Raw genomic sequence first — 57,108 nt, forward strand, 5'->3', positions numbered from 1 at the left:
ATTCCGATTTTAATGACCACCAAGTAAATAAAAAACACACGGAATCCGGCAACTGAGTCTCTCAATCCCCGTAAAGCTCTTTTAAAAGATACAAATACTACTTAATTAACACAAAAATTTATTTTTTAATTACCAAAAATTGCAGGAAATTACCACGTAAGTTTGCACAATTTAGAATAACACAACTTTAAGCTAATTAAAAAGATACAAACTATTATTATTCTAGACAAAAATTTCGTTTTTAATGACGCCCAAGTAATGAAAAACCATACGTAAATATTAACAAGAGTCTCGCCCAAATCGTAAAGCTCATTAAAAAGATAAAAAAACTACTTATTTAAAACAAAAATTTAGTTTTTAATGACCACCAAGTAAATTAAAACCACACGGAATCCGGTAACTGAGTCTCTCAAACCCCGTAAAGCTCTTTTAAAAGATAAAAAAACTACTTATTTAACACAAAAATTTCTTTTTTAATGACCAGCAAGTAAAGAAAAACCACACTGAATCAGGCAACTTAGTCTCTAAAACCCAATAAAGCTATTTTAAAAGAAAAATAAAATAAATATAAAAAAAAAAAATTTCTTTTTTAATTAACACAAATTAACGAAAAATCTCTCAGAATTCGCCAACTGATTCTGACAAACCCCGTAAAGCTCTTTTAAAAGATACAAAAACTACTTATTTAAGATAAAAAATTAATTTTTAATGCACACCAAGTAAAGAAAAACCACCCAGAATTAGGCAACTGAGTATCTCAAACCCAATAAAAATCAATTAAATGTTAAAAAAACAGAACCAATAGTACAGAACATTAGCATTTAAACAGGCACAAGCGACTCACAATCCCCTTAAAGCTATTTTAAAAGATACAACAACTACTTATTTAACACAAAAATTTACTTTTTAATGACCATCAAGTAAAGAAAAATCACACGGAATTAGGCAACTGAGTCTCTCAAACCCTGTAAAGCTCTTTTAAAAGATACAAAAACTACTTATTTAACACAAAAATTTCGTTTTTAATGACCATCAAGTAAAGAAAAATCACACGGAATTAGGCAACTGAGTCTCTCAAACCCGTTAAAGCTCTTTTAAAAGATACAAAAACTACTTATTTAACACAAAAATTTCGTTTTTAATGACCATCAAGTAAAGGAAAACCACACGGAATTAGGCAACTGAGTCTCTCAAACCCATTAAAGCTCTTTTAAAAGATAAAAAAACTACTTATTTAACACAAAAATTTCGTTTTTAATGACCATCAAGTAAACAAAAATCACACGGAATTATGCAACTGAGTCTCTCAAACCCCTTAAAGCTCTTTTAAAAGATAAAAAAACTACTTATTTAACACAAAAATTTCGTTTTTAATGACCATCACGTAAAGAAAAACCACACGGACTTAGGCGACTGAGTCTCTCAAACCCCTTAAAGCTCTTTTAAAAGATATAAAAACTACTTATTTTAACACAAAATACAAGCAAGCAAATAACATGGGAATTCCTATACACGCAAGCAAATAAGTGAGTTATTTTTACGTCACAATGTTTCAACTTAAAATCATTCTAATTATATCATCCCATTTCTCATACTTTAATTACCTGTTACGCTTTCTTAACCATCGGAATTTTAACATCACACGGAATTAGGCAACTGAGTCTCTCAAACCCCTTAAAGCTCTTTTAAAAGATCACATGGAATCCAGCAACTGAGTCTCTCAATCCCCGTAAAGCTCTTTTAAAAGATACAAAAACTACTTATTTAACACAAAAATTTCGTTTTTAATGACCATCAAGTAAAGCAAAAACACACGGAATTAGGCAACTGAGTCTCTCAAACCCCTTAAAGCTCTTTTAAAAGATACAAAAACTACTTATTTAACACATAAATTTCGTTTTTATTGACCATCAAGTAAAGAAAAATCACACGGAATTAGGCAACTGAGTCTCTCAAACCCCTTAAAGCTCTTTTAAAAGATAAAAAAACTACTTATTTAACACAAAAATTTCGTTTTTAATGACCATCAAGTAAAGAAAAATCACACGGAATTAGGCAACTGAGTCTCTCAAACCCCTTAAATCTCTTTTAAAAGATATAAAAACTTCTTATTTTAAAAAATAATAAAATCAATCTAATAAAATTTTATTTAATATACCCTCTATAAAAGAACTGCGTTAATTTTACGTCTCATTGTTTCAACTTAAAATCATTATAATTATATCATCCCATTTCTCATACTTTAATTAACTGTTACGCTTTCTTAACCATCTGAAGTTTAAAATCACACGGAATTAGGCAACTGAGTCTCTCAAACCCCTTAAAGCTCTTTTAAAAGATATAAAAACTACTTATTTTAACACAAAATACAAGCAAGCAAATAACATGGGAATTCCTATACACGCAAGCAAATAACTGAGTTATTTTTACGTCACAATGTTTCAACTTAAAATCATTCTAATTATAGCATCCCATTTTCTCATACTTTAATTACCTGTTACGCTTTCTTAACCATCGGAAGTTTAACCAACTTAAATTAAGTTATAGACCGGTTTTGCTTTCTCTCTCACGACCAACCTCAGACTAAACAGCATTTCTTTTTATACTCTAAAATATATACGCTAGTCTACTATAGAAAAAGAAAAAATACCACTGACTTAGAAACAGTTTTATTGAATATAGTTACAACAATAATAATCACTGAAGCATTTTGTTCTCATCAATATATTTCAATAGGACATCTAACGCTGACCGGAGTTTATTCATATGGAGAATATTTACTTTTCCAGCAAAACACAGTTGCTCCTCCTGCTTAAATTTTCTTAATGATATCACATATCTAGCATACATAATGTCCCATTCAAGACATAGTCTACAGCCAGCAGTTATTTCCATAGCCACAGTGGGTACTCGTATATCGTTGCTTCTGTTACTGTCAGTTCCATCATTAATCTCCAATAATGTAAATGCACCACTCATTTTTTTTTTCTCCACTACTATCCTCTCAAATAAAAAACTATTCTCTTTGAATTCAATTCTCTTACTAATATGAATTGTAAAGAAAACTATTCCTTTTATTCAAATCCTACTCACTAATCAAGTTATACTCGTTCCTCTTGGCAAAGAGTTTAATGACCTGTAGAATTAACAGAAAAAAACTGTTTGTACGGGAGCGTCGTAGAATAACATGATATTTCCTATATGTCTGTTAGAATAACATGATATCTGCTATACGTCTGCGCAAATCCAGACGAGCAACTCTACTTTCATATACGGAATAGTTTCTGTTCGTTTTAAGTTTTATTGTCGCTCCTTATTTTCTGCTAAAAAAAAACTTTTTTTTATTTAATTTCTGAACGTTTTTGAATTAATGAAGCTTCGATTTTGGGCCACCGTACATGAATAGTTAAAAGAAATTTTCATATTAATTTTACATTTTTTGGCTAAATGGCGTTCTCGAAATTTTGTTGTGACGTAACTTACGAATTAACTTACGAAACGAAGTTTTTTATTCGTATGTTTTTATTACGTATATTAGGGAGTTCGCCCCCCTAGTCAATACCTCACTCTTTATTCTAAAGTTTGAATTTTGTTCGAATCACAAACCCCTGAATCACAAAGACCGGTTAATTAGAATAAATATCTCTTTTGAAAGTACTAAAAAAACCTTTAGCGTAAAGAGTGAGGTATTCACTAGGAGTCGAACCCCTCATACATGCAATAATTTTTGTTCGTTTTAAGTTTTAATGTTACTCCTTACTTTCAGTTGAAAAAACTTTTTTATTATTTAATTTCTGACCGTTTTTAAATAATGCTGGGATATCCGGCGCCCCCTTGATAGAAATGTCTCTTCCCCCAAAGGACCTCCATGGAAACATCCTCCATGGAAAGATCCTCTCCCATAACCCCCTCCTCCGACCCCTCCCCGCCATAATAAAATCCCTCCTGAAATCGTCTGTATACTTCCCATTAACCAATGCCATATGCAAAGAATGGGCACAGTTCATAACTTGCAACCCTTCCCCCGGGACCTGTGGGGCATTAAGTTATCCTCAAAGACGCATTTACTAGACTTTTGACTATGCTGAACAAAATGGCTATCTCAAAATTTTGATTGGGTGACTTCGGGAGAAATATGAGCGTGGGAGGGGGCCAAGTTACCCTCCAATTTTTTTGTCACTTAAAAAGGGCACTAGAGCTTTTAATTTCCGTTCGAATAAGCCCACTCACGATATTCTAGCACTACTGGATCGATACGATTACCTCTGGAAAAAAAAAAAATAAACACGCATCCGTAATCTTTCTTCTGGCAAAAAATGCAAAATTCCACATTTTTGCAGATAGGAGCTTGAAACTTCTATAGTAGGGTTTTCTGATACGCTGAATATGACAGTATGATTTTCATTAAAGTTCTATGACTTTTGGGGGTTGTTTCCCCCTTTTTTCGAACATAAGGCAAATTTTCTCAGGTGCTTAACTTTTGATGGGTAAAATTAAACTTGATAAAACTTATATATTTGAAATCAGCATAAAAATCTGATTCTTCTGATGTATCTATTGGTACCAAAATTCTGTTTTTAGAGTTTTGGTTACTATTGAGCCGGGTCGCTCCTTACTTACAGTTCGTTAACACGAACTGTTTGAAAATTTTGAATATTGCTTCTTTTTTTGCCAGAAGACGGATCACGGATGCGTGTTTGCGTATTTTTGTTTTCTTTTTTTTTCGGGGATGATTGCATCGAAATAATGGTCCTAGGAGATTGGGAAAGGAGACATTTCAATGGAAATTGAGAATTCTAGTGCCTTTTTTGAGCGACCAAAAAGATTAGTGGGTAACTGAGTCCCACCCTACGCCCATTTTTCCAAAAATTATCTGATCAAAATTTTGAGATGGCCATTTTGTTCAGTATAGTTGAAAATTCTAATAATTATGTATTTAGGAGTAAAATGACCCCCCCCCCCACAGTCCGTGGGGCAATGGCTGTAATTTATGAAACTTACCCATTGTCCACGAACGGTATTTATTATGGAGTAGTATATAGACATTTTTTTTGGGGGGGGGGGCGTATGCTTGGGTTGGATTTCTATAGGGAGAATCTTTCTTGGAGATGAAAACTTCTGGAGGCTGAATATTCCAGAGGAAGTGTTATACTGGGGAGATTTGAAAGAATTACTATACGAAATTCGTTTTACTTGTTTTACATTCTCTTTTCCAAATTTTTCTTGTGGAGATGTTTCGGGGGAATTATCCAGGGGCTTTTCTCCGCGTGTTTTAATATCGGGGGAATAATTTCCACGGAAGGGAACATTTCTGGAGTCATCAAGAAACCGATTAGAGATAAAAGTCCTCTTCAAATGAAAGAATGTTTAGAAAAACTTTTCAGGCTAAATCGTCCGCAAGAAATTTTAGAGGGAGGGGAGTTTCTCAGCGAGAATGGGACTATCTGGAGGGAATTTGACAGGGGAGGGTGTACTTTCTGTTGGATAAAATTTGGACGGTGGAGTTTTCCTTGAAGGGATGGGTATATTTCATAGAGGGTGAGCATGATTTGCCGGCATTATTTGAAAAACGAACTGAAATTATTCCATATATGAAGGTTTGCCACCCTCCTCATACCTTAGGAGCATACCTTGCTCTTTATGCTAATGTTTAAATTCTTGTCCCAATTTTTTAAGAGAATCTACTGAAACACTGGGGGCGTTTTATTAGAATATGAATTTTTTTCTTTAAAAGTCCTTACAGCGTTAATGTAAAGAGCAAAATATTGAGAAGGGGGCAAACTTTCATGTACGGAATAAATCTGCCGAAGTTTCTTATGCAAATTTTGTTTTAATTTTTAATGTATAATGAGCAAAATTTGGACTGCATTAACTGAAAAAACGTTCAGGAATTAATTTAAAAAAGTTTTTAACTGAAAGTAAGTAGCGATGTTAAAACTTAAAACAAACAGAAACTATTCCATATATGAAAGGGACTGTCTCCTTTTCAGCGCCTCGCTCTTTACGCTAAATTTTCTATTGTTTTAAGAAGTAAATTTGTGACAAGGAGCCAAACTTTAGCGTAAAGATTTAGGCATTGAGAAGGGTACAGCCCCTTTCATATACGGAACAATTTCTGTTCGTTTTAAGTTTTAATATCGCTCCTTACTTTTAGCTAATTTTTTTTTTTTTTTCATCAAGGATAATTAAATCCTTAGCACAGTCTAAGTCCAAGAGAGATTTACTTCTCCAATTGATTCCATGTTTTCCCATTGTTTTACCTGCGCTGTTAAGGACAAAGTCCATCAAACTGATCTGCATGAATTGAAAAAGAACGCAACCCTGCTCAACTCCTGATTTGATACAAAAATAGCTACTATTCTCACTTGGCTAATAAACTCTCCCTCCCCCTTCCACACCTCTCCTTTTTTGTTGATAAAAATATGAACAAAATCTTGTATGTTACAAAAGATTTTTTAATCACCTTGCTGCACCCTTATTCAGAGCAAGTTCACATGAACGAAGATTAGAGATTAATTGATGCCTTCAGCTCATCCCCCTAATCCTTTTTTATATATACCTGAAAGCTTATCTAAAGTTAGACAAGTTGCACATTCAAATTCACGCTTTGAGGCACCTACGCCAACACAATCATTGACCCACCACCCCACTTTCATAATAGCTGATACACAATTATAAGTCACCGTGAACAACTTGTAGAAATATTATAGGAATCTACTTATAGAATGGCGGCTACGCATAAGAATCGTTAAGTGTTTAAAAAAAAAAGTATGAAATTTGGTAGATATATACTTTCGATCATGCTGAAGAGTCCTGGAAGGGAGGCAAAAAGTGGAAGTCCTGGAAGTGGAGGCTTCAATATGTCGTATAGCGTTGTGAGTTGTCGGAAAACTTCAAACGGGGTTTTAATAGCCCAAGAAAGTCCTTAAATGGGTAAAAAATGCGGCTGAACGCACTGGTCATTTCACTTTTATCCTCAGATCATAAGAACGTCGTCTAAACGGCCCAAAACGTCGCTTTTTTTTCAAATAACGATTTGTTGTTGCACAAGGGCCAGTAAATTAAAACTGTGGACGCCGCCTCAACTATTCTGAAAATTTCCAGAAATGGAGGCAAAAATTAGGTGACAAGATCAGTTGAATTTTGTTATATTTTGTTAAATTTTTGTTATATTCAGTTATTACTAGTTAATATTGGTGTCCTCCAAGGATCAGTTTTAGGGCATGTGCTAGTTTTGATTTGTGTAAATGATTTTTTTTATGTAGTAAAAAAGCAGAAACTTATTAATTACTGTGGACTTTGTCATCCGAAGCATTCCCTTGCCCATAGTGGCAACTATACTTCACCTTCTTCTGACGTCCTCGTTTGTTTTGCTGATGACAGTACACTTGGCACTTCGAGAAACTGTGAACCAGAGCTTCGATTAAATTTGTAAAATTTGCTTGAGAGAGTAAATTTGTGTCTTGACTCTATTTTTTTAAGTGCTGATTTTTTATTTTTTTCACGTGTTTCGCAGGTGTCTCTCCAGTTTTCTAAAATTCATCAGCCAAATAGGAGATTTCATAGATCTAAATATCGATATGTTCGTTTTTTGGGCATTCTTGTTGATGAAAACCTGGCTTTTTTGTTGATGAAAGCGTCACATTGATTTGGTTAAAATGAGGATATGACGGAGTCTCGGTATTTTAAGGAAACTTAAACATACTTTTTCCTTGATCAATTTTAAAAATCTTTTTTCACTGCTTGATCCATCTTACGTTTTTATTGTCCAACAGCATGGATCTCAACCTTTCTTTCACTGTTAAAACCACTTTCTAAGGTTTACAATAAAGCTAGAAACCTCATTCAGGAAACTAATCGTAAAAGAGTTAACCCATTACTTGATTTCGAGTCACTGTATGTTATTTCGTGTGCATGTTTTACTTTTTTCAGCTTCGTAGCGACCTCCCCCTCCCCCGCCCCTAAGTGTTCCGCCATCTTTCACCTCGGATCAGAATAATAATAATCCTCGCAATATAAAAATCATATACAAATTCCTTTTATTCCTTGTGTAAGTTTAGATTTTAATCCTTTAATGGCGAATCATATTGTATGGAATACAAGTTGCCTGAATCAGCTCGAGGGTGCCACTCATTCGGTTTGTTCAAAAAAATTGTCACAAATTCTATTTATTTATTTTTCTAATATATTTATCATTATTTATTGGAGTCAATTTAATCTACTTCATTAGTTTAGTCTATTCAATCTATTTAGTTTTGTTTTTGTATAGTCTTTATTTTATTTATATTTTCTTTTCTTCTCCCTTCTGCTCTTCTCTTTGTGAGTAACTGATTATTTTTATTTGTTTTTACTTCTCGAGTATTTGACTTGTTTTTTTCTTCCTCCTTCTTTACAGGCTAATTAGTCTTTGGGGAATAGTAATATGTAGCATTTTATTTGTATTTCATGATGAATAAATCCTATATTATTTTACCTTTGCCCTTTCCTTTGTTTATTTGATCAGGTGCCATTTTGGAAGCCATAAATTCCAATTCCAAACGAACACACATTGCATAATACTAATTAAATAATAAAAAAAAACAAGTTTTTAACTGAAAGTAAGGAGCAACATTAATACTCTGAATGAACAGAACAATTCCGTGTATGAAAGGGGCTGCCCTCTCCTTAATACCTCACTTTTTACACTAAAGTTCAATTCTACCATTGCATCAGGCAATGCCATGTGGCAAAACCATACATATTATAAAGTAAGAATCATTTTCTAAACATGTCTCCTTTTCATTGGCCCAAATTCTTGGCAAATACTATTGGTTCCTACAACATAATATTGCCAATTCAGAATAATGAAAATATAAATATAGCCTTAGGCATCACCTGGCTTATTAATGGATTTTTTGAGAAGTAGAAATTATATTTTGAAACAATGCTGAAACAGGAATCATATAAAACTACTCATTTGTTACCACACTGATTATTTCATTTCTGGGATCTTGGTTCAAGATCACCATGTTGTTTAAGGTCTCAGGGCTTCCTAAACTTTTTTCATTCATGACCCCATTTATGACCGACCCCATATAAATATAATTGAAAGACAAAGAAATATTTTTTGAAGATTCATTTATTAGGTAACAATATAATATATTAATATAAAAATATATAGTTTTAGAATTCGTTTAGAAACATACACTAATCTAAAATTCCACAAGAGTTGAAAAGTTGTATTTATTATACTTACAAAAATTATATGCCCTATTTTTCATCAAAATTACATATTTTGCAATACATAAATAAAACAGAATTCTGATCGTCTTAGGTCAATCGAACACATTTGAACGCAGTCGTTGGGTGGTAAATATTAAATTAAAATGAAAGGAAAAACTTTAGTGAGATGGATGTGCCTGTTTATTACATAACAAATTAAATCTTGGTGGAATGTTGGAATGAATCTTGGTGGACACTGCTGGACGTAAGACCTCTTCAACATTTTTTAGCGATAAACCATATCGGGGTTTGACATATGTTAAAGATTAGAAAGAAACTTCGCATAAATGTGTGGTATTGATTGGTGGAAAATTATATAGGGCCGTGTCTGCGACTTTGGAAAATTCAGTTCTAGTTCTGATCCAGAATACAATCAAGGGCTTTTTTTGGAAATTGTAGTTTTAAATTTCAGTCACTGGAAAGCTCAGCAAATTCCTCTTGAGCTTTAAGTGATATGTGATCAATCTCAGTTAAATCAATACATAACAGATTTTGAATCCAAGCTACCTTTTTTAAATCAATATTTAATATAAAATATCAACAAAACTAAGTTTCTAGCGTTTTTAAGTGATCTATAATAATTTTTGTAATAAAAGTTTTAGTGATTTTTTTCCAATTATAAAATTGTCGACACTGGAAAATATTTCGAACGATTTTTTTTCTACACTATCTTTCCACATTTTAATCGTTTTAATAAAACTTTCAATTTTATCATTAGAAGCAAACATATGGCAATTTTTTTCCTTTAAGAGACAAGTTGAAAAATTTATAGACAGAAATTTTTATGTGACAAGATGGCTTGGGCTTTGTTCATTCTGTTCTGTATGGTTATTCAAGCTGTGTTATTTGTCGGATATCTTTGAAAAATTAAACGAAAAGTGTATAGGGGTAAGAAAACGGTGTAAAACTACATGCTATAATGAAAAGGTCTAATATGGGCTGCAAACCTCGTGCTCTTAAGCTAAAAGCTAGAAGGTATTTAAGTTCACCCCCATCTATAGATACGGGTGTCAGATCAGTTAAACGATCTTTGACCTATCCTTTGCCGCGTCATTTACTTGTAATTTTACATTCAAAGTTTTGGCCAAGACATGAATCAGAAAAAAAGAATCAGGGATTATCCAGAAAATGATCTTCGAAAACGGAAAACAGCAGAGACGTAAAACCAAACTTGCATTCTAAAGTGGATATATTTCTTCTGTATCGTCATTTCCTTTTCATTGGAAATTCCCGACTGGCAGTTTTTTGCCATTCAGGCGCTGCCTTTTACAAAAATCCCTCCACCAAGAGTCCTCATCCCTTTTCCCTAATCCCGTTTTTTTATTCAGACGAGTGCTTTCATTAGCGAATGCCGTGACGCAGCCTTCACTATGACATTATGAGTCTCCACTGTTCAATATTACTCAGAAAAAATTAAAAAAAAATAGACTTTAATTCAAATTGAAAATAAAACAACAAATCTTTAATGTTAAGCTTTGACCTTCATCTTCTTAATCACTTTTCTTTGTCTACCTTCCAGGCGAGTGGCTTCATTTGTAACTTCAGCAGCCCTGTCCTTGCTGGCAGCAACACCATCATCAACAAACGATCCAAAACCGGGAAGGCCTGCTTCAGATGAATCTTCTTCCTCCTCTACTCCGTAAAAATCTTCACTGTAATTTAAAACGCCTGTTAGCAGTAGCTTATAAAATAAATCTTTTAATGCCTGTTTCTATCGTTTTAAAATAGATGATTATTCTCACATAAATGCTTATGCTCCAGCTCCATTTATGATGTCATTTTGGTTTTCATCCTCTTAAAAATAGTTTTAGCTGCATAATTCTCATGCAAGCGCATCTACGGTCCGTTATGTTCTCATTGTTGTTTCCATATTTTTCTTCTTAATTTATTAGCCTTCTTTTTTTTATTCTGACGATGTAAATTCTACCTTTTTTGAGCTTGGGATAGTTAGTTTTCTGAATGCAAATTTTATCTTAACCCACGCAGAAATTCTGCTAGGGAATGTGTTATTTTCTTCGACAAAAGGGACAATTGTTATTTTCTTTAGTGCGGGGCTGAGAGTTTCAAAGTTCTTAAATACAACATTTGTACTTCTGGATAATATTTATGGGCAATTGATGCGTTTTAAAAGTGGATTTGGTTTTTATACTTGGCTTGAACTCTGAATCTTTAAGTTTAGTTTCGAATAATTTTAAATTATAGAGATTCGTTTTCTATTTTCTAAAGCTTTCTAGCAACAAATATTACTAGGTTAACATTTATATCTCTGTGTGCCAACAATTGGGATGGCGGAAACATACCCAATAAATTTTTCAAGGCCTTCTGTTTTTGTAAATTAGGACCTTATTTTAGACGTGGTAACATTACCGTTTGCTAAACTCCATTAGCCGAAATCCCGAATCCCGCTAAAATCCCGAAATCCCGCCAAAAAAGAAGAAAAACAAGAAAGAAGTCTCCAATAGACAATATCCATCCTTACTGTAAAAGTCTAAAACCTACTGAGTCATTGGCACTTTACTGAAAACGAATGATGTTACAAATATTTTCTTTTATACTTATTACAACATTGAGAACAAAAATAAAAATTATATTGTAATAAAATCTTGCTTATGAGTTTTCAGCAATTAATATAATTATATATCAAATGTCTAGTTCAATTTTATCAGTTCTTTTCAAGACTATTCAAGACACATGTAGTTTTCACAACAACAAGAGTTTGGCTACTGTCACCATCCCTAACTGTAAAAGCCTAGAGCCTAGTGCGCCATTGGCGCTTTACTGAAACAAATTACATTAAAAACATTTTCTTTTGTACTTATTACGACCCGCTGTGCAAAAAGTGGGGTAGCAAAGTAGCAATGCTACTTGGCTGTTTTCAAATTTGTTAGCAGATTTTGTCAGAAAATACCATTTAACACATAAAAATACTTTTTGCTTAAAAAAAGCTGTCACAACACAAGTTGTGCTACTAAAGTGTCGGCAGCTTTTGGAATTCTGTCGAATTCTGCTACTGGCAGCTTTGGAACTACTTCCATACCTGATCATGACATTTCAACACTAGTTCCTCGTCGTTTGGAGTTTGAATTATTCTAAGAACTTATTTCTTCTGATCTTAAGTTTAATATGGCTTTTAATTTTCTTTGAAAACCTCCTTTTACGGAAAGTTTTTTTTTAATTAGTTTCTGCTCGTTTTTTATTGCTAAATTAAGTTTTTCAACGTTCTTTCAAATAATTTTTTTTCAACAAAAAAGGCTCATCAAAGTATCATAGTAGTATCAAAGTAACAATTTCAATACATTAAAGTAAAGAAAGTATCAAAGTAAACAAAGTATCAAACTAAACAAAGATCAAAGTAAATTAAGCACCAAAGTAACAATTAACCAACTTGCATAACTTACAGCTCTTTCCCCGTAGATAAAAGTTGCCACGTAAATCAGTAAATCAAGGTATCAAAGTGAAAAAAGAAACTAAGTAACAATAAGTAACTTGTATAACTTAAAGGCCTTGCTCCGGGGTCTGGGATTGGAGGGGGGGGGGTAATCCCGGAATCATTGTTATTTGGCCTTTGAACTATTCCGAAAAAATGTTTATCTCGGAATTTTGACAAGATACATTTGGGAGGAAAGGGGGTTGGGGAAAGGCAGGCTGGTTGCCCTTTGATAACTTTTGACTCTTAACAGAGGAATTAGAACTTTGAATTTACAATCGAATGATCCCCCTTCAAAGTTAGTACAAACACCCCTCCACAAAAACCTTATATGTTGGCAATGGGCAACTTGCACAAATTACAGCTCTTGCCCCGGGGCTGTGGGGAATTAGTTCACCCTGTTTTATAGTTATTTGATTTTTCTACTATTTTGAACAAAGTGGCTACATAAAAATTTTGATAGGATGCATTCGGAGAAAAAAGGGGGTGAGGGTACGAGGAGGGCTGGTTACCTTCCGACCGTTCCCGACTATTATAAAAGCACTAGAATTTTTTATTTCCAATCGAATGAGCCCTCTCCAAAGTTCATGCGACCATCTCTTCCATCAACAAGCTCACAAGTTAAAATGGGAAATTAGCATTGTCCCGTGGGCTGGGGGGGGGGGGGTTGTATCAAATACAAAATCATAGTTATTTGAAATTTAGATTATTTTTAACAAAATACTATCTCAAATTTGATTGGAAGCATTTGAAAAAAGGATGTGAGAGGGGGGGGGGGTAGTTTCCCTCCGTTCACTCTTGAATCTTAGAAAGGGAACTAGAAATTTCGACTTAAAATCAAATGAGCTTTCTCCGAAGTCTATACGGCCATCCCTTCCATAAAAATGGATGGCTTGCATAACTCACAGCCTTTGCCCTGGGGGCAAGGGGCTGGTTGCCCTCTGATCACTCTTAACTCTAAAATGGGAATTGGAACTTTCAATTTCCAATCAAATGAGTGCTTTCCAAAGTTTATAAGACCACCCCTTCCATAAAAATCTTATAGGTTAAAAAAAGGCAACTTTCTTAACTTACATTGCTTGCCCCCGGGCTGTGGGGGATACTGTCAACCCTGGAGGCGTAGTTATTTGGCTTCCAGATTAAACAAAATGACTATCTTAAAATTTGAATCGGATCCATTTGGGGAAAAGAGGGTGTAGAGAGGGGGGGGGCTAGTTGCCCTCCAATCACTTTTGACTCATGAAATCGGCCTGAGAGCAAGGGGATAGGGAGGTTGATTAGTTTCCGGTCACTTTTAACTCTTAAAAAGGGAACTAAAACTTTCAAGTTCCAATCAAATGAGCCTCCTTCAAAGTTTATACAACCGCCCTTGCGCAAAAATACCATTACTCACAAATCCTTGACATTGTTCAGTAAGTCAGACTTATATATTCTGTCTTGAATTATGTAGTAAAAAGCTAAAAACGTCCAAGGTCCCTCAGCTCCTGACCACCCTTCTAATGAAAAATAGTTGATATGTCCTTGTTTCAAGTATAGAACAGGATGGAAGTTTTGACACAAAACCCCAAGAGCTGTTATCACATAAACAATCACAAACCCACAGACTAATCCATATCAAGATAAGTTGATACTGAAACTAACTGACAGAAAACCTACTCCAAAACATTAAAAAAAAAAAACTCTCGACGTTCCAAAACCGACGCCAGAAACTTTCCCTATATCCTTGTAGCTTCCATGTCTCTCTTCGATAGTAAATCTATTATTTTCTTATCCTCCTAAATCTTAACCTGACACCATAGTTTTCTTCAATTTACAAGGTCATTATATTTTCTGAAAAATGAGCCAAATTCCTTCACATGGGATAGAGGCAACGTCCAGTAAGTTGCATTATCCCATACTCTTTCGTCAAAAGGCAAATCGTAAGACCTATAAGGAACTCTAACTCCCTCTTTTTCAGCGCGACCTATACAGTTCTTTTCCCAACTACTCTTTGGCCTTAGTGTTCAACTCGAGTGACCAGGTCCCATTTACTCTCACATACCCGATCTGGATCTCTTGGTCACTTAACTTGTCTCTGACCACACTTTCAACTTCCCCTTCCCTTGGAGTAGTCCTCAGTCCATAATTCCATACCTCAAGTCCACAGTCACCAAACATCTTCTTTATTTGCGTGCCTCCAATTGTAGATGTTGCTGGATATTCTGGAAATCTCTAAAATCTTACATCAATATTGCATTCATCCTCCTTTGTCAGTGGTTTCGTGAAAACATTAACGAACTTGGAAAGGTGTTGAAAATGCCTCGTTATTTCATTCGCTAGGACCATGCTAGGATCAAATGTTGCTAGGACTAAAATGCTAGAATTTCCAGGAGATTACTGGGGATTCTAGGTACGCTACTTTTTTTTATCCTAACTCTAGACATATTAAGGGTTTTCTTCAATAGCCTTATCAACCCCAAAAGCTTTGGGATTCATAAAGAAAATAAACCCAGATATAAAGAACAAAAATAGATTTATTTACTACCATCCCTCAAGGCCGTACCCAGGATTTTTTTTCAGAGAGGGTTTTACTAAAAAAAAAAATTCGGGGGGTGGGGGTTTACACGAAAAAACCTCAAAATAATGCATACAAAATTTTTTTATATCCATTTTTGTTACGTTGTTACGAGCCAAAAAAACATTTAGGGAGGGGTTAAAAACCCCTAACCCCCCCCCCTATGGGTACGGCCTTGCCATCCCTTAACACTGTTCAGTAAGTTACGTTTATTTTTTCAAGCTTTCACTATAATTTCCCCCATGTCTAGGTTGTTCAGTCACAATAAAGTAACCTTTGTTACTAAAGTAACAGTGCCAGAACAAGGTCAAAGGTTTGATCTCACCCACCATATTGGGTGACAGGCTTACTTTTTCTGCCCGTAAAAAAAAGACCTGGCAACCGGCAGATGTTCTGAAACGACGCTGAGTTGGCCTGTAAACTAATGGCCCGTCTGGAGTACAAGTCCACACGATAAAGCTATGGTAATTCTAGGTTCTCTATCCAGAGGTTTGGAATGAAAAAGTTCTCTCAGTGCCACCCTTTTCTTTGATAAAACATATGCTCTTGTTTTACTACACTTGTTATAAAAACAAATGGTACTTGTGTGATATATCCCCTACCACTCAAGTTGTTAATTCATTGACGCATTATAGAACCGTTTTTTTTTTTTTTTAGTTTCTTTCAGCTTAGCGTGAGACAAGACTAGGAAAAGTGACAGGATAGATGGAAAATACAAAAGTATTTGGACAATGTGAAGTTAGAAAATAAAATAATTCTTACTTCGTAATATGCAGAATAACTGTACCTAACACATTAGGCATGCACACTCGCTATAATTTACCCCCCCCCCCCCAATGTCCAAATATGTAGCCCAAATTTGTGAAGTATTATATTTTTATCATACTTAGGAATATTTCATTGCGATTGAGCGTCAGAGAAAAATATTAGGTAGGGGCTTAAATCATACAAGTACCCAAAGTTACTTACCATCCCTTAACATTCTTCGGTAAGTCACATCTACCAGTTTTAGGGTTGAACACCAATCCAATAGAACATCCCCCAAGTCTAGGTTCACCATTCATGAGACACATGATGAACATACGGCAAGTCTCTGGGTGTGGCAAACGGTCATGGTCTCCAAATTTCAAACGGCGGAATCGATGTTGTCTATTTGGGCATTCAAAGGATAGAATTTCTAAAAAAAAAAATAAACACAAATTTTAGATTGAATTATTTGTGCAATTAAATAATCAAGCAGTAAATTACACAAAAAATTAAGCGCTTCCCTAATAAAATCCATTATCTCGGAAAAATGTTGATGCTATTTGATATCTTTTGGGGAATCTGGGTTGACACTGAAAAACGTTAGAGTCTTACTGGGTTGTTATAATACTCACAAACACTAGAATTTTTCTAGTCAGAAACGAAACAAACTCAGGTCAGACAAACAACATATCCACTAGTGATGTAACAACATACCACAAACAACAAGAGCAACAAGAAACCTCAAACTCTACAACAATGTGAAACAAGACGAGCAAAAAAAACTTAGACTTATTCACTGAGGTTAGACTAAGGTTAAACTGAGGTTAGATAAAAAGTTTGAGTAGGGAATACACTGGAAGTGACGAAAGAAAAGAAGTCTCTCTAGTTTTTAAAACTTACCCCTTTTTGCTGTTATTGTTGCTGTTAGTTGCTGTTAGGCAGTTAGGCAATTCTTAGTTGTTAGGCTGTTAGTTAGTTAGTTAAGCTGTTAGTTAGTTGTTAGTTGTTAGCTGTTAGGCAATTCTTAGTTGCTGTTAGGCAGTTAAAGGCTATCCAACAGAAAGGCTGGAAGGAGAGATCTTTTGCCCGTTCCGTTCCCTCCAAAAATCAGAAAAATTTTTTGGGCGTGCAGTAAAGTTTCTTATAATTCTTGACGATATTACTTTAATTTTTTACCTTCCTTTTCCCCATTTTTCTCCCCTTAAAATAGATGCCCGTGCAATTGTTTCAAGGCTGAGACAGCTTGTCAATGCATTGTAAAACAAGAAAATCTAAGCCAGTTGTATTTTGTTAAATTTTTTGTCAGTTTTAAAATCAAATCGTCAGTGAATCTGATCGTAGACTATCTATGTGGAATCTGCCACCATTACAATATGATGTGTGTGCAGGAGTATTTGCTTATGACAAATTAAAAAAAATTCTGCTCTGCTCCAGGCTTTTCCACGAGAACCAGTTTTTATGCATGCAGCCAAACGAAAACATGTTTGACCTAAAGCATGAATGAGAACATGATATTTGTACGAAAAACTCTACAGCTGTATAAAGAGTGTGAAATATCGGTTTTATATCTAGATCAGCTCTAGTCAAAATAGTGCACAAATTAAAATGGGGAAAGGCACCAGGTCTCGGTAGTATATGCCGAGAAAACCTATGGCACCTCTTGTTCGAACACCTTTCTCTCCTGTTACTGATGTGCGTCGAGTGTGGTATAGCTCCCAGTTCATAATGGGCTAATGTTCTTTTAAATACTTCCCAAAAAGGGAAAATTACAAATCAATGCAGAGGATATAACCCCATTAGGGTGTCTAGTGTTCTCAGGAAGATCCTCGAGTTGCATCTATTTCTAGAAATTTTGGGGAAATGTAGACCGTATTCATCATAGGCTCGGTTTCCGCCAAAACATGAGCTGCTTCTTTGTATATAGACAATTAAGAGAGCTACTTAGAAATCCCACAAAATGGGATCATTTATTTATGTGCAGCGTAATTATCTCAGCTGTGATTGGAACAGCCAAATAGGGGGATTATTTTTCCGAGTGCGTAAGGGGGGGGGGGGGGATTACACACAAAATCTTTAAAAAGTGAATTAAAAACTTGTTTATATACATTTTTGTCACGTTTTTACGAGTCAGGCAACCACTTCAAAAGGGGGTCAAACCCACCAACCTTCCCTTCTGGATACGGTCTTGGACTTAGCCGTGACGAGTAAGCAACAAAGCTCTCTTTCACCTGCTATAAATATAACTGTTACGGGACTGGCTGTCAAATACTGATAAGACTAAAACTGTGGAGTATTTACTGTAAATACCTCAAGTTTTTGCTTCGATACCCGCCATCTTAAAAAATTCATCGTAAGATCTCAAAATATGGCAGACTTGGTGTTCGTTGTGCCATGTGCTGAGAAAAAATTGCTGAAGAAAGGCGGTTGAAACATCATTCGAGTTTGAGCTTCAATCCCTTGTATTAAGGTTAGTTACAGTTTAATTCAATTCAACTTTATTATTATTATAATTAAACTCTTTCCCTTCCTTTACTGATCATCCTGTACACCATCAAGAATGAATAATATCCTGGTTTTTTAAATCTATATAATATTTTGTATTTTTTCCTCTTCTATTTTCATCATTCACGTTTAAATTTTCCCTTTTCATGCTGTCTATTATATTATTTATTCACGTTATTTGTCTTTAAATTATGCCTTAGCTTATACTGCTACTACTACTATTACTACCGGCAATAAGTCACCTGCGGCCACCACAGCTGTGCACACTACTCCTCCACCCTGAACTATTTTAAGCTTCTCTCTTTAAGACCTACCATGAAGCTATAATTTCCTTCAAATCCTTCCTTACAGGCTCTTTTCACACCAATCCCGATAAAATACTTTTCATTTGGCTTGAGATCAAAATGGTCAAAAAGCACAATATTTCTAATTTGTAATGATCAATTAAACATGGTCACTTAACAATCGAAAGTTTTCTTTCCATTACTTAGATAGCCATCTAAGTTTTCCTCGATTATAGCCCAAGGCAGTAGGATCAAGCCGGATACTCCGCATAAAATCTCCATTGCCATTACTTCTTAAAATGAATAAGCGATTTAGAATAGCCCATAGCTATTGTCTAAAGTTTTTCTTAGCTAGTTACTTCTTGTGTTTTTATGCCGCTCATGAGCTGTGCTTTTTTGAGGTTTTGTTTTGTGTTTTAATTTTATTTCAATATTTCTTTTAGAATGTTTAAATGAACGGTCAAGATTATTTACTGTTCAGAATCCATACCCCCCCCCCTCCAAAAAAAGGCAAGGGTTTTTAACCCCTTATCTGGGAATGAAAAAAACCATCAGTGAACATTCCTAAGTAGCTGCTCAAACAATAAATCAGAAATCAACTTACCATGTGACAGAAGGAATACAGCCGAACCCTCCCCCCTACCCTTTCAACCATCAAAACCCATTTCATTATCATTTATCCATACGCATTGAGAAATGATCCCAACACAAACAATAAGAAAAAAAAAACAGTATCAAATATTCAAATAAAATCTATTCTCGATCGCAAAACTTACGTAGAATAATTAAATAAAACGTAGAATAATTAAATACATTTCTTCATGATGAATAAATACTAAACTCAACAATTATTAACTTAGATCTGGGTAATACTTAGTATCGATACTTTCAAGCACCGTATCCTACTAACAAAACTTTAAAAAAGTACTGACACGTCGGATACTCAGCGTGGAGTCAATTCGTAAACTTATACCGTAAAAAGGAGGTAGATTGCAATTTTAAATCTTCGGAATTAGAATAAATCAATTTCTATGGTTTCTGGTGTAAAAAACATGATTACAGTTAAGATACTTTGGTACTTGTTAATTAAACGACAAATTTAAATTATGCTTAGGTTAGATCTAAGAAAACCTGTTTCATTGTCACAAAAAACAAGTGACGGGTGACAGAATGCATTACACTTATATAATTTGGGCTATAAATTTGCACATTAGGGCGGGTGGGATTAGGTTAGGTTGTGTCAGGCAAGGAGCACTGTCCAAAGACTTTACCCCCCCCCCCCTAATGTGCAGATATATAGCCCAAATTATATTATCATATAAACTAAAGGTTATATCAAAAAGTTCGTGGTAACGAACTGTAAGTAAGGAGCAACCCGGCTCAAAGTAGCCGAAATTCTAAAAAACGGAATTTTGATACCAATAGATACATCAAAAGAATTGGATTTTTATACTAGATTTCAAATTTATAAGGTTCATCAAGTTTAGTCTTATCCATCAAAAGTTAGGAGCCTGAGAAAATTTGCCTTATTTTCAAAATAAGGGGGAACACCCCTTAAAAGTCATAGAATCTTAATGAAAATCACATCATCAGATTCAGCGTATCAGAGAACCCTAATGTAGAAGTTTCAAGCTCCTATCTGCAAAAATGTGGAATTTCGTATTTTTTTCCAGAAAAAAGATCACGAATGCGTGGTTATTTGATTTTTTTTTCCCCAGGGGTGATCGTACTGCCAGTGGTCCTAGAATATCGCGGGAGGGCTCATTCGAACGGAAATTAAAAGTTCTAGTGTCCTTTATAAGTGACCGAAGAAATGGAGGATAACTAGGCCCCCTCCCATGCTCATTTTCCCCCAAAGTCATCCAATAAAAATTTTGGGATAGCCATTTTGTTCAGCATGGTCAAAAATATAATAACTATATCTTTGAGGACGACATAATCCACCACAGTCCCCGGGGGAAGGGTTGTAATCCACCACAGTCCCCGGGGGAAGGGTTGTAAGTTATGAAATTTGCCCAATGTTTACATATAGTATTGCTTATTTGGATGTATACAGTCGTTTTCAGGAGGGATGTTTTCTGGTAGGGGGGGGGGGGAGGGGTGGGTCGGAAGTTACGTCGGAGGATCTTTCCATGGAGGCAGTTTTCATGGATGAAGGGACATTACTATGAAAGGGCGCCGAATTTCCCAGCATAATAATTTCTGTTCGTTTTAAGTTTTAATGTCGCTCCTAACTTTCAGTTAAAAAAACTTATTTTTTTTATTTAACTTCATTAGGATTAACCTAACTTCACTTCTTGGGTATGTTTTGTTTAATTAACAGGTACCGAAATTGTATTATTACTCATGTTTTGATATCTGCTATACTTTTCGGTTATAAATTGTAGCTTTATATGGCCCTGGAACCTACAGGAATCAAAGCATCGATGCTTCTGTGTACTGTATCGAGTGCTCTTGGGTACTGTATAGTCTTGATACGGTATTTTTCTCCAGCTTTATATGAACGACTTACCGGCGGCACTGCAATTTTTTCTATTGGAAAGATCTGGATGAATACAAGCACCCACTTTTGGCTCAAAAATGACACCTTCTGGGCAAGTGATCAATGTATGTCTGCCATCTGTACAATGATAGAATTGATTGCATGTTCCTTCAACTTCAAACATGCCGTTCTCTCTTGGACAGTTAAGTGTAGATCTTGGACTTTCTAAAATAATCAAGATCACATTTCAAAATAAACGAAAGTGCTAAAAGCTATTCATGAAAGTTATAATTCAATAGTCGTACAAGAGAGAAAGACAAAAAGAGAGAGAGACAGAGAAAAACAGAGGGAGAGAAAGAGGAGAGAGAAAAAGAGAGAGAGAGTAAAAATTAGGAGGAAGAGAGAAGGACAGAGAGATAGAGACCTGACACTAAACTAAATTTAAATATGGCGGACAAATTTCAACTTAACGCTTGCCTTGTTTTGAAAAACTGAAGACTTAATCATTTCTTTGTGCTTAATTTTTCTTTCGATAAAGGGAATTTACAACCAATTTTTACAAGAAAAGGTTTAATATAAGGGTGCAGAACACGGGGTTCCGGAGGTAATAACCATTCTAAATTGAAGAGAAAATTTTTCTTTTACAAAAAAGTAGAGAGAAACGTTGAACGTTAAAGATAAACTTGAATAACTTTAAACTTGAGTTGGATTCTTGAACCACCTCTCTCCCATTCCCACTCTTTAGCTATATTTTGGTTTTACTTTTAAATTTAATGAAAATTAAAGCCTTGCGGCCTCTATTATATAATTGAAAGCCGTGCTATATCGTACTATAATTGAAGCCGTGCCTCTAATTTAATAATATTCTACGTGAAACAAATAAACCCAAATAAGCACATACAGTATAAAAATGATGTGATTCATTGTCAAGAACTGGCCCTTACTCACTGATACATTTAAAAACGTTATTAATAGAATTCAGTAATCAAATTATAAACGAATACAGAATAAACCTAAGCTTTTCAATTCAAGGTAAATAATGACACTAAAACTTAAGGCGTACACGATTTATCCTAAATACAGGGCACCGCAGCGCTCCTAGGCCCCAACTTAATTATTCTATAATTTAGCTTATGATCCAGTCTAAAATGTTTAGGTTGCTATAAATACATTCAGCTGATAATAGTCAGTTGTTATCTACCAACTGCTTCTCAGAACAGGGGCGGATCTAGAGCAAAATATTGGGGGGGGGTCTAATGTGACAAAGGTGCCAATAATTGATCAAAATCGGCAAATTTATACTAAAAGCAGAGTAAAAAAAGAAAAAAAACAAGGAATGAGGGCGCCAGAAAAACCTTGGGGGGGGTCCACCCCAGCCCCCCTGGATCCGCCCCTGTCTCAGAACCTGGCAGCTGAAAATTTTATTGCTTAAAGTAAATTCTCAAAGCATTATAATAAGATAAAAAGTTAAAAAAGAAAGAAAAGATCAATAGTTTGAGGGGAACGGCTCATATTAAGGATAATTCTGTATATTTAAAGTTTTTCTTTTTATTTTTGTTGGATTAAAGGCCTTAACGTTAAATTTTTTTAATTTTTAAAAAGTAAAAAAGGGAGAAAATTCAAGCACACCTCTTATTTTTTTTTTTTTTTTTTTTTTTTTTTTTAATTTTATAGTGTGAAAGCAGAATAATTATATTGAAAAAAAAGAATATGAAAACTTCATTGACTCAACGCTTCCGTTCAGTCACGTACACAGGAAATTTATTTTAAAATGGGGAATGGAGAGGTTAGCAAAATAATTTTATATTTTAGCAAATATTTTATAACATTAACTTTTTTTTCCAAAATTATTGATTAAAACTCCCAAAAATAATAAGTTTAATTGACTCAACGAAAGGGTGGGAATAAATTCACAAACTTCAAAATACATTTTAAAAAACATTGATAATCAAGAGGATAATTATAAAAACTTTGACGTTTTTGAAGGCCCGACCCCACCCCATTCGCCAAGCTTTTTAAATTCTTAATTTTTTTTTCGAAACTTTCGTTGTGGCACTCTTTATACTTTAATTTACATTCTGATGAAAATCTCCAAATGCATATTTTTTCATCAAGAGTATTCATTGACAAAGAGCTGTCAAAGTGACACAAAAAATGACACAAAAAACACTATTCAACACATTTTAGCGTTTGGCGACGCTTGTCATTTTAATTCATTTTTTTTACGAAACACAAAAAGAAATTTAAGATAAAATTAGACGGGAAGAGGAATGGAATTTTTTAATAGAAGTCAAAGCATGAATCATTTTTTACTTTTTCTGCGGGGTTCTTTAGGCTTATCTTGCCCTGTGTGTTGGTATATATTATGTTTATAGTATTGACACTCAATGGGTAGTACAATTCTGAATGCAATAATAGTGATCTAAACCACAATATGATTATTCCTATTTGTCTGACTATTTGTCCCACTTGTTTGTCTACTTGAGTGTCAATACAGGAGCATTGATTGTAAAGAAAAATAGCTTTTGTTAATAGGGAAACCCTAAAAGCCAAGTTAAAAAAAATTAAGTGGCAAGGAGAATGGATTGTATTAAAAGGGGGAGGCAAAACACAAATCAATTTTTAATTTTTTTTTTAGGAGGTTCGGACTTACCTCACCCTTTGTGTTGTTATATATTGTTTTTTTTTTTTCAGTTCAGACACTAAATAAGTAAAGCTTCTTTGATGGCGATAAAAATGACGCAACTATTTGTTCAACACCAAAAATTTTGAATCATTCTTAATTATCACCTTTTCATTACATCATTGCTGAATCCAAAACTTATGTGGATTCATTTGACAGCAGATCGATTTTAGATCCAAAACTACCAATGCTAGACAATTATAGACAATTATAACTATAGACAATTATAATTATAGACAAATATTATAGACAATTATAACTCTATAATTGGTAACTATCAATAAATGTAAACCAATCGCCAATCCTTAGCACTGAAAATAATTGCTAAAAATTCTACAATTGGCGCCTGGTGCCTGATTCCAAGTAAGTATCTATCAATATATGTAGTCAGTTGGCTAAACTAAATTGATAACAAAACTTATAAGTAGTTACGGTAATTCTGCCCTGGTTCGCCTCACGACTGTAGGATAGAGCTGAATATTTCAAGAAACGCTTAATTTTTTTGGCGGGGGGGGGGTGAGACGCCGTTAAAAAATCGTTTTAGAAGGAAGAGAACAAAAAAGCCTAAATGTGTTTTAAGCTGCCTGAAAACCTGTTTGAGAAACCATTGTATATTGGAGTTCTAGGCGTTTGCATTCCCCCCCCCCCCCCCCCAGAAAATACCTCCTTGAAATCCCCGTGGAAAATAAGGTTTTCCATATTTGAGAATTTTATTTGAGTTTCCTTTCTTTAATTTCCGTAGGGGGAAGGAATCTTGGTGCTCGTGTATTATGCGCCACTCACTGAAATTTACGCTGCGTAAAACTCGAGAACAAACCGGTTTCTTCGTTAGTTTCTTTTAGCTTAGCGCGAGACAAGACAAAGACAAGTGACAGAATATATGGGAAATTTATAATTGGGCTATATAGTTGCAAAGAAAGGGGGGGGGGTAAAGTATTTGGACAGTTTGAAGTAAGAAAACAATTTTTTCTAGGTATATAGCCACTAAAAAATTACTGACTAGTCTCAATGATTAAATTTTGGTTGAGAGCCGTCCAGTTACCGAGTGACAGTTTGCTTAAGGCAGCTTATGAAGATCTACTCTCCCAGGGGGAAAAAGATTTATATCATGGTCACTAATAATAAAGACATTTTCGACAAAACAGGGTTTTCTTTTGTTTAGAATAAAGGTAGAGGACCAATGGATATAAATACAAATTGGGAGATTGAGATTAAGATCGTACTAGAGAATCAACTGATCCAAAAATGGAGTGAAAAGATAAAAAAATTAGAAAAATATTAAAGTTTTATAAAGATGTTAAGGTGGTTTATGGGCAGGAGTTCTGCCTTAAGCTGAATTTACCAGCTAGATATTTGACGTTATGGATGCAGCTCAGGGCTAGCCAATTAATGCAAGAATTAAAAGATATTCTAAAGAAAGATCTTCCAATGAAGACAGATATACTTGTCAACTTTGCAGAGTTAAAGAAGATTATTTGGTACATTGCTTGAGCCGGTGCCAGAACTCTCTACGATAAGGAAAGGTATATTAAACATGAGTTGATGCTACAAGGTGACTTAAATATTACGTCGCCTCAGTTTGTTTTCAGAATATAGAAGTATCTGGAAATTTTGTTAACAAAAAAAAAAAAAAAAAAAAGTAAATGTAATGCTTCATTTAAGCGTTTTTTCCAAGTGTTACGTGTTTTTTTCCAATGACCGTATTTCCAAGTATTAAGTACCATTATTAGGTTAATGTAATGTTTCATTTAAGTGTTTTATGATGATCACTGATTAAAGTTTATGTTATTTGTGCCTTTCATTTATGTTATTTTACTGTGTTCATGGTCGTATATTTAGCTTTAAAATACACTTATCTATCAATCTATATAACATACGGAATAATTGTACCTAACACATTTTGCATGTAGGCCCGCTGCACTTTACCCCCCCCCCCCCTAATGAGCAAATCTATAGCCCAAATTTGTTTTTGAAGTAACGAAGAAACTAACAAAAAAACCGGTTTGTTCTCGAGTTTTACACAGCGTAAACTTGAGTGAGTGGTGCATAATACACGAGTACAAAGATTCCTTCCCCCAACGGAAATAAAAAAAACTCAAATAAAATTCTCAAATTTCGAAAGCCTCATTTTCCACGGGGGGAGGGGTATTTTCGCAGGGGAATTTGCCGAACAGGGGGTATTTTCCAGGGTGGAGAGGGGTATTTTCCGGGGTGGAGGGGGATATTTTCCGCGGGGGGAGGTATTTGCCAGGGGGAGGTATTTTCCGGGGGAGACATTTTACGGAGGGGTATTTTTCGGGGGGGGGGGTAAACGCCGGCCATCGTATAATGGATACCAAAAACAAAAGTCTAAACAAGTGAAGGTGGCGTGGGCCTGCGTTAAGTCTTAATTGCACTTTTTGCTTTAAGCGGTAATGAAGAAAAATTCCTATTCAGCATTGACGATGCTCAGTTAACTTAAAAGACATTACACAATGCATAAAAATACAAATACATGAAACAAACATAAAATTAAGCTGGCTGTCCTGCTTCCGCGTCCGTGCTGTGGTGGAGGCTCACTGGTGAGTCCTCGGCCCTTGGCATGCATAGCAAATATCTCTTTTATGCACTTACCCTACCCTATTTGAGTCCAAACAAAACTAAGGCTGTCGTAATTCTTGCCGCATCGACGTTAATCACAGGCAGCGCGCTAGCCCTGCCTAAGTAAAGAACGATGTGGGCACAATGTATTTTTTTTCCTGTTTTTTTTTTTTTTCTCCATACCCGGACACTTTATATCGAAGGAGTTGTCATAGAAAGTTCAAAAATGGCTCATTCGCTTGGAAATTGGAGTGGCTAGTGCCCTTTTTAATTGTCGAAACTGATTGGAGGGCAACTAGCCCCCCCCCCCCCCCACGCCCATCATTCCCCCAAATACGCCCAATCAACATTTCGAGATAATCATTTTGTTCAGCGTATTTGTTTTCCAGATAGAAAATATCTTTTCGAGCAAGACACTCCCCCACAACCCTCAGGCCCAGGGTCTTAAGTTATGCCCTGAGGGCATATGAAGTTTATATAGAAGACGTTGTCGTAGAGACTTCAAAAAATGCTCATTCAATTGGAAATTCCAAGGGCTAGTGCCCTTTTTAATAGTCGAAAGTGATTGGAGGGCACCTAGCCCCCCCCCCCTTGCCCATCATTCCCCCAAATATATCCAATCAAAATTTTGAGATAGCCATTCTGTTCAGCGTAGTTGATTTCCAGATAGAAAAATATCCTTTTGTGGAGGACACTCCCCCACAACCCTCGGGGCAAGGGTTTTAAGTTATGCCCTGGGGGCATATAAGGTTTTTTATAGAAGGCGTTGTCGTAGAAACTTCAAAAAAGGCTCATTCGATTGGGAATTCAAAGGGCTAGTGCACTTTTTAATAGTCGAAAGTGATTGGAGGGCCACTAGCCCCCCCGCCCATCATTCCCCCAAACACAATCAATCAAAATTTTGATATAGCCATTTTGTTCAGCGTAGTTGATATCCAGATAGAAAATATCTTTTTGAGGAGGACACTCCCCCACACCCCTCAGGGCAAGAGTTTAAAGTTATGCCCTGGGGGTATATAAGGTTTTTAAAGAAGGCGTTGTCGTAGAAACTTCAATAAAAGCTCATTCGATTGGAAATTCAAAGGGCTAGTGCCCTTTTTAATAGTCGAAAGTGATTGGAGAATCACATACATATTCATCTGAATGCTTATCTGTTATCATGTTTAGCTATATCGAAGTATGTTTGGGTAATACAATGAAAAATACGGAGCAAGGAAAGATCAAAATGAAAACCTAAGACGTCGCCGAAAAATATTTAAACATAATTTTTTTTTTCTTTTATTTTTTTTAGAAGCAAAAAATATTAATTACGTCCTTAAAAGTACTGCAAATTGGTGAAAAGTTGGTCAAAGGAGTGAATTTTCTAAAGGAGAAGCGTAAGGAGGTGGAAACTCAGTCCATTTGCATCAATACTATATACGAGTTGGCAAAGAGTGTGGTTAGAGAGTGTAGGCAAGGTGATCTCTTGAACGGGGATTTGAGCATTTTTGCACTTGAATGGCCGTGGGGACTATCTACGGCGTAGGGACTATCGCATTTTCTTAATACACAGTAGATCCCCGGTTCAATCCCAGACGGGACCAGTTTTTTTTATTAAGATTTGCCTTTCAAGACCAGCAATGGTAGATCATGGGAGGTAAAGACAGGTCAAAAGAGAACCAAGGAGACTTTTTAGCGTGAATATTCGTGATACAGTAACAAGGAAAAGACCAACTAAATTCAGATGGTCAATAATGAAAAAGAGTATTGGGTTTGGGGTAAATCATAAAAAAAAACGACTTCGTTTGATAATTTCAATAAAATATACCCATAAATTCAAGATAATCTTGGATATTACAGAAAGGCCGTGAGGTCCAATCCCCTTCCCCCTTGCTTACGTCCTTGGTGATATCACAAGCATAAAAAATGCCATTCTAAAAAAGTAAGTATGTAAATATGACGGCAGTAGACCCTCAAAGTTCAAACCACTGATGCTGATCTCCAATTAGAGGCCCTTCAGTCAGGACGCACACTGGGGGGTTGGACGTCAGCCTTCCTGTGCTTTCGCACACTCTTCCTGCTTACCTACCCCAGATTTCTCCAGGTATCCATTTAGAGCTACGTCGACTCTGGCTGAGCTTACAGAGTCACTCTACTAACTCTCGTCCTAAACCAAATAACCGGCCATACCAGGGATCGAACAGGGGCCCCTCGGATAAAGGATTCCCCACCCAGCGCGTCAACCTCTTAGCCAGGCCAGCTTAGTGATAGTTACCTTTTCACTAAAACAAAAGAAGTAGAAATACTAACGTGTCTTGGTTCTGCTGTCACAGTTTACCACATGGGGCATATCACACTTTCCTCTGCTAAAGTCAAACATTAATCCATCGGGGCAAGACATTTCAGTTGGTTTACCAGCTTCACAGAGAGTGAACTTGTCGCAAAATTCATCGTCAGCAATTTTATAGGGAATTTTCGAAGGCTCGCATTTTTCGATTGGAACTGAAAAAATAAAATGAGTTTACTAAAATTCTTCAGTATATAATAGCTAACAAATTTGGTTTAACCATATTTTACAATCAAGCAAGCGGAGTAAATTACTCTAAAAGAGAAAAGAAAATACATAAAATAACTTAGACACATCACTCTGACAAAAATGAAAAACAAATGGAATAAATGAAACCAATAAGATAAAGACAATTTTGGTGCCAAATCTGAACAGAACAACCGTATAAAAGGATGAAATGGGCCCCAGTCCCAGGTTAGTTTCCATTTTCAACTTCAAATGTAACTTCTCATATGAAGCTAATATATCAACAGCACCAAACTTGCGAATAATCTTTTTGTTGTCATACCCGGTAGATACAATAAATATTTACAATAATGGAAAAAATGGAATTAAAAATGTCTTATATCCAGAGTATCACTAATATCCAAAAATAAGCGTAAACCCAACGGAAAAAGAATGTGTTGTAAAATAAACTGATAAAAGTTACTGCCTTACCATTTTGTTTAATAAATTAGCTTCAAAGGGGAAAAACACTGTTGATTCTTGTAAATCATTAATTAAAAAAACTTTTTCCACAAAAAATAAGTTTTTCAAAGAAAAGTAAAGAACTTCCATCAAACAAAAAATGAGCAAAAATAAAATCAAATAATCTACCAAGCGTGAAACTACCACAAATCAGCATCGATAAATAAATGAAACCCAAAACGAATAAAAATTACAACAAATAACCGAGTCAAACTGAAAACGAGCAGAAATTAACATGAGTTGGGCTCAAAACCCCTATGCCTTCCCGAGGCCAGAAAAAAATTTGCACTTTACTGAAAAAAATATAAATTTTTACTTTTGTAAATTTAATAAATCAAATAATATTAACATTTTGATTACTAAATATCAGTATATGTATATTAAACTGACAATGCACATTCATTTGTATTTTTTCAAAAAAAAAAACTGTCAAGATATAAGCTTTAAGAATAAAATCCCTTAAGTCATTAAATTAATGAAATCACGTTTAGAATTATTTTTAAACACAATAGAAAATACTTAAACATGAGCGTTGTCAAAAAATTTCAAATCTATCCATTTTAAGTGTGTATGAGCGCATTTATTGTGACTGTTATGATTTTTTTCAAAATTTTAAGCAAAAATTAGCGAATAAAACACAAAGTAATGGAAGCCTGACATATTGGCAAAACAGTGAAGGTTCTGTATTTGAGTGCCTTAAAATTAAAATCCGTCATCGAGACAGAAAAAAACGGAGTGGGTTCTGTATTTGAGTGCCTCAAAATTAAAATCCGTCATCGACACAAAAAAAAGGGGGGAGGGTTCTGTATTTGAGTGCCTTAAAATTAAAATCCGTCATCGAGACAGAAAGAACAAACAATGGGCGTATCCAATTATGAAAATTAGTCAGTGCACCACAAAAGTTTTTTGCACTAGATAACAAAATTATTACCACATGAGAATTGCGAAAACATTTACAATTCAATTGAATTTACTATTTAAATGCATATCGGTGCTGCGACAGTTACGACCTTTTCTTTAAAAAAATTGGAAGAACAGTAAGGGAATACAACACAAAGTAAGCAATATCCTGACTCACCGGAAAAATGGGAGGGAGTCAGCATTTGAGTGACTTAAACTTAAATGAAGTCATCATGCTTGAAATCAATGGGTATATCTAATGCTATGTTACTGTTATACTACATAATATCTAATATTTTATAATACTACATATAATACAAATAAATATATAATTATATAATAATGCTAATACTAATATATAATATAATTATAATATTAATACTATATAATATGTTATTGTCCTACTATGAGTCCTTGGTGAGGCTTTTTTCAAATTATTTCCTCAATTACATTAGCCTGTCACCTTAAGTTAGTGAGTCTTGTGCATAATTTCTTTACCGACCCGAATAATAGTCACACGTGTGAGTAAAAACACAATAATGCACGACCACGGCACTACGAATGTATCTTGAAAGTAATTTGGTGAGCTATGTTCAACTTTCTAACATAATTTTATGATTTAGGAATATTTTAGATAGAAGGTTGATTTCCTAAAATTTCAAAAAAGATGAAAGATTGGAAGAGCAATTTTTCTTCTCTGTATGATGAATATTAAAAAATATGCATAAACATTGGAATAGCAGACAGTATCTGCCACGTTGGAATAATATATTGATTAAGGCCAACGGGCGCAACAAAAGCGGATATTTCGAGAACACAACTGCTTCCCTTATTTAATTCAGCAATATTAGACAAAGTTCCAGAAAATCGAGTTTACATTTTCTGAGCAAAAATGGGAACAATTTAGACCACCAAGAAAACAGAATAATACAAAGACAAAAACAAACGACGTGGATTTCAAAATAATTTTTTTACCTAATATTTCTGCTTTGATAGTTTTTAATTCTTCTAATTTGGGTTTTAGTTTCATTTTGATATCCACATTTTTTCTTTTTCCAAATTTTTTCATATTCTCTTTTTTTTGTCTTCTAAATCATTTCCATTTCCACTCAGAAAATGAGAACTTGATTTTCCACAGTTTCTCTAATGTTGCTGAAGAAGGGAAGCAGTTGTCTTCTTGAAATACCCGTTTTTGTTGCATCCAACATTTCTGTTGGCCCTGTCAAACCCCATTTTCGCTTTTGTTCTCTTTTGCTTTTTTGTGATGGCAAGTCTATGTGGTTAACCAAACTAAAATTCATTGTCTTGCGGCTTAAATGCATTTATTAAACACATAATATCCAAAAACTGGTTTGATCGTACTTCAGTTGAGGTGACTAATGGGGTAGACTTCAGGCAGTACCGAGTCACTCATTTTCCTCAAAAATTTAAATATAATAGTGTTTGCATTTTTTATGTTAAGTTTGTTCTTTTTTTGGGATATTATTTTTTTACATTGTCTAAGGTATTCCTTTATAATTTCTTCAGCAGTGCTTTAAACATGTAGCCTTATAACCATGGGCGCCAGCCCCCTGGCTCTAATTAGATTTCTATTTTGCTGCAGTGGAAGTGCCGATTACACCAGGTAAGCCCCCCCCCCTAAAATTTTTTCTTATGGGCAATTTAGCTTATGGGCACCCATGCTAAGAACAGCCACTGCAAAGTTTATTTTTTACTTCTTATCATCATCAATTCCTTTATGGTATGTTATTCACGTAGCTAATTGCCGATATTTTTAAAATACTTGGTTAATACACTGAATAAGACTAAAATGAAAAGTTGAATAAGTAATGTCATGGCAAAACAGAAGTTTCTCAGATAAATTAATTTGAATTTGGAAGAAAACTAACAAATGTAGATTACACAACGTTGTTGATATTTGTTTGATAATTGAAAAGATGGTACTTGTATAACATAGTGCCGACCACCGAAGTTGTTCATCCATTGATGCATGGTAGAACCTGTTTTTTTCGTTAGTTTCTCTCAGCTTAGCGTAAGACAAGACAAAGAGAAGTGACAGAATAGGTGGGAAATATATAATTTGGGCTATATATTTGCATATTAGGAGGTGGGGGGGGGGGGCGAGGTAAAATATTTGGATAGTGTAAAGTTAGAAAACAATTCTTACTTCATAATATGCAGAATAATTGTACCTTACAGATTAGGCATGCAGACCCGCTATACTTCACCCCCCCCCCCGTCTAATGTGCAAATATATTGCCCAAATTTGTTTCCAAAGTATTATATTTTTATCATACTTAAGTATATTTCATCAGGATTGAGCGTCAGGGAAACATGTTCTACTTTGATGAAGAATATTAGGTCAGCACTATATCATATAAGTACCGATAAAATAAAAAAAAAACGTCAATTATATTGGGCATTTTCTTTATTTTGAAGCTTTCCATAAGATTTGGCAGTACTTCCTATGGAAACTCTGGTTTAATACAAATCAGTCTAAAGAACAAACTAGCACAGCCACAAGCGCATAGGGATGGAGGGAGGGAGCCAATCAACCCCCTCCGAAACTCAAAATTTTACAAAACCGTGGTTTTTAAGTATTCTTTCCCTAAGCCCCCTCCCCTGCCAGAAATGTGTTTGAACAATCACTAATGGAGAGATTTTGACAGAAACTACAGCATAGAGCTAAGAAAACATTTTTCATAAGTTTCACTGCGCTCAGTTGGCAATAATTTAACAATTTTTTTTTTAATCTTTTCTTTTCTCTGAACTTGGAGCCAATCTTTCCAATCGAATTAAAGCCCCTATTTCAGATTTTCATTCCTCCATTTTAATTTTATTTAGTGAATGTTTTTTTTAAATGTATCTTGTCTTAAAAATTACAAACAATCTAGTGTATTAACTTAAATGCAGTATGCATCATATATTAGGTTTTAAGCACCCAACAGCCATATAGAGGGTCTTATAGTTTGTTCCACTAAAAAATAGTAGAACGATTCCTGAAACACTATGTCGATTTAATTAGAACAATAAGTTTTGTTTTAAAATTCTATAAAAAAAAGTTTAACGTAAAGAGCGAGGTCTTGAGGAGGAGGCAACGCCTTTCGTGTATGTAATAATTTCAGTTCGTTTTAAGGTTTGATGTTACTCTTTACTTTGAGTTGAAAAACTTGTTGTTTTTATCTTTAATTACTTAGAGATAGTATTTATTAATGGAAAACATACGGAACGAGTTTTTTAAAGAAAAGTAAAGAGCCTCAAATAATCTTTAAAGTAAAAACTATGGAGTCTAATAGAAACAAAATTATATAAAAAAAATCTCTATGAAAAAGACTATGTCAATAAAAAATGAACAGAAATCATTAAAAAAAACTTTCTACAAAACAAGTATGTCAAATGATGGTAAAGAGCCTCGTTAAGCCAAAAATGAGTAGAAATAAATTCAAATAATTTTCCAAGCGTAAAACTACCACAAATCATCACCAATAAATGAATTAAACCCAAAACGAACAGAAGTTACAATAAATAACCGATTCAAACTCAAAACAAGCAAAAATTAACATAAGTAGGGCTGACAAACCCCACACCTCCTCAAGATCAGAACATAATTTGCACTTTACTGAAAACAAAATACATTTACTATTCTTTAACAAAATTGTTTTGTGAAAAAAAATTTTATATTAATTTCCGCTCATTTTTATTGACATATTCTTTTTCATATAAAAAAAATATTTTATATAATTTTTTTTCTATTAGACTCATTAGCTTTTACTTTGAAGATTATTTGACTTCATTTCTGCTAATTTTTGGTTTCATGAGGCTCTTTAGTTTTCTATAAAAAAAACTTAAGTTTCCCATTAACTAAAACTATCTGTAAGTAATTAAAAAAAAAGTTTTTCAACTGAAAGTAAGGAGCAAAATCAAACCAAAAACTAACTGAAATTATTATATATATGAAAGAGGTTGCCTCCTCCTCAAGACCTCGCTCTTTACGTTAAAGTTTTTTTTTTTATAAAATTTTAAAACAAAGCTTATTGTTCTAATTAAACGGACATGTGTTTCAGGAATCGTTCTTAAAGAATTAGGACACAAAGTCAAAACTTTAGCGTAAAGAGCAAGTTCGTGTGGAAGGGGCAACCTCTTTCATATACGTAGTAATTCCTGGCCGTTTTAAGTTTTGATGATGCTCCTTACTTTCAGTTGAAAAAACTTATTTTTTAAAATTTAATTTCAGATCGTTTTTAAATAATACCGGGACATCCGGCTCTCTCTCTCCATGAAAAATTCCGGTACTTGTGTATTATACGCCACTCACTCAAGTTTACGATGTGTATAACTCGAGAACAAACCAGTTTCTTCGTTACTTTAGAAACAAATTTGGGCTATATATTTGCAAATTAGGCGGGGGGAGGGATAAAGTATAGCTGGTCTGCATTCAAAATGTTTTAGATCCAATTTTTCTGCTTATTATTAAGTAAGAATTGTTTTCTGACTTCAAACTGTCCCAATACTTTACCCCCCCCCCTTAAGTGCAAATAAATAGCCCAAATTATAGATTTTCCATCTATTCTGTCACTTTTCTTTGTCTTGTCTCGCGCTAAGCTGAAAGAAAATAACGAAGAAACCAGTTTGTTCTCGAGTTTTACACAGCATAAACTTGAGTGAGTGCCGTATAATACATAAGTACCAAAATTCCTACTTCCTACGAAAAATGAAAAAGAAAACTAAAAAAAATCTCAAATTTGGATAGCATTATTTTCCACGGGGGGGGGAGGGTATTTTCCGCCAGGGGAGGGGGGTATTTTTATCGGGAAGAGGGGTATTTTCTGGGGGGTAAACGCCTAGAATCACCAATAGTATCCCCATGAACTAAGAGCAATTAGATTTTAGTTTATATTTCCCCCTTCCCGGAAACTCCTATATTTACCTGATGGCTCAATGAGAGCTAAGATATTTATACATTAAAGATCACGGCTCAGTGATGTTTGGCTACTACGAGCTTGGCGCTTATAAAAGCTCCACCCATATATCCATACGATCTGCCATCAGGCATTTTCGCACGTATTTTCGTATTTTCAACACGTATTTTCGCAGAAATTTTCTCAAAATGCATTTGAAACCAACTCGAGACTTCGAAACCTGCTTGTAATTTTTAAAAACATTGCACTACTAATTACCGATTTTTATATATGTATTAGAATAAATTATTTTTAAATTTAGTGTTACAAAGGTGAAGCCAAATTTCGCGTTCAAGAGAAATCTGACTTGCCTACTTGAGAAAATATCTCATGTCGCTTATATTTATAAATTCTCCGGAGCATAATGGTTCCGGCTTTGCATAATGGTTAGGATAGGGAATGATCTTACTGTATATTATTCATATACAGTGATTAAAAACACTCTTTGTGGCATCTTCCTCCCCACCCCAGCTCACGAAACAAACTCCTATCCACCTTCATAATAGCTGATGCGCACTTACACATCATGGCATATGATTTTATGACTTTATGATTTTTGACATAAATCATATGATTTATGGCATATGATTTTATGATTTTATGACATAATTTGATGACCTACTAAACAAATCAGTTTAGTTAATTGAAGCTTCAAAATAAATGTCAAAAACATTTTTATGTGATACGAAGGGAGGTAATTTTTCAAGCTTTGTCTAAATAAAGGGACATAAGATTCAGTCTTAACCCACCCATACTCCTTTCTTCGTTAAATAGTCAGTCTCTGACCTGTTAAGATCAACTTGTTCTTTCAAAAGGATAAAATGCCAGTTTTGAACAAGTGTTGAAAAAGGATTATATTCGGAATCAATTAGAGTCCGTAGCTAATTTAGTGACTGTTATTTCGTAACATTTTGCTGTGGGTTAAAGTGACCTTGATTCAGGATATTCATTTAGATTTTGGATAATCCTTACATCCAACACCCAATTGTGAATGGTGGCTGGTGTTTAACCCCCCCCCCTGCCTCCGGGGTGACGTAAAAATCGAGTGAATACCTGTTTTGGTTTATACACTAGCTGGCTGGCGCTGGACTTTTTGAATATTTATTTAGAGTATTTTGTTTGGCCTCACGTAAAGATAAGTCTTTTGCTTTTTTTTATCTTGCTACTGATAATCATGGCTTTTAAACAGTTTGATCTTGCTCTTGCAAAGTTCAAGGATTATCCCTTCTGGCCAGTAAGAATCATCAAAGCTGGTAAAGACACACGATGCAAGTCAGTTTATACGGCATTTTGCTATAGATCACATGATAATTTTCACCTCATGGATGCAAATCTCCAAGTTTATGATACTCTCACTGTTAATTTGTCCGCTCCTGCTTCAAAAAAAGCTTTTGAAGAGCTTGCTACTACGCCTGATATTTACATGAGACTATCAAAAACATTCCTTGCGCTGAGAGGTAATGATAAGAGCAGAGCAAATTGCCCAGCATTAGCATTACCTAGCAGTATTAGCCCGATACAACAGAAACTTGTAGCTACCCAAGCTGAACTGGATAAAACAAAAAATGACCTGATGGACAGTATAACTAAAAAAGTTTCGGAAAAACTGGCTAGCTCAGACTCTCTTAAGGAATTGACTGAGCTTATTGCTAGTCAAATTTATGATGCTCTCAAGATTGAATTTAACCCCAAGCCCAATTCAGCGAATTTAAAAGTCGCTAAAGGGACTGAGTAATGAACTTGAAAATTTAGAGGACAGACTGAACAGGCTTGAGAATAAGTTGGATAGTTATGAACAAGAATCACTACTAGACAGCCTGGTTTTTCACGGTGTTAGGCAGAAAACTGGTAATGACACTCGTTCTGCTGTGTTGCTAACTATTAATCAGAAGATGTCTTTGCCTGAAATTAGTACAAGTGAGGTCGTGAACGTGTATAGACTAAGACTGAATAATGCTGCTACAACTGATTCAACTCAGGCGGTTCCATCTGCTCCAAGGGTTACTCTAATAATAGCGAAGTTTTTGAGAAAAAGTATTGCTTGTAAAGTGTTCAAGGCCAAAGCCAAGTTGAGCTTTCGTGGTAATTTGGATATTGAATCTCTGACCAAGCAGAGACGAGATATTCTGAACGCGGCGAAAGACAGATTGGGTCAGCGGAATGCTTGGTCTGATCGGGGACAAATATTGGCAAAGCCTAGTGACGGGACTCCAATAAAAAAATAGGGTCTCTCGCTGACTGTATCTAGTTTTTTTTCTGTCTGTTTGTTTTGTTTTTTTATTTTCTCATGGATTGTTTGTTTATTGTCCCTTTTCTTTTTTTATCTCTACCAATTCACTAGTTTTTGGTTCATTTTTTCCTTCTCTGTTTTTTTTTTATCAAAAATATTTTTTGTTTCTATTTATTTTTGGGTGAAATTGTAGGTATTTTTCTCTTTTTATTACTTCGGTGGTGTCATTTTTTCGATGTTAGTATTCTTCTTCTGCATAGATGCCATTGCTCTGCTGTGAAGTCGTTAACCTTTGGTCTTGTGAGTTTGGTCGCGGAGCGAATCTACCATCTACCGTAAGTAAAATGATTAATTCTTTTGGTGACCAGGATGATGTTAACTCTTTGGGGGAACGTTTTGTTGAGTTACGAAATAATCCTTTAGACATAGAAAGTATAAATAATAATTCAGTTGGAAGTAGAAATAGGAATTATAATGATCCTAAATCGGTTATTGAAAGTAAATATGTTTCGCAATTAAGTGGTTCTGCCTCTTCTAAACAAAATGGTATTTTCTCTGTGCTTCACCTAAACATTCAGGGACTTTGCTCCTCTTTCGATGAGCTGAAACGGATCGTCAGTGGTGGAACTCCGGATGTTATTGGATTATGTGAAACTTTCCTGGATTCAAAAAAGGATATGCTTTTAGATATCCAAAGATTTAGGATGGAGAGGATGAACCGGAAACAGATGGCGAAAGGTGGCCTTGCCATGTATATTGTTGATCATCTTGTTCATAATTTCCGAAGTGATTTGAGTAGAAATGAGGAAGGAATCTTTGAATTCCTTTTTATTGAGATTTAGTCAGGTTGTAAGGATTTAGTCGTCAGTTTGGTTTACAAATCCCCTAGTGGATCTATTCCTTCGTTTGTGAAAATTCTGGAAGAGGTTTTGGACTTAGTCCAAAAGCATCCTTGCGAACTAATTCTTATGGGGGATTTCAACCTTAACCTGCTGGATCAAAATTCTGCTTCGGCTGCAGATTTTTTGTCAATGATGCTTTCTGCGGGAACTCTACCTTCAGTTTGTATACCAACCCGAGTTACTGAGATGCTTGCATCACTTATTGATAATATTTTTTCGTCACTAGATGTCTTAGATAATTCGGTGATGGTTAGTGATATTTCTGATTATTTCCCTGCTATTTCACGATATAGGACTGCCAATCGATCGCAGCGTAAAGCTTCGCCATCTAATCTCCCATTTTTCCGTTTTGGTGTCAGTGAGATCAGTCTACTTAAATCTCGTTTGACTGATCAGCCATGGGATAGTTTGGGTTCTGAATCGGATTTTAACCAATCTTTTGTTTTCTTTTATGATTCAGTAAAAGAAGGTATCCTAGAAGTTTGCCACCAGAATCCAACGCCTCATACCTCGAAAAGGATAGTACTGCTGAATCCGTGGATGACTCCAGGTCTCCATAAAAGCTGGAAAAGGAAAGATTATCTGTGGAAGCTATACAAGGCTTCGTCATCTGCTTCTTATCATTAGCGGTTCAATGCCTATAGGAGTATATTTAATTCTCTGTGTCGGAAGTATTATCACAGGAAATTTTCTGAGTGTGGAAAGGATGTTGGGAAGACATGGAAAATTATTAATTCTGTACTTAAAACTACTCCCCCTCCGCCTTCAGTTCCAACAACGCTGATAGTTGATGGTAAAATTGTCCAAGGAGAAGAAAATGTTCAGCTAGAGCTTACGTCTTATTTTGCTAATATATGAAAGATGACTGCTTCATCTGTGAGCTCTACAACTCCTCGTTGCAATTTCAGAGCCTATCTTGGACCCCCATGTTTAAAGTCAATGGTCTTGAACCCTGTTTCTGAGTTTGAGGTAGCTCGGATCGTAAATGCACTTAAAGGTTCATCGTCTTCAGGGCCAGACAGAATTCCTACAAGGGTTATCCATGCCGTTCTTCCTGCTATTCTGTCACCATTGACTAAGCTTGTCAATCTGTCTTTCGTGAAAGGAATTTTCCCTGAATCACTCAAACGAGCTAAGGTTATAGTGCTGTATAGAGATGGGTCCCGGAGTGATCCTGCTAATTATAGGCCAATTTCTCTTCTATCTGTTTTCAGCAAAATTTTTGAGAAGGCTATGCTATCCAGGCTTCTTAGTTTTCTGGATGTCAAAAATCTTTTCCATGATTTCCAGTTTGGATTCCGAGCGAATCACTCTACAGAGCATGCTTGTGCATCTCTCTTTAATTTCATTCATTCGGCAATAGATTTTGGTCTTATCCCAGCAGCTTTATTTTTGGATGTTCGTAAAGCTTATGATTCTTTGACTCATCAGATTCTTCTTTGGAAATTATCGCATGTTGGTATAAGATCAAATGTTTTCTCTTGGTTTGAATCATATCTTTCTGGTAGACTTGTTTCAATTGATCCGCTTTTACGGAGCCATTCTGGAGTAGAATATGGCGTCCCACAGGGATCTGTTCTTGGCCCCGTTTTATTTCTGGTTTACTTCAATGATCTGATTTCAGTAGTCAAAAACACCAGTCCTCTAGTATGCTGCAATCCGTGTCATCCGGATGTTCCTTCGTGTCCAAATGCTACTTCTAATAAAGATTGCCTCCTTGCTTTTGCTGACGACAGCACTTTTGGGACTCTAGGGAGGACGGAATGTGATATCAGGTCTAATCTGGTGGCAATATTTGAGAGATTAGTTTCATGGTTTGAGCCGAATTACTTGGCCTTGAATGTTGCCAAGTCACATTTTCTTATTTTTTCTCGAATTGGTGTAGCTTTCCCTCAACTGACACAGCTTCAGGTGTCACAAGGCTCCTTGTGTAGACCAAAGAATCGGTTGGTTCGGTTTCTTGGTATCCTGCTTGATGAGAACCTTTCGTTTAGACACCATATAGCCATGATTAGGGTTAAGGTCTCACGGAGTTTGGGTGTCATTCGAAAACTCAAACACACCTTTCCTGAATCTATTCTGAAGCTTCTTTTTTTCTGCCTTGTCCAGTCATATGTCTCTTATTGCCCCATAGTATTGATGTCTACTTTTCCTTCTACACTGCGGTCGCATTCTGTCATGTATGATAAAACATGGCGTCTGGTTATGGACACCAACCGTTCTTCACCAAGACCACTTCTAAATCTACAGTGTCTCTACCTTCTTTCCTGCGCGTCTTTTGTTTTTCATCAGCTTCATGGCAATCTTCCAAAATCTCTTCAAAAAACTCCTCCGTTTTTTTCTGATTCAGCTCCATATAACCTTCGTTCGTCACATAATATCTGCATTCCTCCTACTCCCACTGTGCGGTCAGATTTCAATCCCCTCATCGCTTGTCTATCAGGTTTGGAACTCCCTGCCTTCTTCAGTACAGAAATGCCACTTGTTTGGCGCTTTCAAGAGGATTCTTAAGGACCATTTAGTTAAGAATCAAACAGAATAGTTTTTTTTTTTTTTTTTTTTTTTTTTTTTTTTTTTTTTGTAGAGTTGATGTCCCCTGAATGTTTAGTTCTGTTTGATGGTGATCTTCTCTGCGCTATGACTCCCAGGTCTCAGGTATGGTCTCTTTTTAATTTTATATTGTTTGGCGATTGATATCTTTTTTATGGTTGTTTGGATATATTGTATTTTCTTTTTTTTCTCATTCCCCCTTGTATCCCTGGCCATGGAGCCTTTCGAGGGGGATTAGGAGTGTTGTGGTGGTATTGTATGTATTGATTGGATTATTCAATGTAGGCTTATTTTAGTGTTTTTCTATTGATTTAGTGTTTGATTTAAATGGTATGTATTCCCCCTCTATTACAGGCCTAGGAGCCTTTGGGGGATTAGCACAATGTATTTTCTCGTATGATTAATTGATTATGAATAAATCTTATCTTACCTTATCTTACATTTATCTCAAGGTAATGGATAGTTAGACAATTTGGGTATAGAAATACACTCCTTTAGGCATCTGCCCCCTCCCCTGCTCGCCTACACAAGAACTCACCACCCGTAGTCAATAATAATTTATGCACGGTTATACATCCTTAAAGGTAAATTCACAGATTATCAAGTGGATGAGCTTTGTTAAATCAACCATTAAGATAAATATCCATTTAACTTGTATAGACTGCGGAACTTTTCAGGAACGCAATCGCCACCATGCGGCATTATCTTCTCTACTACTTGAAAGCGGAACATATATTTTTTGATACTATAAAATCGACTTTCAATCTAAGAACTTTAACGGGTCACGCCTGTCTAAATGAACTTCCTACCTCTCCCATGTTAAGCATTCCTTACTTTGCTATTGATAAATACTTGAGGGATTTTGCCAGTCTTTCTCTGGTTTTTAAAAGAGAAAGAGACGAATATTTTAAATAGATAAAAACTAAAGCCGACACATGAGTGAGTGGCGTATAATACACAAGTACCAAAATTCCTTCCCCCTATGGAAAATAAAAAAAAAAGTCAAATAAATCTCCTAAATTTGGAAAGCCTTATTTTCCGCGGGGGGGGGGGGAGGTAAACGCCAGCCACCGTCAAATTAAAGTAGATCTTGACACGTAAACTAAGGTGGGTTTCCCACTTGGCGTCGGGTAATTTGATGATAGCGCGCGATCAAACGCCAGAAACAGCAACATAACACTTTCAGAATTTTACAGAGGGGGGGGGGGGGGACGTAATACATCTAGCACCAATTTTTAAGTTAGAGTTAATGTAAACAAAAAGAACAATGCTCGTTTTAGTTATTAGTGCCATGTATTTATTGTGTACTTAATTCGTTTTGAATAGATTTTATCAAGATTCTTATATACTCCAAAACTGCAAATTAAATTTTTAGTCGATTAGAGCTCAAAGTATGCGTTTTTTTTCATTAATTCCGCTCTATTTTAAGCACCCCATAAAAAGCAGATCAGATACCCCATATCACCCCAAAGCACCCCATATCAGATACCCATGTCGGAAATATGAATTCTTTTGACTTTGATAGTATTTACCGACAGAACCAAGTTCGAGAATTGAAATTTTTTGGTTTGCACGTCCATGACCTCTTAAGTAAATAGCAATTCGGTCCTCATTACGACAAAATAGAAGTTTGATACCGCAAAATGGCAGAAAACACCACATTCCCGTGGCACAATCTTTTTAGTCACTTTTAAAGGGCACTAGAGCTTTTAATTTCCATTCGAATAAGTCCCCTTCAGATCTTTTAGGATTAGCAGTTTAATACGATCACCTCTGTAAAAATAAATAAACATATATCCGTGATCTTTCTTCTGGGGTAAAAAAAAAAAAAAATACAAAATTCGGCATTTTTGTAGATAGGACGTCTAGAACCTCTAGAATAATCAGAGCCTCCAGAATAGGGTTTTCTGATTTGCTGAATCCAGTGAATGTATTTTCACACGATTGCTTCCCTTTTGAGGTGTTTTTTCACCCTTATTCGAAAATCAGGCAAATTTTCTCAGGCTCGTAACTTCTGATGGGCAACTTTTAACTTAATAAGTTTTATATAATTTTAATCAAGATATAAAGCCATCCCCTTTAATATACTACTTGTTATAAATATGCCATTTTTAAGAGTTACGGTTAATATTGGCCGAGTCACTCCTTACTACCAGTTCGTTACCACAACCACAAACTGGTTTATGTACCAGTTGACAAAGAAATACGATAATTTAAGCGATGAAAAATAACTAAAAAATATCTCATGCAGAGCTATATCAGGGCCCTTTTAGGGGAGGGTACATTGTCCTCATAGTAACCATATATTTGGAAACAGTAGGCTGTGCGAAAAGTGTGGATCAATCCTGCTTTCTAGGGCTATAATGAGTGAAAGGTTGAGAATGCTAGGGCACGTTTTTCGGATGAAGGATGATAGATTGCCAAAGGCTGTCCTTTTTGGCCAACAGTCTAGGGCTAAACGGAAAGCAGGTCGTCCTCGGTTGGGGTAGGAGGATATCGTTCTTCGGATGAAGGATGATAGATTGCCAAAGGCTGTCCTTTTTGGCCAACAGTCTAGGGCTAAACGCAAAGCAGGTCGTCCTCGGTTGGAGTAGGAGGATATCGTAAAGAAATATTTAAGGGGAATAGGAACTTTCTGGGAGGGTTAATATAAGAAGCTACTGCTGAGTAACAGTTGCAGTTTGTATGGAATGGTCCATTTGATCACGAATACTATTGAATATATATTTTTTTTTAATACTTTCAGAGCTCCTAGCCCCTCAAATGACAAGATACTATAGAATATTAAAAAAATATATTATTTGAATATAATTGTCAAATGGATGGGGATTCCCATTGAGATCTCCGAATGGATGGGGAAACAGTGACGTAATTTTGTCAAAATCCCTTGGAGTGGGGGCAAAGTTAGAGCCAATTTCCCCAAGTCAAGTAAAAATGACAGTAAAAAATGAATCATATAGGGCTATACAGGCAAAGGTATTCTAAAAAAACTGTTCTGTTTCTGTAGATGCTTGAATTATGTAGGTCTATCTTATTTTTGATAAAATTTTTGAAGATGCTAAATTTCCGCAGTTGCTATCCCTTCCCCATAGCAAATTACATACCTATGGGGGAGGAGGCAATTTCTCTCGTCTTAGATTTAGAAGATTCTCATTTTAAAGAAGTTTTCAGTGAATGTTACCTTTTTCGTATCTTTAATGAAAAAAAACACATTAAAAAAATAATTCCCCCTCCCCCCCGATAACATTTCGTGAATTGGTAGGTATGTCCAGGAGCGTAGCTCGAGCATTTAAATTGGGGGGAAGGGCAAGAGGGGTTCATATTCGGATATTCAAGGGGCATGGACTATAAAATGATTTTTTTGTCAACATTCTTGGGAGGCAACTGTCCCTTGCGCCCCCCCCCCCCCAACGACGCCCCTACCCATGTCCATAATTACTTAGGGTTAAAAACATTCTGTCTTGGTTAAATTGATCTTTGTAGTCCTCTTCAGGGTAAAATTCGGAAAGATTAGGAAAATGAAACTTTCTGGGATGGGTCTACAGGCTAAAGTATGTCCCGGGGAGGTATTTTGAAGTACCTACCTCCACTCCTTCAGGAGCGAATCTACAGCATTTTCATTGGGAGGGGGGCAAGAGGGGTCAAGGTCCGGATATTTAAGTAGCATGGGCTATATAATAGATTTCTCTCTACATTATTGGAGGGGCAAATGCCCCCCTTGTCCCTCCCAAATGACGCCCCTGCACTCCTTCCCCCTCTAGAGGATCCTGAAATTTGCCTACATGACAGGTCTATGTACCTATTGAAATTTTGACAAAACAACATCTATTTGAATCCCAGCCTCCCCCTCATATAATGCGTGGATACAGCCCCAGGCTAAGCTTATTGATTTTATTAGTATATTTTCGAGTAGGCGTTATAGCACTCGTATTATTGGCACTTTTTATTAGTTTGTAAGTACGAAAAAGAATACTAACCATCAAAATCCCTAAACTTAGTGTTTAGCATAAGGCTATAGCCCCAGACATTAGGGAAGCGAGAGGGATCTGGGGCTCCATTAAACTGGAAAGGGTAAAATTCTATATTTAGCAACTTTTCACTATCTTGGAAAGGGGTTAGGTTAGGAAAATGAAACTTTCAGTAATGAATCCAGGGCCAAAGAACATACTCCGTCAAGCTATTGCCAAGCTTCCAGGTATTCATTTTGCCCCTCCCCCTAAATTGACAACATTGATAAACGCCATATGTTGAATAAGCCAAATTACAAAATTAGTTTTGTACGGTAAATTTAGCCTAAAACTTAAAGAGAACAAGACGGAATTTGGTACTCTTTTGCTTAATGGTACACACCGCTATAGACTCTATCAAGGTAACTAGTCAAACGGGAGAGACATATACTCGGTTATAATGGTCTATGAAACAAATTTGGGCTATATATTTGCACACTAGGGGGGTGGGGGTAAAGCATAACATATATCAAATACGTAGCCTAAACTAACCTAGGTACCTTCCTCCCCCCTAAGCCATAAAAAACAACAGTTTAAATATTGTAAATTCAATGAGAAACCACACTTTGCGATCAATAGCAATTACCCGCTTTACGGGTCCCATGCTAAATTTCTATAGAATCTATATCAGTGTGCACCATTAAGTAAAACAAAGTTTCAAATGTATGCTGCAGAGCAGAGACGTACGCTAAGGAGGTGGGGGGAAAATCCTAAGCTTTTACAAATATGTTGTTACTTTATACTCAAATGTCAAGTAAAATCTGTTTCATTGTTGTGTCCCTTCCCCGAAACGGAAATCTTTGGTATATACCTACTGAAGGGTAGGAACACTTCAATGGTATGATTAAAAAAAAGAAATTCTTCTAAAATATAAACACCAATCCGTATAATACACCTCAATATACAAGGTGCGGACATATATACTAACACCATATATAGCACGATATTGCCTTTACATATGTAAATTAATGCCATACCTGCATAACATAAGTACCAAAGGGTGAACTGGAGCAGTAAAAATAACACCATCTTTTCCTTTTGACTCCAAGAACGTAACTAAACTTTGAGTACTTCAAAACTAAATATTAAAAGAAAAAAAGGGGGTAAATCAGAATATATTAACTTTTGATTTCGATCTCGAAGGTGATTTTAATCTTAAGTGTGCTTCAAGTAAGCTTGAAAAGAAAGCGGAAGAGGCATAAAGCTTCAGATTAAATTCCCGGAAATTTTGAATTTGATTTTCAGTAGCATGGTTTTTTCATGAGATATTTCAATTAATATCGAAAGTGAAATACGAAATTTTAGCTTAAAATAATTCTTCAGAGGTGACTTGATAATTCATTTTGCTACTTTTCAGCATAAATAAGAAAAAGGGGGAAAACTACTATCATTGAAATAGCTGGTTAGAACACCGTCATAGCAAGCATTTTACTAGAGCGGGGTCACAAAATAGCACAAAAAGCACAAAAATAGAAACTTAAAATTAACAATAAAAATTTAGGTACTTATTTAGTAGCCGATAAACACGAGAGAAGAACCGCATACAGAATGTCAAAGATCCAAATGAGAAACTAGTTTCCTCTGCATAGTAAGGTATTGCTCACTTTGTGAAAGATATTTAAACTTTAGTTTTTTGGGGTTCAAGGGACAAAAAAGGTAACTAGGTTAGGTTACGTAACATAAAGAAAGAAGTAAGAGCAAAAATGGGATTTTTAAAGGCCAAACGAAAATACGGACAAAACACATCAAAGTCAATATTTCGAGAGGACAAACGCCACTGTTCTCAGCGCAAAACAAAAATATATTCAATGAGAGTGCCGAAGAAAAAAAAAACAACAAAACAAAACTCGGAAAGCCAATGTGAAAAAAAAAATGAAAAAAGTAAAAAATTAACAGATGAATAAAATTCAATAAAAGCCAAACATTATAAGAATTAAAAAAAATACCTAACAACCATGAAAGCGAGTCATTCACCAATATCCGCGATTTGCATTATCTTTGTTACGTATTTAATATATGTTATGGTTTACCACCACCCCCCTAATGTGCAAATATATAGCCCAAATTTGTTCATAAATTATTATATTTTCATCCTATTTTGTTTTATTTCACTAGCATTAACGAAACTTCTCTTCTCGCGAGTTTATCGGCTTCTAAATAAGTACCAAAATTTATTGTTAGTTTTTATATTTCTTATAATCTCTACCCAGCCATTTGGGGGTAGCTAGCTCTTCACTTGGCCCCAGATGGATGGCCAAAAAGGGAACTCTTTGGCAATTTGCCATCCTTCATCCGTAAAACGTGGTCTTTTTTAAGAAATAAAAACTAAAATAAGCAATAAAGGATTGAAGCGACTGAAAGCTAATAGTAATAGTGAAAAATATCAAATAATTTTAGTGGGTAGAAACACTTGTCAGGGAATCCTGTTATTCTTTTATTTACTTACAAATTTTCCATCAAGCAATTACAGTCCATTTTTTTTACTAGTGGCAACCAATCCAAAGTTTTCTTATAATTCTGAATCTACAGTTTTATTTATTAGTAGCCAATCAAAAGCGACTCGCATCGGCAAATATCTTTGACAAACAGGATTTTCCGACAGATGCGTCATAAACAGGCACTCATCCAGTACTTTTTTTTTGGGGGGGGGGAGGGGTGGGGGGTCAATAGTAAGAAAAACTTAGGTTATATTTTTGTAAAAATTATGGTATATATTTAGGGTAAAACTGTTAGGGTATATATTTTTTTAATTAAAAAAGACTCTTTTTGGTACTTGTCTAAAATATAAAATATACTTGAGAACTTTTATTGCGAATACCCGGTTTTACACGCTGTCTATAGTAATTTGTAAGTAAAGAAGAAAGTTTATCGGGAGGGAAAAGTCAAAGGCTGGTCCTTATTTTTGTCCTATGTGTGGAGGTTTAGATGAGAGCGTGTATCACTTGATGTGTGAATGTGAGGAGCTGAGTGATTGGGAGACTGGAAGTGTTTGGTAGGGGGGTTTATGATTTTGAGTGGTTGGTGAATGTGTGTGCAGATGAGTGTTTTATTCGTATGAGAAGCTTGGCACGATTCCTTCGTCTCGCGATGAATCATAGAAGTAGATTTCTGTAGGATTATGTTAGGTTATGTGCGATTTCTTTGTAATGCTTCTTTATTTATATTTTTTGCCATGGCCTATGGGCTTTTAGCGCAAATAAATTCTATTCTATGCTATTCTATGCCAGACAATAACCTTCAGATCGTGGAGAAACCACATTATAGATTTTTTAAATTAAATATTTAGTTGGTATTTTGGTTAGGTTATTTTAGGTTACGCGCTCTGAGCGGCCCCTCTTCCACAATTATTTGTGGTAGTTTTCATATGTTTGTTACTAAAGCGTTGTATTTTCATCATATTTTGTTTTATTTCATTAGCATTCACCAAACTTCACTTTTCGAGTGTGTTTTATATAATAGACAAGTACCCTCTTTTTTTATAATATAAATAAGAGGTACCAAGAAACTAAAAAACTAGGGTTTAGGGAGCCCTGTCCCGAGGTTCCCTCTTCTGTACGTCCCTGGTCTTGTTTAACGCTAAATACAGTCAAATAAGAATTGGACACAATCCTTATTATACAGTATTTAAGGCAGTACTTCATTTTATCAGTATTGCCACGTTGAATCATGACAATAAATAAGCGAAACTGATCAGTTAAGTTTGACAGCGATTTTTGCCCGGAACAATTCGAACATTAACCATTTGTTGATTCTATAAGAAGTCACACCATCCTAAGCTTGTTCGGCTTCATTTGGTTTTTGCTTATTTTTTCTGTTTTCTAACCCATGTTTCTTTTTCTTTTCCTTTTTTGATGCCAGCTACTGCCAAAAACTTTATAACTCGATTTGGAGGTATTTTCATTAAAACTTGAACTCCCAGTCTTCTTGAGCTTTTAAGATATACATGGCTGTAAATAGATATACATGGCTGTATAAATCCGATTTCATTTTCGCTTTCCCTGGTATTTTAAACATCTGAAGGCAAATCCTTTTCTCTGAAACTGGATATTTTTTCATTTTGTACAATTTTTTTCCGTCTGGGGAAATAAGAAATCGCCTAATGATGAGGCCGAATCTAGGGGGAAGGGGTTTAATCGTCAAATTATCAGCTCCGTAGCTCTCAGAATATTCAAATTATGCGTACTCCAACAGCAAGACTCTCCCTGATTTGCTCGAAAATGCAACTCGCAAGACCGTATTAGGGAGGGGATTAGGAAGTTTCACCCCCCCCCCCGAAAAGTTTTTTCGACTCGTAAAAACGTAACAAAAATGAATATACACCATTTTTTGTTGCACCTTTTAAAGTTTTTTTGGTGACCCCCCCCCATATACATATATGTCTCTTTAGGTAAAGCCAAATGTCTCTTTACGTAAAGCCAAATGTCTCTTTAGGTAAAGCCAAATGCCTCTTTAGGTAAAGCCAAATGTCTCTTTAGGTAAAGCCAAATGTCTCTTTAGGTAAATCCAAATGCCTCTTTAGGTAAAGCCAAATGTCTCTTTAGGTAAAGCCAAATATCTCCTTAGGTAAAACCAAATGTCTCTTTAGGTAAAGCCAAATATCTCATTAGGTAAAGCCAAATGTCTCTTTAGGTAAACCTAAATGCCTCTTAGAGTAAAGCCAAATGTCTCTTTAAGTAAAGCCAAATGTCTCTTTAGGTAAATCCAAATGCCTCTTTAGGTAAAGCCAAATGTCTCTTTAGGTAAAGCCAAATATGTCCTTAGGTAAAACCAAATGTCTCTTTAGGTAAATCCAAATATCTCTTTAGGTAAAGCCAAATGTCTCTTTAGGTAAACCCAAATGCCCCTTTAGGTAAAGCCAAATGTCTCTTTAGGTAAAGCCAAATGTCTCTTTAGGTAAATCCAAATGCCTCTTTAGGTAAAGCCAAATGTCTCTTTAGGTAAAGCCAAATATGTCCTTTGCTAAAACCAAATGTCTCTTTAGGTAAATCCAAATATCTCTTTAGGTAAAGCCAAATGTCTCTTTAGGTAAAGCCAAATGCCTCTTTAGGTAAAGCCAAATGTCTCTTTAGGTAAAGCCAACTGTCTCTTTAGGTAAATCCAAATGCCTCTTTAGGTAAAGCCAAATGTCTCTTTAGGTAAAGCCAAATATCTCCTTAGGTAAAACCAAATGTCTCTTTAGGTAAAGCCAAATATCTCGTTAGGTAAAGCCAAATGTCTCTTTAGGTAATGCCAAAGTCTGTCGTCTTCGAAGACACTTTTCTCCTAATATGTTTTCTCGCCATCTAATTAGATACACGTAAACTCAAAAGGGTTACAAATTGAGGCCCCTTATGTAGAATAGAGAACATCAAATGAAAACCCATTTGCTTGCATAGTATTTGCGTTGCGTGAGTACCCATCTCCTGATTCAATGCATTCAGCCGGGAGTGTAATGCATGGTTGGAATCAAAGTATAATCATCTACTGAACAAGTACAGTCAAAACTCTCCAAAAGTGACCCCGCGTACCTCAGCGCCTCTAGAGGGTAAATGTTGTACTACTTAATTGCTCCGAGCCAATAAATTAAATTTAATACAGCTTTTACGGAACAAGTATAATCACCTACGGAACTTGTGATTTATTCGCCAGGTCCGCATAGGTATGGAATCGTCTACGGAGACGCGGACAGAGGGTCACTTTTTTCGTGTGGAGAGGATAGGCTTTGTCAGTACTTGTTCAGTATGTGTTTATACTTTGGTTGGGATATCGGTTGCTTAATAGAGAATACCAAAATGGGGTAGATCTTATTGAGAAAAAATTAGCAGAGTTGCTTTTTATCTCAAAAAGAAGCAAAATACAAAGTCCTTTGCATGGAAATATTCAGGAAGTTTTGGGTAGTTGGAGTCAAAGCTAGTATTGGTTTTTAAAGGGATGAAAAAAAATAAATAAAATTCAATTTTGAATTGAATTCTGAAATCTCACGTTTCGACAAAGTTATAGAACTTGATTTAAAAAGGAGGGGGTAAAATTGAATTATTACCTAATGGACCATATATGAAACTGAAAATTCTGAAAGGTTTTTAACCTGTTTTTTACAAGGGAAACTTTTTAGGGTAAAACCCTTCACTCCTGAAAAATATCTTCAACTTGCAAATTGGTAGTAATAATGCATTTAGAAAGACTATTTATCCCAACTGTTTCTTAAACCGGTTCTAAAATTCAGTCAAAAGCTTAACCTCAGAAAAAACTAAATTCATTTGTTAGCCCCCCCCCCTTACCCAAACAAAAATCTCCGGCTGGAGCACTGACCAAAATTCATTTTCAAATTATGTGTGCTTCCTTTTTTTATGTAAGAAGGGTAGGCAGGTATCAAGAGTAGCTTGGGCCTGGGCTACCCCTCAAAAGCTCCCGAAACTAGGAATTAATCACATTTGGACTCTCAAGATCCAAACCGGCGGTACTGATCTCCGTTGCGTGGTCCCTGACGGTTCATAACCTCGTCATTAAAGCTTACAGGCAATTTTTTTTAGACATGGATTTCTCAGATATAAGATTTTTTGTTAGAGATGTATCAGACCATTATGGAATTTCAGCACAGCTTGAGGTTTGTACACCCCAGCACTAAGAATCCCAAGAGTCCAATACCCGCGTTCAACCAAGGTAACCTTGAAAATTTTCAGCAAGAAATCAAGGAAATCGATTGGAATACATGCCTTTTTCCACAAAAGAAGTTCTTCCAAGAAAAGTAAACAGCTAAATTAGAACAAAGATGAGTAAAAACACAGTTAAATAATTTTTTAGGCATAATACTAGAGTAAACCACCTTCAACAAATATATGAAACCCCAATGGACAGAAATTACAATAGACAACCAATTGAAACTCAAAACTAGTAGAGGCTACGAGGAAAAGGCCTGACACCCCCCCCCCCACCTTCTAAAGACCAGAATATAGTTTGTACTCTATTGAAAACAATCCTCATTTAAAGCTTTGTGTTTTTATTGCTCATATGATGAAAACAGAAAAAGAATTCAGCATCAAATCCTAAGACTATTGAAAAAAAAAATGGATTGGGACAGTTTTATATGTATATATATATATATATATATATATATATATATATATATATATATATATATATATATATATATATATATATATATATATATATATATATATATGTATATATATATATATATATATATATATATATATATATATATATATATATATATATATATATATATATATATATATATATATATATATATATATATATGTATATATATGGGAGCGTCAACCCTACTCCTCTTAGTTTTTGCTCATTTTGAGTTTGACTTGGTTATTTATTGTAATTTTTTTCCTTTTTGGTTTCATTCATTTATTGATGGTTGTTTATGGAAGTTTTACACCTAAAATTATTTGACTATATTTGTGCTTTGACTATATTTATTTGATTTAATTCAATAGTAGCAGCACAAGTAGTCAGTAGCATAGTAGCAGCACAAGTAGTTGTCATAGTAGCAGCACAGTAGTACATAGTAGCAGCAAAAGTAGTCACAGCAGTACTCCTGAAAGTTTCAGCTTAATGCCCTCAGCCGTTCACGAGATACTGCCGATACTTCTTTATTGACAACCAGCATGCACCCAGTCTCTTTTCATTAAGTTGTACAGTAAACTTTCCCTGTAAGTTTCTACTTTATACCCTATTTCGGTCCTAAGATATCCCGCATATGCCATTTTGACAACCTTGATGCATTTACACTATTTTAATTTGGTTCCATAGCAGCAGTAGCAGTAGAAATAGTAGCAAAGGTGGTAGCAATATTAGTAGCCCTGGTTTGGCTTAATACCCTAAGGTTGGCTTTTTGTTGGTATATTGTCAATACACCCTATGATAACCGACACGTATATAGTTTGTTTTGATTTAATTCGGCACCACCCTCAAAATTCCCTGAAAGCTTCACCTTGATATTCAAAATGTTTCCTCAGATATTGCTGATGTGCCATTTTGACTACTTGTATGCATATAATGCACTTTGACTTTGTTCAACACGACCCTAACCTTCCCATGGAAGTTTTCCCGAATACCCTTAACATTAGGTCAAAGTGGCAGAAGCAATAGTAGGAGTTTTTGGAGTAGCGGTAGTAAAAGCAGTAGTAGCAGCAATAGCATTTACATTGTGCTTTTTTGATTTAGCTCAATATCCCCTCCTCCTACCCTGAAAGTTTCAACCTAATACTCTAAGCCTTTACTGAGATATTTCTGATACACCCTTTTGACAACCTGCGTATACATAGTGTTTCAACTAAATTCAACATCCCCCTCAATATTTTCTCGATGATTCTTAAAATTACCCTTATCCTTAATAGTAGTATTAGTAGTGGCAGTAGAAGCAGTAGTAGTAGTTCAACATACCCCTTAATATGTCCTAAATATTTCAATTTAATACGCTGGGATATTCCTGGAACATTATTAATAAGCCCTCTTGACAATCTGCATGCATATAGTGTGTTTTCATTTACTTCAACATTCCACTAAACATTCCCTGAAAGTATTACCTTAATACTATTAGCCTTAGCCAGTGTTTCCACTTCTCCCGATTTTTCGGGAGATCTACTGAATTTCTAATCTATCTCCCAATAAAAACAAAAGATACCAAATCTCCCAAAAATCTCTAGAAAACTTAATCCCCGGAAAAAAAGTATTCTTTCCCCGTAAAAAATAAACGATTTCCGGTAATTTTGTTGACAAACATTCGCATCACGAAGTAACGCATAACATACTAGCTAGCATCTTCATTTATGGATTTTTCTCTTATCTTGTGATGGTGAAAACGCTCATTTCAATTACATTAATGCATTACAGGACAGGTTAGAGATAAACAGGCCAGACGCCAGACAACATTTAGATCTATATAGTATTATTTGAAAAAAACTACGTTTTCTAAAGAGTTAAAGAGGCTGAGTTACAAGGTCGAACCTTAAAACGTACAGGGATTAGGAGGCACAGTTGGGGGGCTGCCGCCCCCCAAACCCACCGCTTTCGCAGCCTTTAAATAAAAAATAAGAAAAGTTTTTTAAACTGAAAGTAAGGAGCGACATTAAATCTTAAAACGAACAGAAATTATTCTGTATATGAAAGAGGCTGTGCCCTCCTCAACGCCTCGCTCTTTACGCTAAAGTTTTTTATTGTTTTAAAAAATAAAGTTGTGAGACAGAGTCAAACTTTAGCTTAAAGAGCGAGGCGTTGAGGAGGGCACAGCCTCTTTCATATACGGAATAATTTCTGTTCGTTTTAAGATTTAATGTCGCTCCTTACTTTCAGTTTAAAAAACTTTTTTTTTATTTTATTTAAAGGCTGCGAAAGCGGGGGTTTGGGGGCGGCAGCCCCCCAACTGTGCCTCCTAATCCCTGTACGTTTTAAGGTTCGACCTTGTAACTCAGCCTTTTTAACTCTTTAGAAAACGTAGTTTTTTTTCGAATAATTTCTGCACGTTTTTGTACAGTTTATTACTTATTATTGCTTGACTAACTGTTAGCTGATCGTGTCAGGAGTTAAAGATGGGGGCTGCCGCCCCCCAAACCCCCCGCTCTTCAACATTCTTGTGTTAAGGCTTTTAGTTCCTGAATACTCAAATCACCTCGTACAGGGTGCCTCCTAATCCCTGTACGTTTTAAGGTTCGAACTTGTGCCTCAGGCTCTTTAACAGCCCCCCAACTGTGCCTCCTAATCCCTGTACGTTTTAAGGGTCGACCTTGTAACTCAGCTTCTTTAACTATTTAGAAAACGTAATTTTTTTCAAATAATTTAAAAAAGAAACTGAGTTTCTTTTTTAAAGTTTAAATTCAGTATATAAAAAATTTGCTCGGACGGTGAATCGAGCCCGAGTAATCCACCTCACATTCTGAAGTATCAATCGCAGAGCTAATGAGCCACAATAATATTTGTTTTTTAGTAAATGGAATCTATTTTCGCAAAGCAAATTCCCACAAAACTTGATATTTGGTTTTTGGAAAACAGGTTTTTGGAAGGAGTAATCAGATTGAGCTGAAATTTCGAAGATAAGATCCCAGGCACCAGGAAAACCTATCCTCTAAATTTCAGCCCGATCAGACAACGTTGAAGGGGGGTTGTGGTGGGAAAAATTAACATGGGCTATTATAGGAAAACAAGGTTTTTCGTAAATGTAAATTCGGGGGATAATTTTTTCGGTCTGAAAATATCAAAAGGCCCTAAGAGGTCGAATTCTGCTTCGAATGAGTCCTCATTCACTCGGATCAGTTGCCAACTGTGGCCTGTAGGCGTGGATAACAAAAAAAAAAGAGAAATGAATTTTAAGTGGCTATATTTGGTTTTTTTAAAACAAGGAAGGAGTGATCGGATTGAGCTGAAAATTTGAGGATAAGCTCCCGGGTCCTAGAAAAGCTTAACCTTGAAATTTCAGCCCAATCGCACAACGTTAAAGGGGGGCTGTGGTGGGAGGGTCGAAACTTCCGACCCAGTTTACCCCATGAAGACTAAGTCGGAGGAGGATCAAATTTTGCACGTTTCTTAGTTTGAGCTTGGGCTACAAAATGCGATCACCGCCGTCTCTCTGTGGCCTCTAGGACCTGAAATCGATTAACAGTGTGGTGGGTCGCCTCTTTATAGAGGCACAAGTGTGCCTCCTTAATAAAGTCTGAGGGGAGTGAAGTTTTGCACGTTTCTTAGCTTGAGCTTGGGCTACAAAATGCGATAACCACTGTCTCTCTGCAACTGCTAGGACCGGAAATTGCTTTCGGGCTCTTATAGGAAACCGAGCCTGCGTTTTCGCGGGCTAGCCCGCTCATAGCGGGTTCTTATAGGAAAACGAGGTTTTTCGTAAATGTAAATTCGGGGGATAATTTTTTCGGTCTCAAAGTATCAAAAGGCCCAAATTCTACTTCGAATGAGTCCTCATTCATCCGGATCAGTCGCCAACTGTGGCCTGTAGGCGTGGCTAAGAAAAAAAAAGAAATGATGAATTTTAAGTGGCTATATTTGATTTTTTGAAAACAGGGAAGGAGTGATCGGATTGAGCTAAAATTTCAAAGATAAGCTCCTGGGCCCTTGGAAAGATTAACCTCTAAATTTCAGCCCAATCAGACAACTTAAAAGGGGGGCTGTGGTGGGAGGGTCGAAACTTCCGGCCCAGTTTACCCCATGAAGATAAAGTCGGAGGAGGATGAAATTTTGCAAGTATCTTAGTTTGAGCTTGGGCTACAAAATGCGATTACCGCCGTCTCTCTGCGACCTCTAGGACCTGAAATCGCTTAACATTGTGGTGGGTCGCCTCTTGATAGAGGCACAAGTGTGCCTCCTTGATATTCAGTTTTAGACATAAGAAGAATAATCCTTCAGATACACCAAACATAGGTAAATATTATTTGAAAAGTATAGGCTATAAAGATTATAAGAAATTATCTTAAAATAAGATAATATAACATAGGTAATTCATTATTTAAATACTGGGGGGGGGGGGGGGTACTCTCTTCCTGAAATCCTAGACTATAAAGACCTGATGTTCTTAATTCGTCCAGATTTTCTGTCATCGTCCTGAAATTAGCGGACTGTCGTGTGGAGCCTGAAAGGGTGAGAAAAGTAGAGGTCGATGAAGAAAAATGTCTTAATTAAACAGCTTTAAAGTCAGAATGAACTATAACTGTACTTGGTTTCAAAATTAACACGTTTCAAGCTTCTAGCTGCCCCCTTATGTCATGTTTTACAAAGTTGATCGACGAATTTTCTTTCCGGAATTGCAGCTGGCTCCAGTAAACGTGCGCTCTGAAATCTTAGAATATGGTACCTTATTTGCAAATCACTCGAACACCTCCAAAAACGTAATACAAAACAAAATAATTCTTACTGAAAATTTTACCGAATCCTGAGAGCCATCTCCCGATTTTCATCCCGAATCCTGAGAACCATCTCCCGATTTTCTCCCGAGAATCATCAAGATTTTACATATTGTTTGAAAAGAAAAGTGGAAACACTGGCCTTAGCAGCAGTAATAGTAGTAGTATAGGCA

General features: G+C 35.6%; 1 protein-coding gene across 1 annotated transcript; it reads right to left on the reverse strand.

Annotated features, from left to right (window-relative positions):
• Window positions 1-10,674: 10,674 nt before the first annotated feature.
• Window positions 10,675-46,158, reverse strand: LOC148941724 (protein obstructor-E-like). Its single transcript, XM_089103907.1, has 5 exons — window positions 46,058-46,158; window positions 28,810-29,001; window positions 21,288-21,482; window positions 16,212-16,419; window positions 10,675-10,913 (listed from the first exon to the last, which is right to left on the reverse strand). The coding sequence occupies exons 1-5, from the start codon at window positions 46,107-46,109 to the stop codon at window positions 10,730-10,732; spliced, it is 831 nt and encodes a 276-aa protein (XP_088960033.1). The 5' UTR covers window positions 46,110-46,158; the 3' UTR covers window positions 10,675-10,729.
• Window positions 46,159-57,108: the final 10,950 nt, after the last annotated feature.

The sequence above is a fragment of the Artemia sp. Qi Xiang Cuo genome, chromosome 18, assembly GCF_049724085.1.
Source record: "Artemia sp. Qi Xiang Cuo chromosome 18, ASM4972408v1, whole genome shotgun sequence".
Lineage (NCBI taxonomy): Eukaryota > Metazoa > Arthropoda > Branchiopoda > Anostraca > Artemiidae > Artemia > Artemia sp. Qi Xiang Cuo.

Bases quoted from the DNA above. Each gene is read 5' to 3' on its own strand.
- LOC148941724 (XM_089103907.1), bottom strand. From the start codon at position 46,109: ATGGTGTTATTTTTACTGCTCCAGTTCACCCTTTGGTACTTATGTTAT. The intron at 21,483-28,809 runs GTTAGTATTTCT...TGATTATTTTAG, and splicing joins TGACAGCAGAACCAAGACAC to AAAGTCCAAGATCTACACTT. The intron at 10,914-16,211 runs GTAAGTAACTTT...TTTAAATTACAG, and splicing joins CCGAAGAATGTTAAGGGATG to TGAAGATTTTTACGGAGTAG.